Source organism: Meleagris gallopavo, chromosome 4 (genome assembly GCF_905368555.1).
Source record: "Meleagris gallopavo chromosome 4, MGAL_WU_HG_1.1, whole genome shotgun sequence".
NCBI classification, from domain to species: domain Eukaryota; kingdom Metazoa; phylum Chordata; class Aves; order Galliformes; family Phasianidae; genus Meleagris; species Meleagris gallopavo.
This window is the reverse complement of record NC_139407.1, coordinates 58,522,073-58,583,020: the sequence shown is the minus strand read 5'-3', so window position 1 is coordinate 58,583,020 and position 60,948 is coordinate 58,522,073. Positions and strand designations below refer to the sequence as shown.

The 60,948-nt window shown below is 42.9% G+C and overlaps 1 protein-coding gene and 2 long non-coding RNA genes across 3 annotated transcripts; 1 reads left to right on the top strand and 2 right to left on the bottom strand.

The window, feature by feature from the left end:
• Positions 1–2,262: 2,262 nt before the first annotated feature.
• On the bottom strand, positions 2,263–19,826 carry LOC116216594 (uncharacterized). Its single transcript, XR_004159698.2, has 3 exons — positions 19,663–19,826; positions 5,446–5,613; positions 2,263–4,549 (listed from the first exon to the last, which is right to left on the bottom strand). It is a non-coding gene; the product is annotated as an uncharacterized LOC116216594 (long non-coding RNA).
• Positions 19,827–22,176: 2,350 nt separating this feature from the next.
• Positions 22,177–24,684, bottom strand: MSX1 (msh homeobox 1). The gene is made up of 2 exons (XM_085223485.1): positions 24,134–24,684; positions 22,177–22,975 (listed from the first exon to the last, which is right to left on the bottom strand). Exons 1-2 carry the CDS (start codon positions 24,570–24,572, stop codon positions 22,545–22,547), a joined length of 870 nt encoding a protein of 289 aa, XP_085079611.1. The 5' UTR covers positions 24,573–24,684; the 3' UTR covers positions 22,177–22,544.
• Positions 24,685–25,126: 442 nt separating this feature from the next.
• LOC146544527 (uncharacterized) lies at positions 25,127–29,946 on the top strand. Its single transcript, XR_014883224.1, has 3 exons — positions 25,127–25,423; positions 25,914–26,130; positions 27,231–29,946. It is a non-coding gene; the product is annotated as an uncharacterized LOC146544527 (long non-coding RNA).
• Positions 29,947–60,948: the final 31,002 nt, after the last annotated feature.

The following is a 60,948-nucleotide window of genomic DNA, read 5'->3' as shown; positions in this document are numbered from 1 at the left end:
ATGTTCATCTAGCTGGTGTCTATATCATAGAATCACAAAATCTTAAAATGGCCTGGGTTGATAAGGACCACAATGATCATCTAGTTTCAACCCCCCTGCTATGTGCAGGGTCACCAACCACCAGACCAGGCTGCCTAGAGCCACATCCAGCCTGGCCTTGAATGCCTCTGGGGATGGGGCATCCACAACCTCCTTGGGCAACCTGTTCCAGTGAGTCACCACCCTCTGAGTGAAAAACTTCCTCCTAATATCTTACCTAAACCTTCCCGTGTCAGTCTAAAACCATTCCCCCTTGTCCTATGAATACATCACTAAAGCATTGGTTCAAAGGGTTATTTCTATGCTGCCTAATAAAACTGGGCCAGGAATGAAAATCGAGCGTTAGACTACTGGTTATCCATGTCACTTGATTATCAACATACTCTCTAGTATCACTGTGCCAGCTAGCCCTCTCAAGCAAAAGTGTGAGGGATAAACAAGACTCTTCCTTATTAGATGTTGTGGACAAAACACACCAGATTCCCTCCAGCCCTTCAGGTCCCCAGGGCTATCCCAGAAGACTTTGTCTTTTTACCACTCTTAACACACTTGGGCACACAACACATGTCATTATCTTCGTGCTTTGTAAGTACTTGTCTAACAATAGCAGCGTATCATTTCAGACACAGCTAATTTTTAAAGTTAATATTTGCTTCACTAGAAAATGAAATATCTGAACTTGCACGGCCTATAATCATTTAAATATACCTCTAAGGAATGTTCAAGTAAATTACGGCTATACTGATTACTCACATCTTTTGACTTCAGCTCAAATTCCATTATTTTGAAAAGCATTAGACATATGACTTTAAAAATACTGAGGAATAATAAACTCTTCTTCCATTGGAGAAGTGGTTTGGACATAAAGTGCCTCAAAGAAGAACAAAGCCTGGCTGCCCAGGTCTAAAGTGAACACAAGCTTCCTACAATAAAAAATTTAGGTCACAAGTAGTTTAATGCCTTCTTCTGTTTTCCCTTTGGTAAAAATTATTCAAGTGTGATAACACAGAAAATAAACTTAGCTAGGCTCAGAAAGATTTCAACTGTAGGTATCTCTTGAAGATGAAATTGCAGCTTTTACAAGCTTTTATTCAGTGAAAACTCCATATCCATATCCCCATATGGGGAGAGATCTCTGAGGGCCTCTGTGGAAACTCTCTACACCTGAATTAGTCTCACTGATTCTTCAGAGAAAGTCAGTGAAAATTTATTAGTTACATTGCAGAACAGAGAAATTCAACAAAATTCAGACATATTCAGCATTACATTAAGAGCTTGGAAGCAAAGCTAGTATTATCCAGACTTCTGGAAGCCAAATGTGTAAGAACTTCCTTTTTCATCAGTCCGAAGACCAGCATCTTGATAAAAAGGTAATATAGGTAGCCCTATAATGATAATTATGGATAAGACTACTTCACAAGAGGAATTTACAGGTGATCAACTCAAAGAACTCATCAGCATTACTAAATAGAAAAGAACACCAAAATGAGGTATCTGTTATGAATCAGTGAGTTAGCATTTCCTTCTAGATAAAATGTAATAACAGCATGCCAAGTTTGTCACGGTTAACAAAATGATCTTGCAGGTTTCTTTCATCTCTAATTTTAAAAAGACAATTATCTGCTTTCACAAGGTGCTTTCTTGGCACGAGTCAATAATTGCAATGATGAACATATACTTTTTACTTACAGTGGTTTTTTTGTAATTTACATATATAACATTTTTCATAGTATTAATAGTATTCAGATGTGCTGAAAAGGCAATTGAAGCGTGTCCAGATTTGTCTGTAAGCATGTGGAGTGCCAATTCACATAGGATGATTATCAGTAGCGTAAGTGGTTTTTATCATAATGGTATTTAAGCCTAGTTTCATATGCCATCGGGTTATTCTAAAAATTCCTTGCCTAAGATGACAAATCACTTCTTGAGAGTTTTTCAGCTTGTTTGGAGCTACTCATATTGCCCAAAAGCCCTGCAGCTGTTCTAAAAGAAAACTTAAAGGCCAGGGTATTATAAATATCAGGAATAATCTTATAATGATTAGATTTAAGAAGCATTTGTTTACTTGTTGGGATTTGCTACATTCCCTAAAATACGGTTCTTACAGACTATAATAGGAATTCATTTAAATAGCAGCTCAAAAGGAAAAAAACACAATTCTCTTCTTTCATATGTTTGTTTTTTATTTTGCAATACAAAATATGAAATGAGGCCTGAAGCACAAAGATTAAAACATCTAACAATAAAAACATTGTTTTTGTCAGTGTATCATTTCTTGTTTCTTCTGATTCCACTGTTATTTTCTCATGGCAGTATTCCTTTTTCTGTGCACAGACACCTATACCAGTAGGTTGACCTTTTCCAGCTATGGAAAAAAAGTGATATAAATTTTAAGCACATTCCTGTTACAATTTGCTTTATCTTCCAATGCACACATATACACACTGGTTTGGCAATAAGATGACCAAAACAGCATGCAGAGAAATCCCTTTTTCCAGAAAAGCTGTAAACCACTGTACCCACAGTAATTGTGGGTTTGCAAGCCAAACATGTCCCAAGAATTGACCTAATCAGAGCCTAAAGGAAAGAGCAAATGTTCTTTTTGCAAGCACAACTCCCTCTTCTGCAGCTATTCTAGACATACCCTTGCACATCTCAGAACAATAACACATCATCCTTGAGGAAAATGTTATTTATCTACTAAAAAAAAAAATGGAAGCCTATGGCTGTGCTTACCCACAACTGTTAACTGTTGAGTTCACAGCACAGTTGATGATATGGAGCCAGACTTAGATCCCAGAATGTGTTAAGAGTCTGAGAATAAAATTTCTTGAACAGAAAATTGTTGTAAGGTTTCATGTTCACAATTACATCAAAGATATTGAAATATGGAGGCAAAGATAGTACCTAAACTGGTAATGCCATGAGGCAATTCTGACAGCAAGTTCTACATTATGACCTCAATTATTTAAGACCAGAGATACATCCATTCAAAGATGTAAATCACGGGATGAAAACAGAAAATACAATTCATTTTTCCACATGGATCTGTTTATGATTTTTCAGAACAGACTTTCTACTAAGTCTGCCATTTGTCTCACTAGATGTGAATAACAAGATTAAAACTTCAAGTACTCTGTCCTCAGCCAGAATGTATTTGAGTACAAGAGTTGAGACTTGGGCCTAAACTATTCAAAAGCCCATTTGTGTTTTAAAAATTCAAACAATTTTAATATTTTAATGTTCCCCCTCGGGTTATTGAGAAAAATCAGATTTAATACTTACCAACCATCTGATTTATATAAATATCTTATAAATTTTAATACTGGTGCCTTTGCACACTTAAGAGCCCCATGGGATATGAGAATAGGGAAAAGTTGCATGGAAAGTCACTGGGAAAAGATCTGGTTTCTTAGTTATAACGCAATAAAGGGCATGCATTTACAATTACATATTTTAATATTTCACATAACCTATACTGGATGCTGCAGAAAATGAGTAGGTTGGTTCTGAGCTTTGCATATGCTTGATGATTGTAACAAATCCAGGTGGGGGGCCTGAGCTCTGTGCTCAGGCACTGTGTGGTCAAGTGTGCTGGAGATGGAGGAAAGCTTACCTTTCTGAACTCTGACTCTGTGACCACTCCTGCTTTGCATATTATTAATCTCTCCCACCTGTAGGATTTGCCATCGGGGAAGGTGAAGGGACGCACCTCAGATTAATGGTGATGATTTGCTCTATGGCACTGGAAAGATAGAGGTCCCTCAGTAAAGGTGGGCTGCTACTTCTCCAAGCTGCATTGCATTGCTGGGAGAGACATTTATAAAGCATAGAACAGGAAATGTTCTGTCACAAATGTCTAAACCTCATTTATTAACTATGTTGATGATTTGGGATTAACGTAAGAAAAAACATTTTATTTCTATTTTGAAATGACTGTTACATAGAAGGTTTCATCTTTAAATGAATTCTCTCCAAGTTACAGCTGTAGATGTTGTTTTGTTTGGAAGTGGTCCTCAGGTTTCAGGTTGGTATGGTTTTGTTCAGAACTCTGGAGAAGTTTAAAGGTGAATTAGTATTGGAACTTTAAACGTATTTGTTTGACTGAGTGAAAGCAGTGGTGAGCAGCGATGTGTATTTAGGTTTTGGCTAGAACCTATTGATCTTCCCTGCATAGAGAGTTAATATGAGTTTAATGTGCTGGGTTAGCTCCTGTTGAATCTTCAAAATAAGCTGCTGGCTGGGGAACACAGAAGACATGCCATCAGAATGGAGGCAAGTGGAAGCAAAGAGCGGAACAAGGAGAAAACATATAGGGCAGAGTTCCCCAGCAACCATCCTGCATGAATTCCTGAGGAACACGGGATGATGATCACTTCTGGTGCTGCTCTGGACTTGTAGAGGAGAGTGGGAACTCACTGAAGAGCTTTCGGCTGGGCCCCAGGACAGGTCCTCCAGCAGACTGGGCATGCAGAAGTCAGGCAGTGATGAGCTCCAGGTAGGGCATGAGCTGAGGAATGAACTCAAATACTGTTATCTGATGTGACCATTTGCTGTATTGTATCATTTTTTTGTGTAAGGATCTTATTTCCAGAGTTAGCCATGTTATCCATGTTATTTTATGCTTTGTGAGCTGAGGGCTTAGTTCAGGGCCCCGTGTTGAAAGCTGCCATTGACCAAGAATAAAAAGGCAAATCAGCCTCAGAATGCCGAAGGCCACAAGATGTGATGGGAGTCAAATCCCATGGCGGCAGTCAGACCCTGGCTATGTTCAGACCAACACGGGGCCCTTTGTCACTTTGGAAACTAAATGCACTTAAAGTAAGCCAAAAGAAACTATCTCTTATCATGGAAAATGAGTATCCCCAGATGGTGCCATAGTGATACAGCTACACTGGAGCCTCGACAGAGGGATAACTTGCAAAGCCTTCCCGTGCTGACAAGCCCCCAGCTTAGCTCTCCCTCTGGAGCAATTCTGGCTGGAGGAACATGGAGAACTGGAGAAAAGGCAGCTGTGTTTGCGATCACTGAGTTCTTCCAGTTATCTGAAACATGGTCCTTGTCAGGCTGCCTGGCTCCATTGGAGTTGGTAGGTGACCAGGGGAAAAGTCTTGCAGGAGCCACAGATAAAAGAAAAATAATCATAGAATCATGGAAAATGAAAAAAAGATCTTCAAACAACATTTAATTTGCTCTCCTTTTCTCCTTAAAAAGGCAGAATAGGATTATAACCTACTCATGATAGATGCTTCTTAGGGTTCCTAAAGAATTTCTCATTACAGACACTACATAACTTCCTTAGTCATTTGTTTCTGTCTTTCTACGGTATTTACCATTAGACATTTCTTCCCAGTATCCCACTTAAATATTTCTTGGACAATTACAGCTCATCATTTCTGATCTTACCCATGGCAAGCAGAAAAACACTTTTTTCCTTCCTTGCTGAAGAATCTTTGACATATTTGAGGCCTGTAGCATGACGTCCAGCAGCCATCTCTACTCAAGACGGGAGTGGTAGGTAGATGGTAAATGTCTAACACAGAGAGATTATGCATGAGTCCACTGCATCCAGATCTGTAAATATAACATAGATATAATATCAGGATAATCCATCAGGCAAAAAGCCATCTGTTAATACTTGTACTAGGAACAATGTCGTAAGTAGTAAAATTGAGCAAATGGTGAAAAAACGAGAAGAATTCAATTTTGTTTCAATTGTTTTGTCAAATAATGTGCCACAGAATTGACCTTAATCTCCTACAGAGAGTTTCTCTGTCATTGGTGGAATAGTGGCATATGACCTTTGACTTCCTAACTCAGTAGTGATGTTTGTTTTCCAGAGATGTGTTTATCAATTTCACCTTTGAAATTAGGGAGCAATGAATCAAGAGAAAATGATTCAGTACAAAAGGCATACATCAGTATTGCCTTAACTGACCTTAAGATCATTATCCATCTACCCAAGCGCCTCATTAAACAATATGGAAATTACTTAGCCACAGTTATTATAACCAAATTTATGAATAGGCATTTCTAAAGAAAAATGCAATAAAACTTCTGTATAACTTTCCATTCTCTCTTCCTCACTTCTAAAATGTTTCTTCATGCTCCAAATGTATGAAGAAAGAACATAGAAATCCTAAAATATGTACAATTTGTCCTGTGGGTACTTTCCTGGATCAGTAGCTAAAGCAACTGAGACTGGAAATACTTAATTCTGATAAACTATCTCTCTACATTCAGTTTTTGTATGCTATCTGGCTAAAGCCAGACTTGAAGACAGAAAAGAGGTGATTAGCACAGTGGCCAAGACCAATTATCTCCCATAATAATAAGTATATTATTAGTAGGAAATGTGTAGATTATTCTCAAAAGTGGACAAGGATATTGATTTGCTATAGCTTCTTAAGATCTCAGATGTGTCTATGTACATACCAAGACCTAGATTCATCTCCACTGAGTCATCAAACTGAGGTTTCCTATGCAGGCAGTGCAATATGTAGGATTCCTCAGGGAGCAGAACGAAAATCACTCACTAATTGCCCATTGGTTTATTCAGGAAATTAAAGACAATTTTATTCCCAACTTTACCACTTCAGCCAACCAAAAACTCTAATTATATAGCCCTTAAGAGTTGGAAAGAGTTGGCCCTGCCTGTGGCAGGGGGGGTTGGAGCCTGAAGATCCTTGAGGTCCCTTCCAACCCAAGCCATTCTATGATTCTACGACTCTATGATTAAGAGAGGAATTTAAAGGCTATGATCCCCTTTTGAGATCTTTAGTCTACATATAGTGATACCATCATTTTTCCTGCAAATCTTGTTTCAGCTCCTGGCCGTAACTTTTCTATACTAATTCAAACTGCATTCATGTCCTACTACCTTGTATTTATAATGCAACTTGACAATCCAGTGGTTTTCTTCTATAATATTTTTTCCATTTTGAGCATCATGAGTGGAAAACTAGTACTGAAACAAAAGAAAGCAGATGCCATTTTAAACAAAATTTCCCTCTTTCTAGAAAACAAAATGGAGAGAAAATATGCAGATAATATCGACATTTTAAAAATACTGTCGACAGATATAACTGTACCTGATAATCTACATTCAAAACCTGAAATTAATTTAGTACACACTAGAGATCTGTAAGAGAGAATGGAGCTTCTACAGTGAGGACACTTCAGAAGTGGTTCAGGTGACAGTAACCAAAGTCATGACACCTCTGCAACCAATTCAGTGGCCTGTGTAAAATAAGCGGATGGTCTCAGGTCAGTTTCTAATTATAAAGCAACCTTACTGTGGAAATCTCCTTTACAAATAATACTAATTGGCAGCTACACCAGTAAAGCCTTGAGTGTTTTCCTAAGAGCAGGACTGGGATGGGAAGAGTGTCATCCATGGGCAGTCACAGATACCTTGCACCCAGCTGATGTGCCATGCTGCTCTTAGAGTAGAGCTAACATGTAGAGTTTAGCCAATTACTTGCAAAAGCAAAGTTTGAAGCATTACTATTCATTTCCACTGACAGCATGTATTTCGTTGACTACCTGACATTTCAGCAAAAAAGGAAAACATTATCTTCTTGAGGAAATCCTCACTTTGTGCTTTCCTACTGTGTAAGAATAAAAATGATTGGATTCAATTAAATGTCCTAAAGAAAAACAGTGCAGACTCACAAATCTGACAGAGAATTTTGTTTGTAAAAACATTAACACAATAAAACTACTCACAATATTCTTGTAGCTAGGATATTACACTCTGCTGTTGAGGCAGCTGCAGTCGGACTCTGCTTGGACAGCAGATGGTGTCCTACTGTAACACTACACAGCAGTGCTCAAAGACGAATCTTAAACCAGCCTTTACAATACACTTAGATTCTTATTTAATGCACTTAGTTGACTCTGTTGATTGTAGAATAGAAATGACAGACCTGTTTAAACAACTAGGCTAAATTAGAAAGGTAAGTCTGCCAAAAACAGTGACTATAAAGCATAGTTCTCATTTCTGAGAATATTTTCCAGCATTTAAAGGCACTTTTGAAAAATGTGATCATATCACTTAGGTGCCTAAGTGGTCCTTTTCAAAGTCACCATTGATAAATAAACATTAAACGTCCCACTGAAGGTCAGGGAGAGTCAGATGTCTAACAACAAGCTGTGCCATTGAAAACTTTCCCCTTAAATTATACGTCATCTGCATATAGTATAGAGAAATCGGAACTTCACAGAATCACAGAATCACATAAACACAGAATTCTAGGGGTTGAAAGGGACCTCTGGAGATCATAGAGTCCAACCTCCTACTAATGCAGTTCCCTACAGTAGGTTGCAGAGGAAGGCATCCAGGTTGGCCTTCAGTATCTCCGAGACTCCACAACTCTCTGGGCAGCTTGCTCCAGTGCTCTGTCACTCTCACAGTGAAAAAGTAGAAAACTTCCATATATCCTGGTAAAGGCAACGCAGAGACTTGACCATTTTTTTCTTCTCTGATACATATTATCTTGCACAGTGGGCATCTGGCCCATGCTGGAGCACTCAGACACCAACATAGTTCAGTTAAATACACATAGGTATTAAATTTATCCCTGTTAAATGGTGTACTGTCACTGTGTTACTAATGTAAAGGGAAGAATTAAATGCATTCAGCCTGTGTCCAAAGCCTTTTTTTCCTTGTATGATTGCTTTTTCCCTGCAAAAGTTGCAAAAGCTGAGAGTACTTTGTGAATAATGAGGTGAATCCGATGGTGAGCAGAAAACCGTTGTACTAAGAAGCTACAAGTCGGCTGGAGACATTGGACTTGTTGCCTTGGTAAGCACACAGATAAAGACAAGCGTTCTCTCCAGGACTGGAAAAAGATTTGTGAAAAAGTTTAACAGAACATGACTCACGATGAAGCCTGCTCTAAAAGTGTTCCTCCAATAGCTCCCAGTTCACAATTGCTGAATCACAGCTATGGCCACTGCTAGGTCTCATACATCATTGAGCAGGCTGGTGTGACTCATCACAGGGTTATCTGGAGTTTGCAAGCCTAGATTGAATTTACTGTCACTAGGAGGGCAAAGTTTCTTGGGAACATTTTTGTCATTCATACTCCAATGTGGTGAAATCTTTGCCTGCTGCAGCAAATAATCGTAATTTTTGTTATGGCTAAATAAGGGCTGGGGCAGAGGAGTTGTAAATGGTGTTATTTATACGATCATCATTGAGTCTCGTTTTTCCTTTTCACAGAAACCCTTGTAAAATCCTGCACTGTTTCTGCTGCTTTCATAAGAAAATAATTCTTCCTGTAGCTCCAAGTTATGGGAATAGTCTCACTGATTTGGTATGAATCTTCATTTGGAATAGCACTCTTGCCCCGAATCCTTAGAGACAATGTTCAATTAGTCACACAAAGGAGATACCTGGTCTTCAGAAAATGTTTTTGTTTTCTTTATCATCCCACAACATGACAAAAGATGCAGAAGTAAATATTCTCCAAAAACATTGACATGTTTCTGAAAGCAATAAAGTGATGAAACTCAGAATCTGCAAATTGTGGTGATTTGTAGCTCTTTGATTTATTGCCCTGTTGGGTTCAGAGTGAATGATTTCTACAGAGACCAGTCCCTCTAATCGGATTTTTACAAGAAACGGATGTGCTAAAAGAAACAGAACGCTAACAGGGCTTCTGGTTACTTTTTCAGCCTGATTTATAGAGCTGTAAAACTCTCTGTATCAGGGAGCTGACACCAATTTCTAGAGAGCTGTGAACAGTTGTTTTCGTCTGATTTTCCTGTGGGGCTTCTAGGCCCACTTCATTCACAAAAGACCTTGTTGAAATCCATGTCAGGTGTTAAAGAGTGTGAGACACTGGTGTCACAAGCAAGCAAGCTGCTGGCAAAGGAGGCTGAGCTTTGTAGTTCAGCAAAAAAGACTCCCGTCCTGTGAATGTCTGTTTTAGGGACAGATGTGTACATTTTAAGGAGTGGGCAGTGGAAATGGAGCAGGTGTTATTGGGGCTGAAATGGCTCAAGGTGATCTGGTCCACTGTGGGGATGGAGGCTGTAGGACTGTGCAGTCCTAGAACAGAAATTGAGCAGGTGAAGGCAGAAAGCAAAGTCCGTTGCATCTGCTGACAGACATAAATGTCACCTGCATGGAGACAGGCGACAGAACATTCATCCAACCAAACAACACAGCCACCAAGCCAAGCACAATGCCAACAACTGAGCAAATATAAAGGATACAAGCTTTATGTTAGGGCACAAGGATGAACAGAAGAATGTCAGAAGAAAAATCACAGGCCAGGAGTGGTACGTCACTAGAATCTGTCCTCCTGGAGCTGGGCTGTGATTCACAGTGAAATCTCGTTTTGCCACTGTGAGGATGCTCCCAGACCTACAGCCAGTTGTATGGCTCACATCTTTCCAGTACTGCTACCTCGTGTAGAAAAGTTTGGCTTGCATTTTCATGCTCAAAATGATGTTTACATAAATGTTAAAATAACCTCAGGCCTCTGTCAGAGGATAAGTTGTATCCTTCCAGAAAACAAATCATGCATCAATTGCAGCTTATTGAGGGTGCTTGAGCATCTCATCCAAAGGGAGCTGCAGCAGATTCTAATGGAAAGGAAAATAGATAATCATTCTAAATGAGCACTTATAAGCCTAGGGAATCTTCAGATCTAAGGCTCTGATCCAACCACTTGTTGCATTCCAGGACACTTAGTGTGTTGTGAGCAGGCACAACCATGTCCAACTGGCAAAGGTTTTAGGATCAAAGCCTGACGCATTTATGAGCTGGCCGAGCGGCAAGCATACAATGGCACCTTCTGTGAACACAACATTCAAGAAAATGTTCTTAACTCGTTATGCTGTTTAAGCTCTGATGGTTATTTTAATATATTAAATTATTAAATATTAAATATTTTCCAAAATGGTTTGCTAACATGTTGGTGCTATTTCATTTTTAGTGGGTCAAATTAAAAAACAGTTATTAATTAGTAAACCAAGGTACATTTTATAGCACTAAAAATTGCAACCCTAAACATTTACTGCCACTTTCCAAGGATTTGGTTCCTTTATTTAAAAAAAAAAAAAAGTATTTATATCTTAAATTAATTATAAAGATCTAACTTACAAGGAGAGGCCCTGATCTAGAAAACACATATGCTTGCAGGTAATTTAACTGCATGAGTAACTTCACAGAATTCAGTGGGTGAGAGAGAAGCTGTGAACCATGGAGCTCCTAATGTGGATAAAGTCATTCATGGGCACAACTGTTTGCAGGACTGGAGCCAAATATAACACATATACAAATTCCCATATAGAAGAAAAGGCAAATTAATACTTAGTAAAGAGCAATTACATGTTTCTGGATGTTCTAACGGCTACATATTCAGGTCAAGGGGCATTATCCTTCACTTTACTCTGCCCTGCTGAGGCCACATCAGGAGAATTATGTCCAGTTCTGGGTCCCCAGTTCAATATCTTCGATATCAAATACCTAAAGGTTGGGAGTCAGGAGGATGAGGCTGGGCTCTTTTCAGTGGTGCCTGGCAACAGAACAAGGGGCAATGGGCTCAAACAGGAACACTGGAAGTTCCATACAAACATGAAGAAAAACATCTTTATTATGGGGGTCACAGAGCACTACAAAAGGCTGCCCAGAGAAGCTATGTAGTCTCATTCTAGGTGATACTCAAGATCTGCCTGGATACATCCTGTGCAACCTACTGCAGGGAACCTTGCTTTAGCAGGTGGTTAGACTTGACGATCTCCAGAGGTGCCTTCCAACCCCTACAGTTCTGTGATTCTGTGAATAAGTGTTTGAGTGCAAACATGAATTTAAAGACACACAGTGGGACAGGAGTGTAATTGAAGGAGAGTAAATAGAGAAGCAGAATAAAAAGGAGATGTGAACACACTGTAATCCTCGTCATGTCTGAGCTCCTCACTGTGTTGTTTCTTAGGTTCAATAAATATTACACTGGAAATATTGAAACAAACAAAAAAAAACCAACATGGTCACAGCCAATGACGACCTTTGGACATCAGATACAGGTGTTGCTCTATCCAAAGAAAACTTGGTTTTGTCTCTTAATATGTGCCATTATGCCTCTAGAAAAACACGCAGCCTGACAGAGAAGCACCAGCTCCTTCGAGACAGATCTTGGAAGCAGATTTTCTCCCAGAGATGTGGACACCTGCTGTTTACCTGTGCTCCAGAACAAGCAGAATCCAAGTGGCTGGCAGCTATCCCACAGTACTCAACTCCTGCAGCTGGAAAGTCTGGGTAATCCTTTTTCTGGCCTGTCCTCCTCATTAAAATGAACATGAACACCTCAGTCCCCCTGGCTACGGTTGCATTAAGCACTCTGAAACTTCTCCTTATGAATTACCAGTAAAGTAGCTTGTATGCTAACGTTTATGTTCATGCACTTATTTTGCCCATACTGCTGTTGCCAGGCACAGTACAATGCATTCAATGTCCCCTGCACAGGTCTTACTGCTGTTTGCTATATGCTGCATCCTTAGGGATGTATCTTTTATGAGATCTCTTCACCTCCCTCCCGAACTTTGGCAATCTCTGCATGGAAGACACTGACCATATTGTTCCTTTCAGCTTCATGGAGTGTCAGCCGGCTATTTTTCCTTTTTTTCCAGCAAATATCTAGCCACTGTTCTTGGAGTCACCTCTCAGAGAACATTCTCCCTGTGGAGATGAGAAGAGAGGAGAGTAGAGGAGACGAGAGTAGAGGAGACGAGAGGAGAGAGGAGAGGAGAGGAGAGAAGAGGAGAGGAGAGGAGAGGAGAGGAGAGGAGAGGAGAGGAGAGGAGAGGAGAGGAGAGGAGAGGAGAGGAGAGGAGAGGAGAGGAGAGGAGAGGAGAGGAGAGGAGAGGAGAGGAGAGGAGAGGAGAGGAGAGGAGAGGAGAGGAGAGGAGAGGAGAGGAGAGGAGATCCTGCTTGACTAAACAAAGTTGTGTGAAAATGCTGCTATCCTTTTGATGGTATGGTCACCTTACAGGTTTCAGTCACCTGTGGCTTTCTAACCATCCCTCCTTTTACCATCACAGCCATTAGCAAGGTCATAGCTCTAAATGTCATCAGGCAGCAGATCCAGCTTTAAAAATGTGGTAAGATCTTTTGTCCTTTTGTCACATATAGTCAAGAGGACCCTATATCACCTAAGAGAAGAAATGGGGATCAGGGATTTGAGGCCAAGCAGATAAGTCAATACCAACCCTAAATGCCTCAAAGTGTGAAGCCACCTCATCAGGCACAATACAACCATCTCACAGTTAATCAGGTTCTTCCCGCAGGCGCAGACATGCAGTGCCTGTGTAAGAAATGGTGCTTCTGTCACTCAGTTTATATTCAAGCCAAACTCTTCTGGGGCATACAGGGAGCTCTGTAAGGGTGCAGCCAGGAGAGAGACAGGTTAATCACAAAAACTGTATGGCTTCCTACAAGATCATCCAAAATAGTGCCCTTTTGGTTTTCTCCCCTTTGTGCAAGGACTGTTTTACTGTTTGGTGTTTTCCTTTGGGTGGAGTGGTGTTTTTTTGAATGTGAGTTAACCTCAGTTATCAGTACCCAAAAGCAAGCCCGTGCAGGGTCCCCCTGACAAATGCTGCCTGGCAGTCATGCCCTTCCCTCTGTACTGAATGCCGTAATTAGAGAGATGCAATTTTCCAGTAGTGCTTGACAGCCTACATCAAAGGCACAGAAACTGTTTCTGGACATTGAAAAGATAAAACTCTAATATTAACTGATGCCTCTTTCAGTTTTTATTGCAGTTCAGTGTAAACAGATGCTGCTGGTTTTGAAACTGTACATTCAGATCTGTCAGAGTATATGTATTGCAGCGGTGATATCTGCTGCAGTAAAAGCTGGTATTTAATACTGTGTGTATATACTCGATTCAGTCATTCCCATTGGAAGCAGTACGTGTGCTTGCACATTCACTGATGTCTGTCTTTACATGTACATGCCTACAAATACAAACATATGCATATGAATTAAATGGAAAGTGTAACCCTATCTTAACTAGGGTTTTAAATTAGTGGTAATACATACACGCTCTTACAAACACTGGGCTATATTTAACTTTCACATAGCAGTGTATAACTATTATCTTCTGTGGAACTCTGCAGTTTATGAGTCAGACCCAAAGTCTCTTAGTTTGCCTGTGGAAAGACGCCGCTGACTTTATTGGGCTTTGGACCAGACCTGAAGCCAATGCTTAATTGTGTCATATAATATAACTTTCCCTTCCAGCAAACTTAAGATAAACTTAGATTCTAATTCCAATAACTCTCTATAATTTTTTTTCCAAACAGATTCCTTATGGAATGGAAATGCCCATTCCTGTTCTGGGCATTTTTCAATACTTTTGCATTTCTTAGTTCTGAAAATTGGTTCGGTCACGTTAAACATTATATAAGTAAAGATCACAGCCTCCAACTCTCCAAAATGAAATTCTCAAGCATGAATACACAGCTCAGAAATAAATGTCATTATAAACTTCAAACTTGGCTGGTATTAAAGCCATCTTTGAGGAAGGGAAAAACAATTCATGTTTGAAGAAATTCAGCCTGGTATTTTAAAAAGTAAGAATAGTTTAGGATTACAAGTCCAGCTCAGCTTTCTCATTTTGCTTTATGCCCTACGCAGCTTTCCATTTTCTCCCCATTTTTATTTACTTGGAATGATGTTAAGTATGTACTTGAAGATGTGATTATTTAGAGGGTAAATTAACATCTGCACCAAACTTCTTGAGTTAGAGCTGACTGAAGATCCTCATTTGAACTCTGAAAATGATGTTAGGATCATCCTAATTTGGGTATCGTTGCTGACAAAATGCAGTTAAAGACATTTCGTTTAAGAAATGACTCCAAGGGAGTCTTTCAAGTAAAGATATTGTCAATCCTCCTTTGAACAATGTCTACAGTAAAATTCTGAAATAAAAACTCACATCTTTTTGAATGTAGATATTGGACAGGCAGTTAATACTTACAGAAAGGCTGTGGGTAAAGTTTTTTTAGCTGCACTCATCACTGAAGAAAGTTTCCATGTAAATTACAGTTTGTGTGTGTACGGTTGAGTCCCATCACCACCATGCTGCCCTCTGGCTCCACAGCCTCTCAGCTGGTTGGGGTCTCATAGGGAAATCATGTTGTGGTTCACATGGGAACACCTCTGCTCTGCAACGGGCAGTGTTTGAACAGTCAGATCACCTACGAGGGAGGTGAGGTAATCCAGGACAACTCATGCTTAAAGTATTGATGCATGTCTAACCCACATCTGTGGGCTGCATGTGGCCTGGCACAGCCCTCGGTGCGGCCTCTCTCTGCCCCACAGCATCATGGTGGTGGCTCTGCCCCAGCCTGGCACAGCCCCTCAGCACCAAAGGAGTACCAGTGTGTTATGAATCCCATCTGGGCTGGAACCAGGGCACAGAGCACGGTGCAGTGCCAGCTCAAGTTATAGCAGACAAGCTTATGGATTTTGATACTGTTGGCTGAACAGCAAAAATGTGTAGCCACGCTTTCCATTTTGATAAAGGAATTTGAGAATGAGTTTCAAGACTGCCAAAAAAAATAATATTTTTGCTTGTTTGTGACTATTTTTAGTCGACAATAATATATTATCTGCAAATTCTCTAGTAGAATGTATAGAGTTGCAATCAAAAATTTGATCATGTCTCCTTACCAGACTTTTATAATCCCTCTCTTACCAGAGAGACACATCCATCACTTCACAGTCATGTTTTATTCGTGCCACCACTTTTTGGCAGTACGTACATTTGGGAACAACTCTTGTCAAGGATGAAGTACAGGAAGAGTCAAATTTCATCAAAAATCTCCTCTGAACACCCTGAGAGCTCACTAAGAATTGGAATCACTACCATCAAACCAGACTGATGCGTTAATTTCACAAAAAGAAGGCCAAATATCCCACTACTTTTATGTTGCTCTCTTTTTTATATGTTCTAATAAAAAGCATTAATAAATAAAATAAGCTTTGTTACTTATATACATTAATGATAATGCTACAAGGACTGCTCTAAAAGTAATGCCTCATGTTTTATTCTGTTGACCCACGATGTCAGAGGCACACATTGGTGGTATGGCAGTAGAAGACAAACCTTCCACCAATATTCTGCTACATTTTGTTGCTGTGTGACAGATGGCAGCAGAGGGGCAATATGACAAAGTGATGTCTAACATGCCAGTGCAGATGAGGCAAAGATGTGTCACTGAATTCCTCCATGTAGAAAAAATGACAGCCCTTTGACATTCACTGATGCTTGCTGAATGTTTATAGAGACCAAACAGTGGATGTGAGCACAGTGATGTGGTGGATGATGCATTTCAGAAGTGGTGACAGTGGTAACAGGTCAGATTCATTGATGTAGATTGTTATGAACACAGTATGCAGGTTCTTATTCATTGCAAGAAAAATTCTTAGCTAATGGTGGTGACTGTTGAAAAAAAGAGTGTTTTATAGCTGAGAATTTGTTCTAGCAAATAACATTATTGTGCTCTTTGTATTGGTTGTAGTTTCCATGGAAATAAATAGGAGGCATTAGTTTTGGAGCAACCTTTGTAGACATGGCCCCTGTACAATTCCTTCTCAAGCAGTGTGGCCCAGGTAAGCCAAAAGGTTGGACACATGTTAGCGTGCTGACTGCTACTGGCTGCTGTTTCTCTCTGTGTCTCTTCCAGCCCCACAGCTCACAGATCGCATTTTGCAACCCTGCTTTCTGTTTTATAAACAGAATGTAATTCATATTGTTTATGTAACCTCTTACCCAAAGAGACGATTGACAAAAAGTAAATTCTCCAGCCAGACTGACAACATCCATGACATCCCACTGTCTCTTCTTGTGGTTTACCATGGATGCGGCTTTCACTGTAAGTCCAAAGCTCATTCCAGGGTTTTGAAAAGGAGTTATGGCTTTTAGTGAGCTAACTGCGAGGAGCAGATGCTCCCCAGGACTAAAGCACACGCGGTATTATGAGGGCAGGTGTCAGAACCCCAGAAAGTCCCTTCCAGTCCTTTGCTGATGTAAATGGCAGCAGGTCCATTGGCTTACATGTAAATACATTTATGGTGTAAGACAATTGCCCCTTAATTTTTAAAGCATCCCAGCATTTCTTCTGTATTTGTTAGCTGATATTTGCATAATAATGCCCAATGCACACAAAACAGTGGATCAAAAGAAAGTTGTTTCTTCCCTCCAGCTTGCCTTTGGGAAATCATTCTTTTCCCCCCTTCCTGGGACCTTTCCTCCCACCGCTTGCAGACTCCCAGATCACATTATTTTGTCATTCTCTGCTAACAATCCTCCTACTGCCGTTTCCTTTCCCTCTCGCATGCAAAGTGAGCCTGAGTAATTGTGAAACCTGCAAATTGCCTGCCTGGGTGCTCTTTCTCTTTCTGCACTGATAGTGGCAGTCAGAGGGATCTGCCATCATGGGGTACCTCTCCAAAACACATCGGGTGCACATCCCACTCCGCCTGCTGCTGTGTGTCCAACACAGAAACACCTACAACAAAAATCATTATGCAACTTAGCTGAAAGAACATTCATTTTTTCTGCCTCTTTCCCCAGAGCTTGGTCCTGCCCTGTGCTCTTCACCCTGATCCCATCATCCTGTTGTATGCCCCAGAACAGCACTGAACTATGAGTAAATCTTAACGTACTACACAGAGAGATGTGGCAGTGATTTGCTTCCAACAGTAGGACACTGAATCATTCTCAAATTTTGAATGTTGCTTCTACAAAACTCCTTCCCAAGGCTTCCCTTGTTAGCAAGGCCTGAGCCTATGTTGTTTAACAGAGCAGATTTGGATGTTCTATAGAGATTTGTTTCTTTTCCAAGCAAGAAGAAACGATGAGAGCATTTATATCCCCATGAGAGCCAGCTGCTTACTGCGAGCACTGCCGTACTGGGAGCTCCCAGCTGAGAGCACAGGACCCGTGCTGGGAGAGCTTTGCTCTGTGCTGTGGTGCAGTCCTCAGCTGTGTCCTGGGATAAAACGAGTGGGTTTGCATGGTGGATTTAATGCACATTCCTGACCAGCTGAGAGGGACCATCCCCAGGTAGTTCCCACTCTTGTTCTCCCTCTGATGGGAATTGTGTCCAGCTGGAGCAATAAAAGATCTCTGCAATGAAGAAGTACTATAAAGTGGAGTTAACATCAGCTGATTTACTGTTGGAAGCAAATCACTGCCACATCTCTCTGTGCAGGACTTTATGATTTACTCATAGCTCAGCAGCTCAGAGCTCTCGCTTCTGGTGGTGCCTGCAGCCTTCTGGGACAATGGGTCCGTGTTGCAGAGGCCTGGGGCCGGCCCTGAGGGCTGTGTGCTGCAATGCCCTTTATCGCAGAGCCTCGTTTTTTGGCTCCCTGCTGTGGAACAGATTGCTCCAGCCGGGGACAGGCACCACAAGAGATGTGGAGGGAGCTAAAAGCTGATGGAAGGATTCCACAGGTTAGAATATATACATACATACATATATATATATACACACACGTATGCATGTTTGGGCCCCCCCAAAGTGATGGGAAAGGTATCATTGACACAGATTCCCTTGCAGCTAAGAACTGCTGCTTTTGTGGAGAACCAAGGAGGGAGAGAAGTGCCATGCTACATCCAACAGCTCACTGGGTGCAGTGTGTCAGATCCTGAGCAATGGGAACCGTACTTTTCGTTCCTTCACTTCTGGATCTTATTTGGATTTCCCCCCTGGCTCTGAGGAGTTTCCTTACCATGAATCTCTCTAGGTGGCCACTATTTCTTCATCTTTCCAGCCACCCCCATGTCTATTATAAAATCAAACATGTCATTAGGGGAGATGAAGAACAACGATCTCTGAGCCAGTAATGAAGACGTGACTGGGATTTTTGTTTCGCTTACAAAATACCTCCATGCAGAAGTTTACCTGCAATCGGGCAGCCCCCGGTGCTAAATCTCCTATTTCTGAATGCAGACGTCCAGCCGGCGTTGCCCAGCAGACCTCTCACTTTAGGAGGAAAGCCGATGTGAGGGATGATCCCGCTCACAGGGAATGATGAGCGTCCCAGTGGCAGTGAGGAGCAGGTTCACCCCCCCGCCTCTCCCCCTCCAGCCCTGACAATGGGCACAGGCGGCAGCTCTGCTCTGCGGCAGTTTCGGAGCTCTGTGTTCCCAGGCACAATCCCGAGCAGCGGGAGGGAAGGCTCTGCCCAACTCACTCGCTGAATGCATCCTGTCCTCACTTCGGAGAACGGGCTTTTAGCTCCTGATTCACTTGAGCACTATGGAAAACGTGAGATAAAGCACTCAGGGAGAACAAGGACACGCGCTCGTGCTTTGCGTTCAATCGCAGATTACGCGAGAAACCCCGAAACGAACAGAAATTCGGAGCGGACAACAAATTCATGGTTTCTCCGGAGATTTGTGCAGCGGTTCTCCGTTCTCTCTGAAAGCAATCAGAGTTTCCCCTCTGCCCGAGCCCCGCAGCCGGGCTGCACCGTTTGGAAAACAAGGATGCAAAGAGCCTATTCGGGGCAGACGCGCGCGGCCAAACACTTTCTGCAGGGAATAACCGTATAAAAATGGCTTCCCTGTTTGTGTCCGTGTGTTTGCTCACCCGCCGAGCTCTGGCCACTGCGCGCTTCATTTCCTTCCCACCGTGGAAAGTGTGGCATCAGTGTATGTGCGCTCTACGTAGGCACTCGGGGCCCCTTCTGTTTTCTCGCGTCTGTCCGCCGGGGCTCTCTGGGAGCGTGTGTGCAGATATGCACGGGGAGGGGGGACCGGAGCGGCTGGGGGCGGCGGGCGGAGGGGAGTTATTAGGAAACTTTGCTTTGGCTGCTCTCTATCCTTGGGGCTGCGTGGCGCCAGCACCCTCAAGTTGAAAGGAAAACAGCCATTCTCACTTCCAACTGCCCACTGAGATCCTTAAGGCGACAAAGACACAAAAGTGAGTTTTATTTGCTGGTAAGCCAGAGGCAAGAAAAAAGAAAAGCCAATTCCCCCTTAAAAAGAGCCGACAAATCCTTTTTGCTCTTTTGTGTGAGCTTTTCCTATTCACATAGAGCGTTCATCCGTGTGATTCCCAACTTATTGTCATTACTTAGTTATTAATTGTTCTCATCTGGGTTTAATTGAGCAACCAAGGACTTTAGCCCAAGGGTCAGGGGGAAATCTTAAAGCAAAGACATGTTCAATAGGAATCCTGTGCTTCGAATATCCATCCCGAGTTGACATAATGTAAAAAAAAAAAAAAAAAAAAAAAATACAGACAAAGCGGAGAGATGAAAGGGTCCCGACTCGCCCGGAGCCCCGCGTTGCTGTGCCGCAGCCCGAAGGTGCGGGCGGAGAGGGCTTGCGGGGCCGGCTCCAGCGGTGCTCGCAGCTTCAAATCTCTATTTTTTTTTTCTTTCTTTTTTAAAGAGCGTCTTTACTGGATAAACGCGGCCCCCTGCGCGATTAGATCTTCCCCCCAAAAGCCGCGGTCTAATCGCGCAGAGGCGAAGTTTATCTCCAGCCCTTTTCTGCCGGAGACGCAACGTGGGAAAAAGCCTGCAGTGCGCTGCGGCCGTGCGGCGCGGCGATGGGCGCTGGGGTCAGGATCACAGGCACCGGCACACAGAAAGGGAGCGATCGGAAAAAGAAAGGCAGGAAAGAAAGGGAAAAAAAAAAAAAAAAAAAAAAAAAAGACCCACAAAAAAAAAAAAAAAAAAAAGAAAGAAAAAGGAAAAAACAAAACACCTCACCCACTCACCCCAGTCCAGGAAAGGAGCGAGAGATGAGAAGAGGGGGATTAGAACTGCGAGCTCTGCAGAAAGCAGTTGGGTTCAGGTATGTTGTTTCGCTGAGTTATTGAAAGCATCATTGATATTTAGAGGATGATAAAAGTCCCGCCTCGCCCCCAGCTACAGTCTCGCTGGAGCCGCGGTGCCTGCAGAAGATTGCCCAGCCTCATTACAGCAATTATTTTCCTTCTAACTTTGCCTCAACCTTAACGTTTTAAATTGCTGCAAATGAAAGCAGCGGGGGGAAAAAATAAAAGAAAAAGAAAAGGGGGAAAAAAAAAAAAAGAAGAAGAATAGGAAAAAGAAAAAAAGAAAAAAAAAAAAAAAACTAGAGAAAGTCCCAGTAGTCCTAACTTCTCTGCGCTCATTCCCGGAAAGTAAAGACAAAACACTAGGCGATATATATATATATTGAAAAGGGAAATCAGCGCTCCCTTACTCTAACGACCTGAACAACGAAATTGGGTCTGGGGGCAATGAAGGGTCCCTGGGCTGTCACCCGGCGCGGGGATGCGGCGGCTGCCGTGCCGGTGGATAGAGGGCAGCCCGGCTCGTCGCAGCACAGCCCAGCCCAGCAGAGCAGCCCGCTGCCTCGGCCATGCCCGGACCTTTCTGCCCGGCCGTGGTGACCGCTCCCAGCGGGGCCGGTCGCTGCGGGCTGCGGGGCGCCCGGATCCGCGAAGCGGGACAGGCGCCGAACGGTCCCGGCCAGCCGTCCCCAGGCCGACGGGGCTCTCCGAGGGCTGCGTCTTCACGAACAGCTCCATCTCCATACTCTATCCTCGGACAGCCCCGTCCCCGCTATTTCAACCCCAGCCCCAGCGTTGCCTGGTTGCCTGTGGTCATCAAACTTTTTCTGCACCATCTCGACCCCCATAACCCGCTTTCCTTCCCCAGCTTTCTTTCCAGATCACAGGGCTCCCTTTCTTTGAGCTTGGGCTGCAGAACGGAGATGTGCTGGAAGCCCAGCCCTCGGTCTCGGCCCCGATAGGGAGTAACAGGTCAACCCATCCGCACAGCCGTCGGGGCTGCAGCCCGGCTTCTTCCCGAAAAGGGGGAAAAAAAAGGAATGAGTTCCTCCCGGCCAAACCATGCAGATGCCTGGGGCAGTCACTATAATATCAACGGCCCCAGAGCTGGTGATGCTGCTCTGAAGAGAGGAAGGGAAAGAATCTCAGCCAGCTGCAGGGTAAGGAGACACAGCTTCACAGCCTCAGGTGCGTGCTTATCTCAGGCAGGAGAAATAGCCTTTGGCAGGGCCAGTTTGCTCTCCTGTCCCCCACACACATTCGGTCTGGTGTAATCGCCAGAAGAGCAAGGAGCAAAGAAAGTGCATGAAGCAAACAGTAGCTTAAAATTAATTTATTTAACAAATATAGCTATAATATAAATGATAATAAAATTTCAAATATACAGTATATTACATAGTACACAGAGAGAGCCCCTTCCAAAGGAGCCGGTGGAGAAATGGCCACAGGTAACAGCTGCTCTGCAGGGACAGGAGAGGCGGCTCTGCCTCCCGCTCTCACCTTGCAGAAATGTCCTTCTGGGCTGCCTTTGTGCCCTTTCTCTGCCACAGTTCCTTCCTCCCCAGGTGCCAGCGGGGCCGCACCAGGGGTACCTTCCTGCCAGGCACAGAACAGCTCCCAGGGCCACAGGTCTGGATGAGGGGAGCGGAGAAGTCTCTGCCAGGGGCCGCACGGGCAGCTCAGCCCTATGTAAGGTGATACATACTATATCCCACGTGCGCCGTGTACAGTCCCACAGGGGCCACGGGCAGCCCCGCTCGCTGGAAGGGGCTGGAGGCTCCATAGAGGGATGCGCCAGCCACTGCTGGGCCGCCAAGCGGGAAGGAGATGCCGAATGCGGCGGGTGGGAGCATAGGCTTGGCTGCCATCTTCAGCTTCTCCAACTCGGCCTCCTGCAGCCGCTTTGCCTTGGCACGGCGGTTCTGGAACCAAATCTTCACCTGCGTCTCGGTGAGGCTGAGCGAGCTGGAGAACTCGGCGCGCTCGGCGATGGACAGGTACTGCTTCTGGCGGAATTTCCTCTCCAGGGCCAGAAGTTGGGCCGTGGTGAAGGGAGTGCGGGGCTTCCTGTTGGTCTTGTGCTTGCGCAGGGTGCAGGCGGGGGGACTCAGCCGCCCTGAACCGCAGCAGTGAGGAGAGGAAGAGACATAGGTTAGCAGTAACCTAGTATGCCCTATGAGAGCTGATGGGGAACATTACATCCCCATTCCTCTTAAAGTGAAGCCCCAAAGACTCCACCGTTTGGATCTGTTGAGTCTTCCTGCCCGGGCAAGCTTAAAACCCATGAAGAACATATTTTCCTAAGTTTCACAGAGTTTTGGAACTCCTGACCGAGAGCCCTTGCAGCCATTTGAGCTCGGATATAACCTCTGGTTCCATGGCAAATCCCCACCCAGAGCGGGTACAAAGAGATCGGGCCCCGCACAGAGACTTGCAGCATCCCTTTATCTGAATTAAGGGAAAAAGATCGACTCAAAGGGCTGGACTGGCTTCTGGGGCTCACAGCCTCTCCCTTAGGCCCCCATGTACACGATTAAACATGTAAACATGTAATTAATGAGGGACTAATTCACACTCAGCCTCTCTATCAGCACTCCGTTTCTCTCCTCGTATTTAATACTAAGGTGTTCTCCTTGCTCTGCCCCGGGCTTGCTTAGGAAAAAGAACACAAAACAACTTTCACTTCTTTATTAAAAAAAAAAAAAAAAAAAAAAAATCACTTTCTGGGAAATGTTCCTTTCTCTAAAGGCAGAAGGAAAGAGGTGAACACCCAAAAGCAGCCCCAGCGCTGCTCGTCCCATTGCAGGGACACCCGCGGGCCTCCGCGATCCCGCTGCTCAGCGTCGGGCTTAGTTCGCATCTCTCCGTATTAAGGCAGCGAAACGCCGGGAACCGCCGCTCTTCGGACTGTCGGAATAAAGTACTTCGGGGAGATGCGCGGGGGGCTGCAGCGCGCACAAAAGCAGAGCCACTGATGAGACCGCATCTTGCGGGTCCTTATAATTTAGGGCCACTTTCAGAAAAAAAAAAAAATATCCAAAACACTGCAGAGGCTAAGTGTCGCTCGCAGACTGAGCCCAGAGCTAACTATAAGGGCAGAGCTGATTATTTATTTATTTTCCCTCCCTAGTTAACATTTGGCCCAGCAGTCGCCCTGACGCGCCCTCTCCCTTCTCCTCCGGAGCCGCCGCATTCGGGCGACATTCGCAGTGTTTCGGTGGTTTGGAAACCCCCGCCCGGCCGCGCAGCTTCTCCCCCTCCCACCTCTACTTACTGGGCGGGGGCGGCGAGAAGCGGGGGCTCTGCATCCAGGGGCTCCGCTCCGGCTTTTCGGGGCTCTCGGCCTTGAGCAGCGCATCCTCGGGCAGTTTGCCCAGCGCCCCGACGGACGGGAAGTGGCCGCCGAGAGGCAGCGGCGACGTCGGTGCCTCCGTCGTCAGAGAGCCGAGGTTGGCTCGGGCGGAGCCCAGCGTGGGCGCGGAACCCTCGGGGCCGTCTCTGCCGCCCGGCGGCTTCCTGCGGTCGGCCATGAGCGCTTCCACGCTGAAAGGCAACGGGGAAGGGGACACCTTGGGTTTGTCGCTCTCCTCCTCGCCGCCGCCCATCGCCGCCGCGACGGGGAGGCCGCCGCCGGGCTTGCTGAAGGCGGAGGCGGGCGGCTCGTCGCTGCGGACGCCGGTGGGCGCGGTGGTCATGTCCGCAGCCGGGGCCATGCAGGGCCGCCCCGCTGTCGCCGTGCTCCGCGGGAGCGGCGGCCGCGGCTCATGGGGGCGCGGCGGGGACGCGGGAGCCGTCGGCGCGGTCCGGCCCCGCGGCGGGCGGCGACGGTTGATAAAGCGGCGCGGGAGGCGGCGCCGCCCAATCAGCGCGCAGGAGGGCGGGGCGGGCGCTCCCCATTGGCTGAGGAGCGACGGCGGCCCGACGGCGGCCCCGGGAGAGGGAGGGGGAGCGGCGCGGCGCGACCGTCGGAGCGGCGTGGGGAGCGGGGGTGCGCTGCGCTCGGATGGAAGGGCCCGGGCGGCGGGGCTGGGAACGGACTGGGAACGCGACGCCGGGTGGGGCTCAGACGTCGGGAATATGCTTGCTAACGTCGGGGAAGCGGCAGTAGAGGAGCGGAGCCGAGCGGCCCGAGTATGGGGCTGCGTTGGGCATGGGGGCTCGGAGGGATCCCCGCGTGTAGTAGAGAAAGGAAAAAAAAAAAAAAAGAAAAAGAAAAAAGAAAAAGGAAAAAAAAAAAGGTGCTATTTTGAGGTTTTGGTTTGTTTTGAAATGAACGACGGCCCCGAGGTGTGTTTGCTCCGTGTCCCATGGCTTAGGTGCATGCGTGACGTGGGATGATCAAATGCTCGCTCTCCTAAAAAGGAGCATCCCAGCCCCCCCCATGAAATCTCGGCTATTCGGGTTTGTAAATGCGCCTTACGAGCACTTATCCCCGCGCCCAAGACGGACGTGCTGTACCGGGGTCCGCTCTCACACCACGATGGCCGCTCGCTGCGAAAAGTTTATTAATAGCTGCGGGGCTGTAATCTCCGCCAAACACAGGAGGCTCCACACTCATTTAGGGGTAATTATCCAAACTGGAGGGCCGGAGAAATCCCTTTTAGCCGGGCTCAATAAAGATGGGAGATTAGGTGCAGATAAATTATGAAATGAATTGATAGAATGGGGGTTTTATGAGCTGATAAGCAACGGGATCTGGTTGGAACGGACTGTCCTTCGCTCAGTTTCACACACTGCGAGCGGACGGGGTGTATATATACTATGTATGCTATATATGCTATGCATACAATGGGTGCTACCCTGCATCCCAACTCCCGATGCACGCAGCTCCGGGTGCCGCCTCCCGGCGCAGAGCAGCGCACCCCGCGGGGCCGGGGCTGGTATCCCGCTGCCTGCAGCCCCCACCGGGCCGGGGCGGGGCGGGGCGGAGGTGGGGGAGGGCGGGGTGGGGGAGCAGGGCTCGGAGGAGCGGCTGCATCGCTAATTGCGAGAATAAACAATCTGTCACGATTAGTCAGTGCCTCTAATAGGCAGACAAGCGATGTTGTTTTTAGGCGCCAGCAGCGGCCGGATCAAAGGCGCGGCCCGGAGGGGACCATTGAGGACGTTAACCCGCATCGGGGGAGCGAGGCGCCTCGGCCCTGGGACTGCGGTACGCCGGGGCGGAGAGAAGGATTTGGTGCTCCCACCGCAAGGAGATGCGCCCTAACCCCGAATTAAGAACCTAAACAGCGGTGCGTTGTGTCCCGCCTTGTCCCCTCGATCCTACAGGTAGGATCATGGCTTTTTTTTTTTTTTTTTTTTTTTCCTCATCCCAAACGTAACCATGCGAATAGAATAAATAAATAAATAAATAAAGTGATGTGTCTACCAACCCTCCCTGGGCTGCTTTCGATCTCCTTTTTGATGGAAATATGAAAGGAAAAATAAGGCTGCTGTTATTCTTTCTTTTTCTTCTTCCCCCCTCCCCCCCCCCCCCACACACGTCTTTTGCGGGACGTTGGGATGTCTCTGCGGTTTGAGGAGCTCAGCCCGCGTCCCGTAGTGAGAGGAGGATCCGCGCTCACGGATAACGAAATAATCAGCTCTGCATCTCCCCCACCCAGCACTGAACGCTTCGTGCTTATGCTTCTGTCACACTTGGTGGTATTTTAATTCCTATATCGCAGCAAACGCTCAGGTCTCACTCGCACTGCTGGCAAGCAGACGGGCAGAAACTTTCCTTCGTTTCTTGTTTCTTCTTTCCTTTGTAAATGAAACACGAGGGCTTTAGGTAAGGAAGGGAGAAATCCGATTTACAAAACGAAATCTGTCCCAGGATGGTTTCTCTTGTTTAGCGGGCGATGTTCGACACACAGGGCTCTCTTCCTTATCGCCGTGTGAACAGCGCTGGAATTTAGAAACTCTGCGTGCTGACGCGTTGGTGCCCTCACCCGCTTTTAGGTGCTTCGCTCTTATTTTCCTATAAGGGAAACCGAAGTGGAGGGGCAGGGCGGTACGGAAGGGTGGGGGAATAGGTGACTTTATTGGTGCTTGTTCCAGCCTAGGGCTTTTATGGGGAGCCGTGCGCTGCCCTTGAGGCACTTGAGCAAGATAACAATATTGGGCAATTAGCATCCCAAACAGTCCCGTTTCAGGAGATGAATGCGCAAGGCAAAGCTATTACCCATCGCGTTTTATTTCGGTGGGAATACAACAACAAACGCCGGTGGGAGCCAATGGGGGATGGGGAGGGAGGACGGGAGGCAGCCCGAGCCGATTCAGGGCATTGTCTGCCTTTTGTAAACGTTATCTTTTGACTTAAAGGCAGGGATAGGACAGAAGAGAGTTGTTGTTATTTCCCTTGTTTCTATTTTATTTCTCCCTCTTAGGACACCGGACAGCCCTGGAGAACTTTGGGGCACGGAGATACGGGGATGTGCGGCTCTGCCCGCACCGGGCACGACTGCACGTTCTTTGCGCACTCTTAGCGCGTTCCCTGCGTGCCCGCTGCCTCCCGATCGACTCCGTCCGTCGCAAGCGGTAACACTGCCTCGCGGGCTTTACGAGCCTGTAACGCCCTTCAAGTCCCAACTCCCTCCCGCTCCAGTCATTGCTCCACTGAAAATGGGAAAATGCCTCGCTTCTGCCCTTTCCCTCTCTTTCTTCCTTTGTGCCCAAATCAAACAGAACCCAAACCACTTTTAGGGCTTCAGACACCGGGGCTGCTCTCGGGGAGGTGCAGGGGCTGTGTACGACCGCACCCCCGCTCCGAGCCGTCCCCGTCCCTTCGAGGCTCGAGAGCGGAGCTGAAAGGAAAGCACTATTTCAAGTGGCCCAAATTAATTTGATCGCGACATTACGATGCACTTGGAAAAGATGAAAGAAAAGGCTGCCCGTCTCCTCCAAGATCTCTATAATTATAGATAATATATCCCATTTCAAAGCAATTAGCTCAATCAGGCGTAACGAGGCACTTTGCTGCCAGGGAGTAACAATGCCTTACGGTTATTTAAGCTTTAAGATGTCAAGCAGACTTCGAGACTCTCTGCTCTGCCCGAGAGGGAACTTGGCTGGCTTGGTGTTAGCCCCATGGCGAAGGCAGCGGTTCCTCTTTAGTGACAACGCGCCTGTTTGACTTCAGCGTTATTTGTACAGCTCCTGCAGTTCCTACCAGAGGAACATCTCTTCTCCAAGGGCATTTGGGGCCGGCATTTGCATGCCATCCCCTCTGCCTTTCCTCGGAGCCTTTCGTGGGTTTTTCTGTGGGGGATTCCAACTGCTTCTCACCAAGAGTGGAGGAAAAAGTGTTCATGGGATGAGCTCCCACAGCCTCCTGGTCCCAGCAGGCACCTTCCTACTCCAAAGCTTTACTCCGAGCTCTCCTCGTTTTTTTTGTTTTGTTTTTTCGCCTTTCACTATTAATCATAGTTGTTATTATTATTATTATTATTATTATTATTATTATTTTGACCTTGAACGCTCGCAGATGCCAAAGGTCCCAAAACAAAGCGAGCATCTCACTGCTGCACCCAGCAGCAAGCCATTGGGCCGCGGATGTGCGTACCTGAGTGCGGAATGGAGTCTGCCTGGCACCCTGGTGGGGAGCGGAGGCTAAAATACCGAAATCCCTTTGTCTTCACTGAAAGCTTCAGGAAGGGTGTGTGGAGAGGGTTAGCCCACTGTTTCTAGGGGACCCAAATGCCAAGGAGAAAAAGAAAGAAAAAAAAAAAAAAAAGAGGGAAGGAAAAAGGAAGGAAGAAAGGAAGGGGGAAAAAAGACGTTTTTCCTCTTTCTCGCTGCCACTGCAAAGAGATGCTCTGGACGAGCTGCATGGCACGGCACGGCACGGCACGGCACGGCAAGGCACGGCACGGCAAGGCACGGCACAACCCCCGCCTGGCCCCGGCCCCGAGAGGCCGTGCAAGCAGCCCCGGCCCCTGCGAGGCGTTCTTGGATGAAACGGTGCTGGAAGGAAAAATGAGCAAGGGTACAATTAACCTGTCAGCTCCCCTTGCAGGGATTTTTTATTGCTGGGGAGTAAGGGCGGGGGTGGGGTGGGGGGGTGGAATATTATATATAAATATCAAAAAAAGAAAATACAACGAAAAAACCATGGGCCCATGGGTGAGTCATTTGAACTGGACAATTCAAGGGAAATAGGAGGCCGGGGGCATGAATGAGAACTAAACAAAGTTTAACCACCCCTCCTTCTTTTCTCCATGTGCAAAATGGAAACCTTATTACATGATTCACTGTGAATCACTAGATTGAATGCGATCATTATGAGTAAATGATAGTCCGCGCTCCGCCGGTCTTTTCTTTCCTAGAGGCAAAACTATAAAATATGAAGGATATAAATGATCTCCTCTCCACTCCCTCAAAGGACGCCCATTCACAGCCGCTCTCTGTCTCACTCCCAGTTCCTTTTGCCCCCCCCAAATTCCCCATGATCAAGGTAGATTACAACAAGTCTCTCTTTTTCTTTTTTTTTCTTGTCTTCGCGTGCTTGTTTATTGGCAAAATGTCATGAAATGTAATTTGTCCCAAATTCTTTAACATGAGAAAATACTTTGTGGTTGGAAGAATCCACGTTGGTACTGCTGAGGCAATCTCTGATGCTCTGAGCAAGTTCCTTATGCTGCCATTTTACAGCATTTCTGTGTTTACTCCTCGATTCTCAGGAGCTTTTTACATATTGTTGCATAAGAAAAGGATTTCGCCAGCTCTAGTTATGAGATTTCCTAGATTTTTTATAGGCGAGGTTTACAAAAGCTGTATTGTTTGACTTCAGTCTGGGTTTCCATTTGGGGTAATTATTGTATTCCCAGCCTTCTTCTAATCATTTGCTCACAAGGACATAGTTTGGATTTTTTTTTTTTTTAAACAAAATGAAATACTCCAAACTTCCAATAGCATTGGAATAAGCCCTTGCTTCTTTGCTTGTTGTGTATCTCTTCTTTCCTTACCTCTTTCTAAACTGCTGGAAAATACCATATCTAAAGGACAACGGGATAGTCCTAATAGTTTGTTCCCAATAGAAACTTTGTTTCCAGAAGAAATGTTGATTAGGAAAACAACAACAGTAAAAACTTTTCAGAAGGAAACACATTTTGTATAGGCTCCTAGGGAAAAGAAAAAAAAAAAAAAAAGTACACTGAAAGAAATATCTCAGGAGAGCCAATGCCTATACGTGGCAGTGCCTGTGCAGAGGGGTTTCCTCCAGCTGCTGCCTCCTGACCATAGCTGCAGGCACTGAGGCTGGAGGTGGTCTGCTCCTTCCTGCACCCCTTCTTGACCACGTCAGTCTCCTCTGCCTCCCTTTTCCATTTGCATCTGTAAAAATCGAGGCCTGAAAATATGAGGGCTGCTCCAAAAGCAATGCCTCCTGTTTTATTCTGTTGTCCCACAACATCACTGACAGATGTTGGTGATATGGCAGTAGAGGTTGTATCTTCCCACCAATATTCCATCACATTTTGTTGCTATGTGACAGATGGCAGCAGAGGGGGCAGTCTGAGTGATATCTGACATGGAAGTACAGATGAAGCAAAGATGTATCACTGAATTCCTCCATACAGAAAAAATGGCTCCCAGTGACATTCACAGATGCCTGCTGACAATTTATAGAGACCAAACAGTGGATATGAGCACAGTGAGGTGGTGGATGATGCATTTCAGAAGTGGTGACAGTGATTCTGTTGGTACAGATCTTTAAAATCTCAGTGTGCAGACTCCTGTTCATTGCAGAGCTAATGGTAGTGACTGTGTCGAAAAAGAGTATCTTGTAACTGAGAATTTGCTCTATCAGCGTTATTGTGTTCTTTGTATCTTTTGTAATTTCCTCGGAAATAATAGGAGGCATTACTTTTGGAGCAATTGATGTGACTTTTAATTTCCCAGTGCAAAAGAAACTAGAGTTGTGCAGCAGAGTAACTGGTGCCAGGTATCTTCCAGACTGTCTATGGAGAAACAAACTTACATCACACTCTTGTAACTATCAAAGCCATCCGCAAACAGTTGGAACTGTCCTGGCGAGATGTGACCTCCTCTTTGGGAACTGTAGAGCTTAATTATTTTGGAGATGTGATCTCACCACATCCTTCTGCTGAGTGGAGGCTGATGGCTGGATATGATACTGTGAGTTACGTCATTCTAATAGATCAGTGTAACCAAACAATTCCACTGCTGGAGGAAGAGGGGAAAAAATCCCGAGTATTTTGTAGGGGAACTGGATTTGTCTTTCAGAAAGCTTATGTTTGTCTCAGATTTTCCATCAACTGCAAGCGTAGACATAATCAGAAATGTTCATTGCTGGGCTGATTAGGATTTGGAACAGAAGAGATAACATTTCTCGACATCAGGCTGCCTTGAGCTGCCTTCATGTTATTCCCCACATGTGTGTGTGTGTTTTTGACATTATTTATGTAAAGTGTGGGTTGTCCATTGGTGTTGAGTCATTTTGCCTTTCAACAGCTGTTTTTTTTCCATCACTCAGAGCAAAACCTCTAACAGCCCTTTAAGCAGCACCATACTCCTTGTAGTCGTCATTGCAGTCCTCAAGTGGAGAGAGAAGCTCTCTGAGCACTCACAGGCATATTGCAGGGAGCTGGAGTCCTCCAGGGATGCAGAGATGGAGATAATCTTTCCAGAACTTACGAGTTTTCAGTTGTAATCAAGCCCTCTTTCCTCCCATTTCGCTCCCTTTTTCCTCCTGGTGTTTTGGATTCAGTTATCCTGGGACATTATTCTGCCTTCTTTGTGCTCCCTGCCTGCCCCAGGCCAGCCCCACTGGCATGACCTTTAGGGATAAAATTCAATTTATTTGGCTACTTTGCAGACAGAATCTGAAGCCTGCCTTAATTTGTAGTTTACTTGTCCTCTGATGAGAGACTACATAGAAAGCCCCTATCTGATCAAATGGCCAGTACTTCGACACAGCCCAATTATGTGAAAATATATCCTCACTTATCATTTCAGGCATCGTATAAGCAGAGAAACCAAAGTCGCTCCCTGTCTGTTTGATTTTCCTCCTCAGACACACTTGTTTAAACAGGTACCGTGAGACTTTTCTGTAATCCTCCTCAGAGGAGTTCAGAAAGGGCTGTGGGCCTGCATGCCCCCAGCTGGGTGACTGTGCTGCTCCAGCACAGCATACAGTGCCAGAGCCCTCCCCCCCAGCATCCCCTCTAGCTCTGCCCACTTGGATTCACCCTGGTGCTGAGCTGGGACTTTCCCCGGTTTCACTGTATCCCCCTTCCTGGTCCAGCCCTGCTGCATCCCTTCCTGATCTGGACACCTCCTGAGCTGGTCCCACTGCATTCACCAGCCCTGTCTCACCTGCTCTATGCTGGCAACCTCAGTGGAGGCAACCAGTTGTCAACGAAGTTATTAAAACAGCTACCAAATACTAATTATCCAGCCTGGATTTACAGCACACAAGAGTTGTCAGGCAAAAGGCATCCCAGAGGGCTGCAGTCCCATTGTCCCTGTAACACACTTCACTGTAATGCTAAAAATTGCTAGGCAGTGGAGGTTGGTCTGGGATCGCACCTCGTAGCTTTCCTTGCTTTCCTTCATGACCCAGCCTGACAGACTCAGCTAGTATCTCACAGCCCAACAACAAGAAAGCCAACCAACCAATCAACAAATTAATTAAAAACCCACAAGGCTATCTCAATTATTTGCAGCTCAGGGCAGTACTTCCCTTCCCTTCCCTTCCCTTCCCTTTCCTTCCCTTCCCTTCCCTTCCCTTCCCTTCCCTTCCCTTCCCTTCCCTTCCCTTCCCTTCCCTTCCCTTCCCTTCCCTTCCCTTCCCTTCCCTTCCCTTCCCTTCCCTTCCCTTCCCTTCCCTTCCCTTCCCTTCCCTTCCCTTCCCTCTTCCCTTCCCTTCCCTTCCCTTCCCTTCCCTTCCCTTCCCTTCCCTTCCCTTCCCTTCCCTTCCCTTCCCTTCCCATCAGGTTTCAGATGAGTCCCTAGGTGCCTGTAAAGAACTTTTTCAAATTTCTGATAATTTCATGGAAGTACAGCCCATTGAAATCCATGGCAACTCTTAGAATGTAGTACATACAGTAGGCTTTGGGGATTTGGAGTATTCTCACACTTCCCATCTAAGAATCTACAGTAATCTTATCTTCAGACATTTGACAAAATTAATTTTCTGCTGAAGTGTGTGCAGAACTTGTAAGACATTAAACAAAAAGACAGTTAGGCACAGTAAAAGGCCATTGCACTTGAAAGATCGTATTTTCTACTTATTTTCTTCTTTTTACACTTCTAAACTTTTTAAAAATCTTCAATTATAAAGGTGCAGCAGAACCTACTCTTTTCTCAATTAAAAGAATTGGTAGTTATGTTTGATCTATACGATTTCTTCTTGCATCTTTTTGATCACTTTTTACTTATGTTTATGTCATGCTCTGGAAGGCTGATGTAGAATTTGGATTGGGTCTTCCATGTTGCTTCTATGGGATTTTTAAAAATTAAGCTCCATCTGAAGCGAAGATTTGAAATGCTCCTTTTAGTTAGCAACTCCAATCAGTTTGCAGGGTTCATAAAGATGGATCACTTACAGAGAGAGAAACTTGTGAGAATGTTGAAACAGACCAGAAAGGCAAAGGCACTGATAGGAGAATCAGTAAGAGGCTTCTCCAGATACACCTGGCTGGGATGCTCAGCACTGTAAGAGCAACATTTCATTGAAAGCTTTGCTTGTAAGGAGATACTCCAGGTATTTTTATGGGAGAGAAGGAAATTACTTGATTCAGTTACTAAAGTAAAAAAAAAAACAACAAAACAAAACAAAACAAAATAAAAATGCCATTGTGGGGTGCAATCCTTAAACGTGGAGCGCTTACAGTTTGTGTTTGCATCCGTGGGAACTAAACAAGGGAGATCCCAGCCAAGAGCTTTGCTTACAGGAGGGGCTGGCTGACAGAGTGCCAGGGCCCAGAGGCTGCTCTTAATCTGCATAGAAGAGGCTGGCTTGCAGATGATGCTATTTTGCAGACTGCAGTGAAACCATGCAATGGTCAGGCTTGATCTTGACATTCTGGTTGCATTGCTTGAAATGGAGGGTTTTGCTCTGGGAGTTGCAGTCTTCACATCTGTTATCACCCTGAGAAGTTTCTGGTTTCGTTTATAATGTCTAAGGACTGATGGGAACATCAGATTGCTTAATATGACTTCCTATATACATTACAAACCACTTCATTTCACCCAGTTGCAGCAGCATTGAGTTTAAAAAATGTGTTTGGATAAAATATAGCTTCCAAAAAAGTAGCTGGAAACTACAAGATGAAGAAGTCATTGTTCAAATTCAAAGATTGTTTTAGTATTTAATTATATCCCATTCTCGAGCCATCCAAGCTCAGGTTGGACAGGGCTCTGAGCAGCCTGGTGGAGCTGTAAGTGTCCCTGTTCATCACAAGGGAGTTGGACCAGATGGCCGTTAAATGTTCCTTTCAACTCAAATGATTCTATGAGGATATGATTGTATGATCCTAAATTAAATAATGTTTGATCTTTTCTCCTATAAGGAGATGAAGCCCTCTCTTCTACTTTCTTTCGGGGCTGTTTCTCTGCTCTTGCTCTTAGTCTCTTGACCCACCAGTGTGGGCCTTCCTGATGCTCACTCCAACATCACGAGATTTTACAGTGTGATGCTGTTTGAGCCCAACTCGACCCATGGATCTTCCCTCTCCCCTGACACCAGCACCCCACAGGGAAGCCACATTTGGCTTGCAGTCATTTCTGCACTTCTTCTGCCTTAAAAATATCATGGGATGCACCATAGCTCCTGGATATATATGAGGACATCTTTGTAGATCTCTGAGCTAACATCAGACTTAGCAGCCAGCCCATTGTGCTCTATTGCACACCTTGCACTGAGTAATTCATTGCTTTTCTTCCTTTATTTTTTCAATTTGTCCTTGCAGTCTTCATGCTCTTCATGCATCTGCCAGCTGTGTGGGGATTCACTGTTGAGCTGACTGCAGTACCAGAGGTTCTAATTAAAAACCACACAGTACACATTTGCTGACAATCGGGTCAGCCAAAACCAAGTGTTAACATCATGTGTGGGATCAGGGTGGAAACAAAGCTAGGGCTGGATGCATGTGCTCTGAGTGAATTGCCCCTATTGCCATCCTCATGTCTCTCCATCTCAGAAAGATACTTAGAATTCACCCACTTCATCATGACGTGTAATCACCTTCCTGGTTTATTTTTTATTTTATTTTCTACTATGACACTCCCGCCATTGCTAGGTTGAAAGAGGCAAATGGACCTTAACCTGGCACTCAGTTCTGAGCTATAAAACTCTTTTCTAAATACTGAATACCCTTGGCTCCTACAAAGGGTTTGTTTTGCTGCTGTTTGCTGTGATAGCATAACTCCCCTGAAATTAGTAAATGCCAGCCTGGAGCGAAAATAAGCTCAGCACAGAGGAAATCATTTTATCTGAGTGGTACTTGGTATGGGCTTCAGTAAAAGTTAAGGAAAAATATGGTAACACTTAAGAGTTCAACAACAAACATGAACAAGTCATCAACTTGTTGCAGTTTGAAGTCCACAGCACGAGCAGATGGGAGCTGAAAGTCTGGCCCTCTGTCCTATGGGCAGCCTTGGATCAGATAACACAGATGTGTTAGATTAAGGGCAGAACCTTATAAAATAAAGTACTGGCTGCACTGTGAGAGTCTTGTTTAAAAAATAAAATAAAATAAAATAAAATAAAATAAAATAAAATAAAATAAAGTAAAATAAAGTAAAATCAAATCAAATCCATTAAAACATCAAAAAATAACAACAAAAAAGTGTAAGAGAGCAGAAAAAATGGAAAGTTGATATACTCCTTCAGGTTTACACTCTTCAGATATTTTTTTGTTTTGCCTCGTGCACCCAGCTGGTTCAAAGGAACTGTTCTTTTCGTGGTACATGCATGCACATAACTACCATTGATGTGGAGTCTCCAGGTGATTTGATGTGCATTCCACATAAGGCATGGTGTCAAGAGTATGATCCCCACACAAAAGAGCTGTCTGAGAACCACTCTTTGGGATACATATGTATATATATACCCCACTCTCTGGAATCTAATATATATATATTAGATTCCTTTGCTTCACATCTGTATTTTACTAGATGAGAGTGCCTATCCAAGCAGCGGAACTACCACTGCTACTCTTTCATTTGCTTTGATCTGTGTGAATTTAGGAGGAAGAGGGAAGGGATAGAGAGTCCGACGGGCAGCAAGTTCTCAGAACTGTGTGCCATTTTGAAGAACACTGAATGTTTCGTAGTGTAATCCCAGCAAAGATGTAATGGTGCAAGAGGACTTAAGAGCAAACCAAAGAGGCAAACAGAAATAAAGATGTATATTTTTGAAGCTGATGAGCTGGAGAAAAAAAGAACAATTTCACACATCACTGATTCATCTGTAATGAAGTGTTTATAGATCTGTATAGTGACTGCCAAGACCTCAGTAAATCTGCTCTTCTCCCACTGAGTACAAAAAGACAGCTTTCTCAGGAATTGCAATTAGTGTGAAGTACAGAGGTTTAGCAACAGCAGCAGGTGGATATAACTATGGTCAGTAGATGATTTCAGGTAGATGTCAGTAGCAACAAGAGTCAGAATCATGGAACCATAGAATCACAAGGTTGGAAAGAACCTACTAGATCAACTAGTCCAACCATCCTCCCATTACCATTGCTACCACACTACCACAAGTTACTAAATCATACCTTGTAGCTCTTCATCCAGACAATCAGAATGCACCAGAGCTTGCTTGTAAGGAGGGACTAAATCTATATATCATGCTGGAAGTTTCTGCTCAAATTTGATGTAGTATTGCTGCACAAGAACCCAATTATTTTTTGGAGGAAAGATTTTTGTGCAGTTTTTTTGCCTTCTGACATTTGTAGATAAAAATTCAGAACAGTGTTCTGCATTGTCAGATTTTGCTGGATTTCAGAGAGAATAAAAGCCAACAACTTTAATCACTTCAGATTTTTCTTTCTGTCTCTCTCACACATAGACATCTCAAGTGTGAGCCAATTTGAAGTTGAGAAGTTCTAAATTGCCGACAATTTTTTTTATGTCAGCAGATTTACCCTATTTTAGATCAAAAAATGACTGAGCCCTCTCAGAACAGCTCATGTATATGAATTACTTCAAATCTCCCAAGCCTTCCCTGCTGTTTTCTGCCTCATTGTCATAGCTGTCCTGCTTGAACCAGAGGAGATCCAGAGGAGCAGTGTGGCCAGAAGAGAGGTGAAGGATTGAATAAAATCAGGGTGGCAGGGAACGAAGGGAGGACACAGATCCAGATGCAAAGTGAGTTTGTGACAGGATGAGGATGTGCCGAGCAAAAGTTTGGAAAGAAAAAATGTGGAGATGAATGTGGATGTGCCAGCATTTGTTTTCATGAAGGGTGGGGAAAATGGAACTGAAGATCGTAGGGAGATTTTTTACAAGGAAATGGAGCTGGAAAGAACTCCCTGTCCAGTAGTTACCCTCTGAGTAGTTCTAGCTGCATCATAACTGTCTAGAGCAGGTTTTTCACTGAAAAGAATGTACTCTTGGATAAGCTAAAATAAAACACTATCACATTTGCTTCATTTTTTTTTTAATCACTTTCTACTTAATAAAACACTAGAATATTTTGTCAATTCAAAACTACTATTCATTTTCACATTGCTCACTCTTATTTGAACAGAACCTCAGCAGCTAAGCTCACTTTTCTCTTTGAAGGACCTACAGTTTTTCAACTGTGTATGCCAAGAGAAATTTTAAATAAAAATTTGAGTCATCCTTGAATATTTAGGACATCCCACCTCCTTTTCCTCCTCTGAAGTTCTGTAGGCAGAACATCAATTATTTTCACGACACCCAGATCCTTTCTCCTGCAGAATTAACCTCCATGTCTTGTACAACATTTCACCATTCAAATAATTTAGGAACAAAACATGTTTGTGTTCCAGTGCTGTCACTTCTATAAGGAAGCTCAAATCACGCTCAGTTCCTTCACCAGAGATCACACAGGCACTAATGTTTTCAGATGATCACAGAAAATAAGTCCCAAAGCTACCATATGCCATCTGACCCCATACTTTGCTCACTCTTATAAGGATAAAGCTGCCAGAAGAGCTACCTATGGTATGATTTACAGAGGCAATGTACAGTTTATAATCTGCTTTATCTGTTGCCCAGACACCTGAGCTTGTTACCAATAAGCATCACAGAGGGTCAGGGGGTTTATCCAGTGATGGGACGTGAGATGTGGCTGTACAAGAGGACATCTCATTTTAAAAAATCATTTTGGAATGTAGCATGCCAGAAAAATTCATCAATATGCTGATACTGTCAGGAATACATTCACACATTTTACTGAAAGTTAATTTTGAAGATTTTTTTTTTCTTTCATTAGTTTTAATATTAAGAACTTTTTTCTTTTTCTTTTTTTCATGAGGAGACATGGCAGATATTTGTCTTGCAAGTCTTTTGTTTTCATTAAATATTTCTTGTTTGAAGACAGCTTGACATTTATGACAGAGCAGTTATTTTCCATAATAATTAAGAGAATCACAACAAAATCGTTATTTCATGTATGGAAAAGGTTGTAAATGATGAAGCAGCAGCAGAAGTCATATGCAAACATCTGACCTAGAATTTTCCTCCCTGCCTAGAAGATTATCTCGCAGAGTTTTAACAACCCTTTTCATGTCCTATCAAGTTCTGTAGTTAAAAAGGATGATTTGTTCCTTCACCCCTTGGGGTTTCCATCTGTCCTTGCAGCTACACAGCATCAGGAGAGGAGTTCCCAGCCTCCTCCATCTGTAGCCAGCTTCTGGCTCCCAAAAGATTGTATCTAAGAGCTACCTGTACTTGCAAGCCAACTTCCCACTGCTCTCAGGAAATGACATTAATCTTGTTAAGCCACAATAAACATTTTGGGTTGCTGCTGTCTTTTCTTCATTCTGGTAACTTCCATTTCTTCCATTTCTGTTTGCTTTTTTAAAAAATTATTTATTCTGGCAATAGAGACAGCCAAAACCTGCTAAAATTTAAGGTAGGGCTCTAAAGTTAGAAATTGGTGGGTCAAACTCATGAGGGTGACTTACCGAGTGTGGAGAAATTGGGCCATGATATCTTCCTCAAAGTGCTAGAATTTTAACAGTTGCAAGACTTGGAAAATGCACACTATTTTGCTTTTTAAATGCTTCAGAAGTTTGAAAGCAGTTAACTTTTCCATGTATAAATGGGATATCCCTCTTCTGCTGTGCGTCAGCCTGGAGTGGGAGAATCCAGACGTAAATAATCTGTCAGTCCGGTTGCCTGGTATGAATTCAGACAAATATGTTTAACCAAACATGGATGCTTCAGAGGGTGTTCTTGTGGTTACTCCAACTGCTTTTGTTATACTTTTATATTAACAATGTGTCTGCTCACCATGTGCAATAAAACAATTTCTGAGGCTCAGCCTCAGAACATGAGGCTCATTCACCGCCTTGGATAATGGCATTGCTTGTTTGCACTGTTCTTATTGAACTTTCTAAATATATGTCATTTTCCTTTTCATTCTAGGAGAGATTGTACATTACAGCAATTACAGACAAACTCTTCCAGACAGTTTGAAGACCAAAACTTTCTTTGTGTGGAAGTCCAAAGGCAATTATTGGCATTACAGTTTAAGAGAAGCATTCCATCTCCCTGATGCAACAGCAGTAGCTTTCTGTGGCATGTTAAATAAAGCAATTTGCCCTGTAGGAGACTAATGCATGCAGCGCTGTAATGAAAAAAGTAAAATCGCAGTTGCTCTGAAAGGAACAGCAACTCTCTCTTCAAAAACATAAAAAACTTACTCTGGCTCCATCTTAACTGTAAGACATCAAGCAACTTTAACTTTTGCTGTTACCTCCTTGACATTTCATGTATTGCTTCAAGACTGAGACTCCACAAAGACATAAGCATGCTAATTAATGGTTAAATGGTTGCATTTTAACAAAAAAAAAGTGATTAAAATGGAAGATGACAGTGCTTTCATAACGCATGCCAGGCTATAGAAGTCAGTTCTAGCCAAATTTTTGTTCTCATAACAGTTCCCATTTGCAGAAAAGAAGGAAATGAGCAAATTTGAGGCTAGAAGTATAAAGACATGACCTCAAAAAATCGGATAGTCATATTTCTTGGAATCTTAGAAATTAGGCAAGTAATAGAAACCAATTGATTCACCTCCTTCAGATGTTTATTTAACTAAGTTATTTACCTAACATATCTGTGAGTTATTTGTCTGTTTCAGTGTGTGAGTAACAGAAGTGGGTGATCAACTACACTTAGGCTCAAGTATCTCAGAAAAGATTGGAACATTTCTGCAGTGAAACTCATGAGCGTTTTCCAGCATTTCAGGATCCTTGGAGGCTTGATCCCAAAACATGCTTAACTGCCTGTATCAAAAGGATAGCACTTTCACCTTCCATCTAAACATATTCATCCCAAAATTTCTAAATCAGAGTTCAGTCAAAAGCCTTCGTAAGTCACCAAGCTGGAATCTGTGAAGGATCAACTGATACTGTGGTATTGTTTGCCCAAACAAACCAAAAATTAATCTGGAACAACAGTCCTAAGAAGATGAAGAGGACACTGTTACTAAAACAATACTCATATAGGAAATAATTGTCAGGTGAAAGTAAGAACAAGCAGGCTTTCTGAAGACTGTATTTAATCAAAATATATGGATCAAATGTTACAGCAGCTTATTGGCATCTATAAATGGAACCATAGCTTTTTTTTTTTTTTCCAGACAAATTTCTGCTCTAGAGGATAGAGAAAGCTTTGAAGAGAAGGGAAAGGAATTGCTTTAACAGCTGCATTATAATAATGAAACGTTAGAGCAGATGATTTCTCCAGTCATCGCTCAGACTGTTCTTTTTAACAGTGATGTGATGAGGTTTGCAAAACAGACAGCACTAATTTTTCTGAGACCGAGCCAGGTTTACTAGGACAAGCCCCAAATATGAGGAAATTCCCCAATTTTAAGAACAAATGAAGCCACTTAGCTTTCCCTGCCATCAGAGCAAATACCAGTCTGGCAGTTTGATGGAAAAGCTGAACTAGGCAAAGAAGATTTCTGTGAGGGAAAGACAAAGCAAAAAAGCTTGGCCAATTCAATGCTCCAACAAAACACCAAGTGGCAAGTCAAAGACAGCCTTTCATGGAGTCATGGTATCATTTGAGTTGGAAGGGACCATTAAAGGCCATCTGGTACAACCCCCCTGGAGCGAACAGGGACACCTACAGCTCAATCATGTGCTCACAGTCCCATCCAGCCAACACATCTCTGGGCAACCTGTTCCAGTTCATCCTTCCATAAGCATCAGCAAGCAAAATAGCATGACCTTTTCTATACTGTATTTATGCTCTACTTTGTTTTTTGTTTTTAATTTTTATTTTTCATTAGAAAATAATTTTAGGATAGTTAGTTAAGGCTAGGAGATCATTATTTTGGGATTTCATGTGCCATGTATACTCTGTAATGAATGAGTTTGTATCACTAGTATGACGCTCACATGATGTTTGATTATACCCAGCATCAGCTGACTAGAAAACCTATTGCACCAACTGCAGTGACAGACTGCACTGACTGGCAAAGCACTCTCCAATTAGTCCCAAAGAACAGCTTCTTGAAATTTTTTCATCACCTGGAGCTGAACTTTCTGTATATTGATTTGGTTTTAGATACAACAGCAACTCTACAGAAAGCAAAAGAGACTATTCAAAGGAATGTTTTTCTGAAGCTGAAAAGACAGCCTGGCTGCTCTTAGTTCTTCGGACATACAAATACATTATGGTCATGTCTTTTAAAGATATATCACTCTTACTTCTTGCACCTGACCAGTTCCGTAACAGCAAGTAGAATCATAGAATCAAAATAGTTTGAGTTGGAAGGGGCCTTTAAAGCCTATCTCCCCTGCAATGAACAGAGATGCCTACAGTTTGGACAAGTTGTTCAGAGCCCTGTCCAACCTGATCGTGGATATCTTCAGGGAGAGGGCAGCCACCACATCACTGGGCAACCTGTTTCAGTGCCTGGCTACCCTTAGAATGAAAAACTTTTTAGTTTTTATCCAAACTAAATCTCCACTCTTTTATTCTAGAAACATTTCCCTTTGTCCTGTCACAGCAGACGCTGCTAAAGAATCTGTCTTCTTTTTATATCCCCTTTTAGATACTGAAAGGCTGCTCTCAGGTCTCCTTGGAGCCATCTCTTCTCCAGGCTGAACATCCCCAGCTCTTCAGCCTTTCAGGGGAGGTGTTCCACCCCTTGGAGAGTTTTTGTGGCCCTTCTCTGGCTGTTCTCCAAGAGGTCCACATCTCTTCTGTACTGAAGACTCCACATCTGGACACACAGTACCCCAGGTGAGGTCCCACCAGCGCAGAGTAGATAGGCAGAATTCAGAATGTCAGCCATTACTGGATACTGGGAGGCACAATAATAAAGAAATAAAGCGATGTAAAGTAAAGTGATAAAATCAGTGAAACAGGCACTCATGTAGCATGTGTCCATGCCCTAACTGCACAACGCCTAGTGCCCAGTGAGGCACATGGGTGAGGCTGGACACTGCGGCTTGCCGCAGGAGATCAGGCCTCTCATCCAAAGCTTGTTGTCTGAAAAATGCAATAAGAAGGGAGAAAAAAGCATTGTCAAATGTCTTCTACTGAAGAAGATAATCTTGCCTTGGTGGAAGTGTCCTTGCTCCCTGCTCTGCTGGCTCGCTGATGGTTGTGGAGGCTGTGGTTTAACATGATCCATCAGCTGATAGCTCGTTCTGCTGCGAGGCAGATCACTGACACCAGCCCAGTTTCATCCCATGCATCAAAGCCAATTTCACTGCATATAAGCGCTTCATTCAGAGCACAGAAAAAATACATTAGCGAAACAATATAGTGTACTGTACAACAAGGATTTTCCTGCACTGTAACTCTACAGCTCACCAGGCGAAAAACACTTCTTTTTATTCTAGTTCCCCAGGGTGCTGCATGGAGACACCAATCCTGAGACGGATTAACTGTGCGCTTTCATCAAGAGGAACTTGTCTTCACTATGACTTTGGAATAGAAAGGACGTGCTATTACCCTCCGACTTTGAAAGAGAAAAGCTTTCTACCTACATTCCTCTCTCGCTTCCAGAGTTTAGCTCATAGGGATTAGAATTTGCTAGATATAGGATAAGCCCCTTTCAAAATGCTCTTTTAAGGAAAGACAGAGAAAGCTTTCTGATATCTTTACTGGGTGTTTATTAGTCTTAAGAATAGACCAATTGAAATTAAAGGACGAAGATAATATTAACTTTCCACATGAGATACATGAAAATAGTCAGAAAAAAAATTAAGTACATGGGAAAAATAAAAAAAAAAAGATTTTTTCTTCCTCTCTGTGGCTTTTATGTAAGATTTGTTGTTTGCATTTCAAAACCAACCTTTTCTTTCTCTCTAATTAGCAGGTAGCTTTGGCAGTTCTTTGATTTTCGGTACCTGACTTGATCCATACTAAAGAGAACAAAATTTCTGGCACTAAGTGCTTCACATCTCCTGCATGTTGAGGTTTTTGGAAGCTGTTTCAGTACCTGGCCATGGAGTCTGCAGAAGCCAAAAGCACTGGGCCAGCATCACAGCCCAGAAATAAGTATTTTCTTGCCACTGCCTTCAAAGGAGGCTGCGAATGGTTGGTATTGGGTCAGGTGTGCTATCCCCATAGGATAAGAAGATATTTTTCTTCCTAACCTGCTGCCTGCTTCTCACCTTGGCTGTGTGAGACCACCATGCACTGAAAGTAGTGGGAGATGGAAATGTTCAGCTGGGGATGAGAGGGAAGCCAGAAGGCAGATTGCTTTTCTTGCTTCTATATAAATGCAGCATTTATATCAAATGGCAGCATCAGCCCCAAGAGTGTACTTGTGGGAGTGCAGAGAGCTGAGGAGGGGCTGCAAACTCCCCCTCTGGCTGTCCTGCATAGCTCTGTACCTGCCCAACGAACCAGATCGGTGAACTGATCTGGCTGGGAAAAACAGAAAAGATTTAAAAAACCCTGGAAAAAGTAACATGGTGGTATGTAAGCTGCTAATGTATCATGGATGTCAGTTGGATAGGGCCAGCTTCTTTGACACAGAGAGATGCAATTGCTCACGTTGGTTTGCTCTCCTGTCCTTCTCACTCCCTTTTCCAGGCTGTCCTGGTAGGCTGTGAGAAAAGCAGGCAGAAGTGGAATTCGACCAGATAGTTATATCCAAATTTGGCTTGCCTAGGAAAAAAATAAATGCACTTGCTGGGATCTTTAACAACATCGCAACCCAAACAACAGTGACCCTTGTGCCCTACAAAATACAGCATCGCCACCAGCACCAGGCCCTTCCAGCAATTACTGGGCTGAAGGTGGTCAGCACTGAGTCATTGCTACCACTACATTATGAATGCAGAACATTATTCAAATAACATATCCCTATGGTGACTCCATATCTGAAGATCAAGGTATACTTAGACCACTGTAACTCTTGGCGTAGTAGTGCCAACCTGAAGCACAGGGAAGCCAGTCATCCATGACTCCTTCAGGACTGGAGACAGAAGGTAACATAACTCAACAGATACTGCAGCTACATGTTAAATAGCATGGAGAGGTCTGCTGGCAAAAATATGCATCAGCTCCTGCTGAAGTCACAATCAGGGCAGCAATCAGTGTATGAAATGCAGTAGTGTTTACTGAGACACACCACTTAATTCACTCACAGTTTGCAATATTGGATTCAACCTTATTGATGATAAGTATCTTTTTCATTATTAGAAAATAGCTCCTTATTTCTAGTCAAGTATTTATTTAGTATTTATTATTAATAAAATGATGGAAAATGAAACCAATGACTTTCAACTTAAGCTGATTTTGAATTATGCCATATGTTTGTGGGTACCTGTTCATAAATGCACATCAGGACAAAAACAATATGTAGATTTTTTTCTTCATCTTTACATTCACTACTCAATGGACACTATTTTTTTTAAGCAAGTCTGAATATATAGTTTTGCATTAGCAATTTTAAAGGATAATGTAGTAAAATGTCATGCAGTCATACAATGAAATTTTTCTGTATTTAGTGGTCTTCCCAGAGTCTAATGATAAGTACATCTGAATAAATGACAAGATAATTAATGTGGAATTGGTTTCTGTTTAATAGTAACATTTATTTACTTTGTAATATTATTGTTATTAAAAAAAAATACATTGTTGTACCGCTTACATTACAGAACATTACAGAAAATTGACCAGTAGAGATAATACTTTTCCTGCATCACAGCTCTGGGCCTTTCATTAAATATTTCAATAGAAATATTAAATTGCCTCAAAATGTCAAGAACAATATATATAACAGTCAAGTTACACGACTGTTTGAACATGCTCCCAAAGTGGCTCTTTTCATTATACTTTACATTAGAACATCATCTCCTGCTGGTTTGCAGAGAACAATTGTACTTGACCTAAGCAGACACTGTACGTTTTTACAACAGCAAAAAGTTTGTTTTAAAGGCTGGATGCCTCCCTTCTTCCACTCTGAGAGTAGTTACCTGAGTGGGTTGTTTTCAAGAGGATCTTAAGCAACTTAGAAGAAGAAATGTGTTTAAAAATGATTCATATATTCTTTCTTTTATCCAAGGAAGGCAACTCAATTAAAACCTTTCAAAGTGAAGACACTTAAAAGTTGCTCTGATAACAGTCAGAAAAAGTGTTTGCAATAATGGTTGTGTAGAACATGTACAAGCATATCTGCATTTTTTCTGTCAGTCACAATATGTAATTTTCTTAACTATATAGATTTTATGAGACTGTGCCTTGGTCATTTTTTTCTAGGACTACAGGATGCATAGATACTGTGGTAGCAAAATGGAAATTCTTGCAGCAGAATTATGTTTTGAAAAGAAGTCTGCATGTGCTAAAATACAGAAATGGAAATGACAAATGTATCAAAGGGAACTTTTTTACTTTATCAACTGGAAATTTCAGTGAACTATAGGTAAAAAATCAAGAACAAAGTCAGTCTTCTCCCTGCACAGGTGCATAACAGAAATCATTCATCTTACAGCAACTGAATCAAGATGAGAATCTGGCCCCAGAGCCAGCACGAATGCCATATGATATCTGAATGGTAATTTTCTCTGTATGCGCAACAATAATGCCTCAGACTTGACCTTTGGCTTTGTTGTCACCAAGTATTATCATATGTATAATTTGACCTTTCTCTCTTGTACGAATGCTTGGCCTTGAACTCCATCTAACCTTCTAGGAGCTGTAAAAATAATTTCTATACATTTGCAATAAGGTCTCTGATTTGACCTCTGACTCAAATGAACAATAATTTCTTAATATGCCCATTCCTCCCAAGACTATTTCCCATAATAGTATAATAATAAGGCAATAAAATGTCCTTCATTGTGAACTCATGTTATTCTAAATTTTGAAGGTCTGTGCTTCAGGGCATGCACAGTTCATTGCATTTCTGTGTTGTCAAAAGACACTATCAGGGCATCAAAAGTTTCCAGCATTTAAACCCAAGTGAGTGAAAGGACAAAACTGACATAAGCTAACTGTGTCTATATACAGACAAAACTAAAGAAAATAGTAAGTTTTATTTAAGAGTGGTAAAACAACATCACCCCTTAGCCATAGCAAAAGACCACTAATAATGTCAGCATTTCTAATTGAGCAGTATTGAAGTAGAAGAGTAAGAAGTATTCAAAGAACATTTCAGTTCTTCCTTTGAAAAAATGATCAACAAATAACAATATTAACAATAAATAACAAAGTGAACAATTTTATTCTGCAGCAAAATATAGCTGGTGGTGGTTTTGGTGTTTTTTTTCAGACAAATATCTGGTAAGATTATACACAGGAGTATTTTATTCTATAATTAGAAGGCATATTTATGTAATTAATGAAATTTTTAATGCTGTTCCCTAAAGTAGACATTCAGTAGAAGAGCACAGTTTTAGTCCTGAAGCCAGTGATGTCTGGCAGGGCACGCAGCTGCTCTTGCAGCATCTACCTCTTTGGTACCAATGTTGGAATGGGAAAATAGAATCATAGAATCATAGAATTGTTCAGGTTGAAAATGGCCTTAAAGATCATCAAGTCCAACAGCAACCTAACCATACTACCCTAACTCTAACAAGCCTCTGCTAAGTCATGTCCTTGAGCAAAAAGACCAAGGCTCTCAGCTTCCCTCTCTCTGTGCTTGCCTCTGCTTCCTTGTAGAAGCTGAGATTGCACCTCAGCACCCAGCATGAAGGATAAAGCCCCTTCACACCTCAACCCAGAAAGCTACCCATGAGCAGGCAGGCTCTAACCAGGGACTATTTGCAGTGGTATGTTTTGAGTTCATGCCACGGTCCCAGCTTTTATTTTGAGGATTTGGGGAAGCAGGTCCCAAGAAAGCCAGATTTTGCTTGGAGTGGGTGTTAACAGATCATATTTGATGTACAATACAGAAGTTTTCACTTTCTATTCACCTGTACCCAAAACATAAATGCTTTTGAATGTGGACTGAAAATAGAAAGCTCTGATTCGAGGGTCAGTAATTCACAAGGTTGGTCCTGTACAAGTATACAATAAAACATGTATACTTAGGATGCTTGCTCATGGACAACAGCCAATATGGGACAAAAGAAAACAATAGAATAAACTGTCCTGAATGCCGTCTGCAAGCCATTGCTCACATTTTGCTGGTGTCAAGGCAAAGAGTTCTGGGGAGCGTGAAATGATTGTTGCGCAGCCAGCTGCATTCAGGACATCAGTGGAAGGGGCTGTGCAGCAGCACACCTGTACCTGCTTTTGTGCCACAACCTGGATCTGCAGTCCTCACTTTGTCTTCCCTTTCAGCCACCCAGGAAATCCATACATGCATATACTGTGTGGAAGATCCTCCATACACATTTTTAGCGAGGAAAGAAGATTTTCTTCTTTCTTTCTTTCTCTTCAAACTGTGCTTCTTGGAAACTACTTTGAAATGGTTTTGCTTTTCATAGTTATTAAAGCCAAGGCTCTTTCTTGAAAATGGAGTCTGAACAGCTGAAGTACCCTTGTTTCTGGTAGTAATGCTCTGACATGATGAGTGCAGCTTTCCTCCTTGTACAAATTGCTCTTTCTGAGCTATCTGTCCTCCTATGTTTGTTTCTTCCCCATTGCAAAGGCTTGTGACACAAAACTAGCCCAGATCCATCACTCTAGATTAATCAGAAGCATTAGAGCAGAGAGAAAATACAGGAGATAAAGCCAAATTATTAGTAAAATATACACATAGAGATTCAATTCAAACCCTTCCTGTTGCTCTACATTTATGCTTTTGATCAGGGCATTTATGTATTCTCATCTGAGTAGGAAGGGTCACTCCGCGGTCACTTGGAGATAAACTGCTGCAGAACAGAGTGGAGGGTTGAGAACTGAAGAGTGAAGGTACCTGTAGCTAATCAGATCTGCCTGAACATAAAGGACTTGTTTGACAATACGAATATACTTCAGGTACTTTAAGATTTGGGAGATATGGTACAGTTGGACAGAAAAAAAAACAGAACAAAAAAAACCAGAACATTCAGAAAATTTGGCTCCAAAGCATATCCCTATCTTGAATAAGCAGATTAAGAATCGCTTATTCCAAACTGTTTTCCTAACAAGAGCAAGCTTTGACCGTTTGATTCAAGAGAAACTAAAAGTGCTAAATTTCAAAGATGAAGCTTTTAAGTTCCTGTTTTGTCAGCTCAGACATTCCAGAAAAAAATCAAAATTGACACCAATCTGAGCTCTTGAGGCTTCCACTAACTGCATGAGTCCTTCCAGCAATGCCCAACAGCCTCTGCTTCCCTCATAAGTATCCCCTCTTTGTGCAAAGGATGGAGTGGCTGAGATGGGCTTCAAATGAAGATTCAGCACTTCTCTCCATTCCTGGGGCTGCGGAGCCCAGTGTTGAGCAGTGGGCATCAACACAGTGATGGTGATTGTAACAGGGCCCCGTTGTGCTGGGGAATGGATACAGTCCTTTGGCTCCTCCCACTGAAGCTCAGAGAACCTGTGCCCCTGTGAAGGGATGTGTTGGTGGGAGCAGTTAATCTAGGCTGTTATTGGCATTGTCCTCAGTATTCTGGCAAAGAAAAATGGGTTTGTAAGGAAACAATAAAATCTACAGAGTCCTGAAAACTGTTGTTCAGGCCTTGAAGGAAATCTCAACCATAGATGAGAGAGTCAGGACAGGAACCTGCTGTAAAGAACGAAACCAAAATGCCCAGAACTGCTGGGGGACATGTCCAAGCCCATGCTTCAGGCCTTGATCCCAGACAATCACCAATGACTGAGGTGGCTAAGGCTAAGACAAACTGCTATTCCAGCCAGATTTCATTTTTCACATATGTGCTAATTACCAGCAATCAAGACGGGTGGTATTGCTGCTACTCTTCTTCCTCCCCACACACCTCATGGCTCATTCAATCCTACGTTATTTTCCCATCGTTATACCACAGATTGTTCTGTTAACTAGCTCAGGTGGACTGAAGTATGATGTGGGAAAAACAGCCTTGTTCCATGCCTCTGTGTCTTGCCCCAGCAAATTGCTTTCCATGCTTCTAGCAGCAGTAATGCTGGGAAGATGAGCAGCTGTGCTATTATCTCATCCGTTGTTAACCTCAGAATCATCAAATATGTTAGCTAAATGCCTTTACCTCCATCTAAAGTGGTAGCCCTTCACTCTGTCCCCTGGTGTTTCTGCTGATGAGGATCTGAGGGAGCAGGAAAGAAAGAAAAGGAAGCAGAAAAGAAACTCTTCATGCCAAGAAGCCAGACAGAGATGCATCAAGGAAAGGTTGCTTCAAAGAAAGTTAAACAAGAAAAGAGAAGATGCTGAGAACCTAAGGAATAGGATGAAGAAAGTGATAGGTGCTTTGGGCAGCACACAGACGTCCAATTGGCCAAAGAACAAAACAACCAAAGGAGTTGAAGGAGGCACCCAAGCAGAAGATATGTTTCATCAGCTCTTGAGCCTTGAGCCAAAGCTCCTGCACTGTGAGTAAGGAAAGAGAATGGGAAAGGAAAAAAGGAAAAGGAAAAAGGTTAAGGAGGAAAGGGAAAAGTGAAAAGGGATAAGGTAAAGGAAAAGGAAAACAAAAAGGAAGAGGAGTAAGGGAAAAGTTTGGCTACAGAATGTTTGAAATTCAAATTCAACCTCTTGTCCCATTCCCTGAAAAGAGTTTTCTTACACAATGGATCACAAAGTTTCCAAGGCTGGGTTGAAGAGGCTGCTATAAAATAGCTTTCCTGACGCAGAACCATATTTAAATTAGCAATGCAATAAAGTGCACCAAGAGGGAGGGCCTGCTCGTGATTCAAGGGCATCGTCTTATGTGTAATTTTTCTATTATCATAAATTTCTGCATGAGCTCTTAGCAGGATAGCAATGCTCCAAAATATATTGAATAGGTGTCTTTCATAAAATGTTATACATGGAGCAGAATTACAGTATCTAGATCACATTTCTTTAAGATAAGTCTAATTTATATATATGAAGCTCAACAGCAGGATTTAAAACCTCAGGTTCTTAGACACAAAGTTACATTTCACATTTCCAAGGCCTCTGTGCATAGCTGGAGAATGTTTGCTCTGATTGAGGCATTTTTTTAAACAGGGAGAAAGGTCATTCAAAACCTTTTGGAATGGAAAACCCCAGTTTGTCCACCTCCAACAATCTCTTCTCTCCTGCAGTTGTCACAGCAACAACTTCAGTATTTGAAAGGAATCTACTGCAATAATCTTGGCCTCTGATCTTTGACAGGCTTATAATGAAGGAACAGTTTCTTAATGCTGACATAAACATTTTGAAAACCTAGAGGTGCAATTATTTCATGTTGTTTAGGAAGTCAGTGCTGCATGGCCAAGAGAACAGCATCCTGCAAAAATATTTACTCGTGCAATTTCCTAGCGAGAAAAACAAATTCTGAGCGGAGAGCTGAACTGCGATTCCAGCCCTGAGGTTTAAGCAACAAGAATTTCCCTTTGTCTCCTGTACGTTTATGACTTGGGTTTTCCCCTCTTGTAATCTCAGGACAACCTTTCAGATAATTCTGGGGTAAATACACGGCGAAGCAGCTTCAGGGGAAGCAGAGGACAGTGCAGGCTAAGAAGCTCGTGCAGTGCTTCTTTACTCAAAGCTGGGAGCCCGCCCTCCCAGAGCAATTTCCTGCAGCAGCACGAGGGCTCGGGCGGCCCTGGGGGTGACATCCATCACGCTGCATGCTGCACTCCATCAAGCGGGGCTCCGAGAAAGGGTCAAGTGGTCCGCTGCCATGCTGTTTGAGCTCATCAGAGACATATTTAATTTAATTAAGGTTGTCAGCACTATTGATTTTGGCAGTTTCAATTACCGTGCTGTTATGGCTTCTGGATCTACTGATCTGTGATGAGCCCTATCAGCACTGGCACACATTGAGGAAAAAGCCCTTTGTCTCCTTTAAAACCTGACACATCCTGCCATAGGCCATAACTTATTGCTTTTATCCAGCCCAGCTCCTCTTCTGTTCCTCATAATTAATTTCTCATTAGACAGCTCTTTATTGTTTAATTTGTGCAGTTTATAATCAAATTGGGCACATTAATTGTAGCTGAATTTAAGGCTAATGAAAAATAAAGGTTTTCAATAACTTACTCTTCAATTATTTCAGACAAGATAAAATAAAACACTTTAAGAGTTGTCAGCTTTTTAAATTATAAATTGGGTTGTTTAAAGAGTATGGGCATTTAGGAAGCAGTTATCACACATTTAGTAATTATAAATCCTATGCTGCAATACAATTATTAGGATATATTTATAATTTCCCTTAGTTTTTTTTTCCACCTCGTTGTGAGTTAACTGCATAACATCTAATTGTTGGTGGTTAAAAATAGCATCATCTGAAGTCTCTGGGTCTGAGTCCTCCTATTCCACCTGCTGAGATGTAAATCAGAGGCACTTCTGGGAAAGTCTACCTCCATAACAACATAGCAAAGGTTGTGGGGTGAGAAATGAAGGCCCTGTTTGGTAAAGATTTTATAAGATTTTATTTTCTTTCTGTTAGAAAATGTTGTAGCATTCATCCCCTTTCCTTCAAGGGAATGACAGTGCTATTGTACTATTTATGTACATTTGTTTATAGAATGTATTTGTGTGTAGAATGAATTTGAGTACTAATAGAATGTACTATTTGCATTTCACATACTGAAGGACCAGGATGCCAGCTGGTAAAAATCAACAAATTATTCTGGATTTTGACTACAATTTCTTCTGTGATACACACAACCTCCATTTTAGCAATGGAGAAACTAAGGCAGAGAAGCAACTTTCTTGAGGTGGAGAGGAGACTGCCAGAGCAGGCTTTGCTTGGTAGTTTATGTTCATAGAATCGTGGAATGGCTTGGGTTGGAAGAGACCTCAGAGATTATCTAGATCCAATCTCCTGCCATGGCCAAGGCTGCCAGCCACTAAATCAGTCACTAGTCACAGTTTTTTCCCTTTTCACAGAGAAAAGGGAATGATGAAGATGGATTGAAAAATACAGATGGTAGCTACCTTTATCCTTGCTGAGATGAAAAATGAAAAAGCTTTTATTCTGGCTGGCTACCATCCACAGCATCTCAAGAGTGAGCAAGAAAAGTAGAGTAAGAGTGGAGAGGTTCACATCTACGCTGAGAGCAAAGGCACTGAGACTGGGAATCTGACCACAGAGTTATGCTGGGGAATTTAATTCCCTGCCATGAGACCAGGATGTTAAGCTGCACTGGGGTAGGCACACAATCTGGTATTTAAGGAGAGACTGGACGCTGAATGTTCTTGTTCCTGGAAAGGGAAAAACACCTAATTGCCTCATAAGGGTGCAATTCACCCTTTCTTAAGGAGCAAGCAGAGTAAATCCAGTTGGGTAGAGAGAGCTAACTCCTGTGCTTTGGGTCTGAAGCTTTGGTTCAAATATCCACCCAGTGGGGAGTCTAGGTTTGGTATTCCACCTCTCAATGCACAGTTAAGCCATGCGGTTTTTCCTTTGTGCTCCCACGTAGAGATAAGGTGAGCAGATTTCCAGCCAGTGGCTAGGATGCTGTAGAGTGGCCAAAACTAGTACATGCCCAGCCCAGGGTCTCCAATGCAGGGTCATGGTGTGTAGGAACTTCTTCACCCCTGAGCAGACCCATGGCTACTGCTACTCCTGCCCAGCCACAACACTGGATCTGCACGGTGGCATCTATGCACCGCAAAATATGAGCATTAAAACATTACATCCCAAATGCCTGTAATCAGTGTTGCAAAGAATTTAAGACTGCTCTTTTGATTCTCAGTCACTTGATATTTCGTCTCTTTTTAGTTAAATAGAAAAGAATAGTGTCTGTGTTGTGTGAAGAGGGAAAACTGACCATTACTTTTGCAAGGTCTGTTTGCTTCCCAAATCCTGTTATGAGACTGTACATAGCAAGAGGCCAACGTCAGAGATTTTCTTTGCATACCCTATTCTGAGCTGGGAACATTTTCTGTTGCAGTGAAGTAAGTTCATCCAAAATTCCTTGGTGGGGATCCCACCCTTGTGGATTTGCAGGCATTTCCTAATTCATGTTTCACTTCCTGTCTGGAAAGAAACACTGGTCAATACTGCTGTACACTTCAGCATTCTACTTCTTCTCTAGCTCAGAATTATTTGGGACAGTAGGAGGCAATTCTGCTCTCCCAAACAGACACTCTATTAGAACCACCAATTGAATAGGATGACTTCCTCCTGACCATTTTTTGGGGAAGAGGAAGAGAGAAAACTTTCCTTCAACAAGAACGTGAGAAAATCTGATGCAAGGGCTTTGCAGGACTATGCTCCTCCCGTATCTGTTACAGGAGAGGAAATCTGTGCACTGGGGGTAGACTGGCACAGCTGGAAGCTCAGTGTCTAGTAAGGAGTGGGGGAACAGCAGTGGAAACACAGGTACTAAGCAGTACACTGTAAGGAGGTAGGACACATTTTGTCTTCAACTGTCCTTGGTATTACCCATCCAGCAAAAGCACAGGCACAACTGATGGGTACCACATGAAATGACTGTACTCTTTTAGGCTGCTAAAACTCCTCTAGCAACTCAGTGTGCACAACTCACTTCTTAGAGAGATAACCTACAACCATTGTGCTCTTCCTTCACTTAAGTTCCCAGATATTCCTGTTTTTAAAATCTTTGGCCTAAGATGTGCATCCTTGTAGGACCCAGTGCCATCCAAATATACAGGAGCCAGTGATATTCCATGCAGTTTGAATGTGACTCCATTCTTCAGCTAGCATCACCCACAGGACAATCAATCCCTTCATTTCTAGTTGGCTTCTATCTGTGAATAGGGCCACCAGATCTGCCTGCATATGCACAGTGTAGGCATCTGAACCCTGTAAACCTCTCTCTCTTTTAATTTAAAAATAACAGTAAGATTTTTAAAAGGAAATTTATATAAAATATTAATAATAATTGTTCCCAGGCAAAGTCACTTTCAGCCAAGTTTCAGCTGTGAGGAAACTTTTATTAGCCAAGAAATGAACTCATGAAAAGGGAGGTTTATAATGGAAATGCTGAGAGACTGCAGCAGCTCTGTTAACAGGTGACACTGCCGGAGCAGTGATAGTGTGAGTGAGACCTTCAGAGAAACAATTGTGAGACTTGCGCCCACCCATGCAGCTAAAGATGTACCAGGATTTCTGTCAAGAATCTCTGTTTTCAGAGTTCTGATACTGAAGTCATAAAAAAACAGACTGAGAATAAGAAAGTAGAGACACAGCACTTCAGGACTATTGAAAACAAAAGAAAAAGACTCCACACTGTTGTTCTGAAGGATCCAACACAAACCCCACCTGTTTTACAATGAAATATGGCAGATTTTTGGTCTAAGGAGTGCATTTTTTTGTTTCGTTGCTAGTTTAGAGCCCTCAGAAAGCCTGTTGTATTTTTTAAGCTTAAAAGATCTCATAGCTCAATTAAAGGATAACAGAAAAAAACGAGGATTACTCATGCGTAATTACACAAAGTTAAGTCCAAGAAAACAATATGCTATCTCAAACCTCTTGGGTAATTTGAGCAGTCTCTATAGGATCTCCAGAGACAAGAAAAGGAGGGTTGGAACTTTAGCTTATACCAGAGCATTTACTGCAAGATGGCAAAAGATTTCCAAGTAAAAAAGACCACAGAGGTAGACAGAAAGACACCTCCTACTTTGAGATCAACCCTTTAGCAGTCTCAAAGGATATGTTACTATACCAGATAGACCCTGGACTAGGCACAAATGGGATTCAGTTTTCAAATCTGTTTTGCAAAGTCCCAGTGCTCCCAGTGTTCCTGCTCCCACTGCCTCCCACACATCTTACTCTATGTAGCACTGCAGTCCAATCTGAGCTTAATTACATATACCTGGCTACTTGTAACTAAAATCAGCAGTGTACTCATATCCAAAGGCAGAAACTAGTATAACTGCAGTCACCATCCTTGGAGGTATTCAAGAAAAGGGCACTGAGGGACATGGTCTAGTGGGTATGGTGGTGACAGGCTGATAATTGGACTAGATGATTTAATGGTCTTTTCCAACCTTAATGATTCTAAAATTTTGTACTTTGTGGTTAAGGACAATGGATTTTCTATATGTGCCTAATTAATCCCTAAACTGCTTTAAGACACCTTCATTGCTACTACTTGAAACTATCAAAGCCTACCAAGTAATCTGTCATACTCCTGAAAGAGTAGGAAAGCCTTGCAGAAGTTATCTGGGGAGGAAAATAGTTTGGTCTTACCTCCTAAGCACTGAGCAGGACAACGCAAACCCAAGGCACTATTGGACTGACTAATAACACCCACAGCACCAAGGCTCTGGACCCAGGTCTTCCTGTTTGGACACAGTATAGCCAGCTCAGCTCCAATTCTTCTAGATTTGATTTTTGTATCCCCAAACGGTTTGCCCATTTTCAGTATAATATGTATATATGCATGGCAGTGGATAAGGGGATCCACACCTTGACTACTTAAGAAAGCAGATCGTAAAAACTATCACTTCTAGCAAGAAGTTCCAAAGGTACAAATTCCATCTGCAATTACAATATTTGTTTTATTATAACCATCTCAAGCGGGATTAAAACATGAGTATAAGAGCAGCAGTATGGTGTATATAGGTACTGGAATATGCCTTTTCAGTAACTCAAAACAGACTTTATGTTTTTCTTAAAAGCAGTCAGGTAGAGTGTAGCTATCCCTTTATCACTGCCAGCACTCTATACCTGAACCAATCCTATGTATTTATTGCTGTTAGAAATGAAGCAGACCTGTGCTCAGCTGTATTTGGTTAAAATTGGTATGAACGGCTTGGAAGGAAAGGTACCTTTCAATCCCCAGGCCCTTCACCAGCCTGATGATAAGACGTCCATTCCTCAGTGTATTCTAGCAGAGTATGTTAGCATGTGAGCTGGGTTAATTCGCACCAGCTGCTAGTACTATATGGACTGGGCAGACACAACACTAAAACTCTGGGAGGCTTCTCGTGTGTTACAGAAGTGCCCAGCCTCCCTTCAGAGCAGCTTTTCAGTCCTCTGAAGCACTGCAGAGACAGCACAAAGCATCTGAAGCTCAGGACCTAACCTTTTCTCTTTGAACTTTTCATATTTATTTTTCTAGGTCTCAACTATTTGCTTATAAAAATAGTATGACCTGAAGAATGAAAATGAGAACTCTTAACTTTGTATTTTATTTTGTTTGACACAATGCGTTCTGTAGGCTCAGGCATGGAGTGCACAGAGAGTAACAAAGGGAAAAATTATAAAATGAACACAGATGCTACTTCTGTTCATCTGGGGACAGAACTTTCTTTAATGCCAGGGAATGCAGATGTATATTTATTTTGTTTTGCTTAATTTTAAGATATTTACTACCACTTCCCTGGAAGTAGGGTGTTGGAAAGGATGAGATTGCAGACCCAAAGGAATGCTCTTTTCCATTCCTTCTTCCTTTATTTATAAGTGATGGCCTCATTTTTTTATTTTTATTTTTTTTAATTGAAAAAAAAACTCAACTCTTTATTCTGTCCTTCAGGCAAGTTCATTGAGTCCACTGTATTTCAACAAGAGCTAAAGACATGGTTCTACTTACCCTCCCCCAAAAGGTCTCTATTAATTGTTTTCAAATGTTGGCAGCCATGTGAAACCCTGCCTTGCAAGTCTGGCTCCTTATATGATTTTTATTAAAATTCACTTTGCACATAAGGCACATGAGATTTATGGCTGAAACTAATAGGTTGGTTCTCACTAAGACATAAATCCATGGGCTGTTTATTGAGGCTCACGGACACTGAGAACACAGGTAATTGTTGCTGTGAGTGTTCAGTGTAAAAATAGTCAATCACGTCTCTGAGGAAATTTGTTTAACTAAACAAACCACATAAGCTTCTGAAAAATTACTTTATCTGTGAAGCTGAATGGAAGGACTGTGCTGGGTAACTTCTGTATCTCATCTGCACCATTTAATTTAACTCTGAACACTCTTCAAATTTTCCTTACAGGGAAATAAAAGGCAAATGTAAAAAGGATTTCATTCATTTTTCATTCCACATACTCATTTTAACTCTTATCAGTTCATACATAAGAATTTTTACTTTCCCGCTATCGACTCCTGCAAACTCTAGATGAGCTTTTTTGCCCATTCTGTTACCTCCCAGCTCACCCATGATTGCAATCTTCCACACAAACTGATTGACACACGTGAATTGGAGCAGGGTCTGAACCTGTCTTGTCTTCTTTGGGTTTGACCATGTTGTCACGTGCAAACAGTTGCCAGCTAGACTTGCTGATAAGCCAGCTGCGCTCTGGAAGCCATTTGGATGTGTTAGCTCAGTACCTTGAGAAGCAAAGAAGCTGGGCTTCTCAACATTACATTACCTTTCAGGAGGACCCAAACCTGTCTAAATAGCTTCTAGCTCACATCTGGTATGCTGTATGTCAGCTCACAAGAGAGAGAGAGGTAGCTCATACCACCTGAGTGGATTTTATGCTGACAGTACTGTCCTGAAGAAAAGATATGGACAACTTTCCTGCCCTAATAATGAGGTTATCCAAAACAGGCTCCTAGCATAGAATCATAAAGGTTGGAAAAGATTGCTAAGACAGTCTAGTCCAGTCACTGACCTATCACCCACCCATCTAATCTAACAATTGACACATCACCACTGTGTCCAGTAACCTGTGTCCTTCAGTGCCACATCTATGCCACATCTACCCTTTGAACACCTCCAGAGATGGTGATTCCACCACCTCCCTCTCCGAGCAGCCTGTTTTCATGCCTCATGAATCTCAGTAAAATGTCTCGGGTGGCTCTAAAATGTGAATAAGAAGTTGCTATTACTTTTATATCATTTCTTGACCATAGTAATCTTTTGAGATCAGGTATATTTATTATTGTGATCATATGAAAGCCAGACCAAGCAACTGAATATCTCATTGCCTGGTTCACAGACACATGGGAAGGCACAGACTCTGAGGTTATTGAAGTAACAAGGCACATTCTGGATATAGATGAGTGTCATAGAAAAACACTGCAGGCTGCTCCAAAATAACTGTTCTGATATATGGAGCTTAGTATCTTGGCACAATGTTGTATGAACATAGCTATACAGTTTGTTTCAGGAATCAGAATAAGTATCTCTACCTGATTTCTGCTTGGAGGTAGATTTGATCCCCTTTGCATCACATTGTGAAATGTTAAGTAAACCTACAAAATCAGGATAAAATGGTGCAAGAGTGCCTACACTGTAGCTGCCTATATTTTTAGGGTGATATCTCATTCATTTTAAAATGGTATGTAAATACTGAGCATCTCTGAACTGCTAAAGAAGTATCTAAAATGCCATAAATTCTTTAGCAGTGATGAACTAGCATGAATATAGACTTAACCAATTTGAAGGAATTTTGGTACCTTTTTGTCAGTGATGTTTGTTCTCAGTTTCTCACGCATCCTAGTACCTGCTGTAAGATACAGAGACAAGAGTAGGCATTTTCCAAACGATTTCTCTCTTTTCCTGCCGCCTCTTCCCTAGTTTTCCCTTCCTGAAAAGCTGCTTCTCCTTTGCTCCCTTTTACAGCATTTGCTTAGTAGTTTACCAGTTATCTAAATCTGTTAGGTTGTTGTTTGCTAATGAAGTCTCAGCGCTCCTGTCTGATCTAGTGGCAAGGTCAACAAGGTTGTGGGTCCTGGGGACTTGGGGAACTGTATGGAGATGACCTTTGACACCCATCAAAGGCTGCACCACACTGTTGGGCTCCTACAGTTTAATCAATTGGCTTGTTCCCTTTCCCTTGCCATTCATGGCGCTGCTTGTGTCCCTCACTGCCTGCCCTGCAGAAGAACGTACAGCCCTGCTTTAGGGGTGGCTCGGATCCATGAGAGCTTCCTTCATGTTGAAAGGATAGAATTATAAACCCATAACTTTTTCATGATAACATGATGAAAAGCACAAAAAAATGTTACAGAAGACTCTCTCCACTTTTACCTAGCGAAAGTAAAAAACTCACAGTATCAATCAATTAAAAAAAAACCCCACCATAATTATCTTTCCTTTTTTTTTTTTTTTTTCCTACTATCTGTAATACTTCAACTTATCAGTAAAACCAAAGAAGCTGTCGCAGGTCCGTCATTGCTCTCTGGTTAACTCCACGTATGGAAACGTATACTCTGGACTACTTGATGCAGAGGCTCTGAAACCTGGTGTCACAGCCCCTGCACATACACTGGGGCTGTATCTAGGCCTGCTGGGTGATGACTTCAAGTATCAAAGAATTGAGCTCAGGGCTTTGCACAGGAAAATATTCCTCTGCAATTTTCGGACGAATTACAATGTAAGGACATTCTCAAATCACGGATTATTTCCTTTCATCCATTTGTAAATTTTCTCCTGTGAACTATCAGGATGTGAGGATAGATTGAGAAGATGGATTGAGAAATAATGGTATCTGCCAATACTGCAGCCGTCTCATGAAGCAGCCTGTTCTCCTGTTAGACAGTGGACACACTATTGTACTTTTATGTGTTTCAGTCATGCGAATGAATAACCATTTGGAAATGGAATAACATTCCAAGTGAATTTGGGTCAGCAAGTGGTCACTGTAAGTGCTGCTCCTTCAGATGCTGAGAGATATCCCACAGAATACCATGAAAACTACCTCCAGTACAGCGCAACTCCAAAGAACTGCAATGCTCAGACCTTGTCTGCAATGGAAATATTATAGCATCATGCTGTGTGGATACTGATTCAACATCACAAATGCACTTAACTGGAGCAATATCAACTGAGCTAAAGCAATCTGTGATAGTGGCAATACTTCTCTGTGTGGAGAAATTCTTAAACAATCTCAGTTGAAGGCATTTTTTTTGAAACACAGGAGAGGCAGAAGAAACATGAACCACTACAGCCTTTTCATTCATTGCTGAATCTTGCAAAAAGAATCTGAAATTATTCTTAGGTAAATAAATTCTGTTACTTACTATGGGGGTCAGTCTTGTAATCCTGACTAAATCAACAGCTCCTTTTCTCATTGAGATTTAAACCTGTCCTGGAAGAACAAGAAGAAAAAAAGTCTTTCTCCATAGAAAAGAGAAAACTCTCTAAATATCTATTACATTCTTTTTTCTTTTTTTTTTCTTCTCCCCTGTAAATATTACACATCAAGAAATCTTTATTTTCAGGAATATTTGCTACAGCTGTTGTAGATAATGAAGCTTCTCAAAAGATGTTCTATCACAGTTTTGATGTGTGAACTACACTTAGTTATTTTCTTTTTTTTCATTCTCTCCTCTGAGCTGATCAGATTTATGTAATTTATTTCAAATCCTAAGTATGACTCATCAAAATAACTGACTGTTCACAGTTACTAAGTTTGGATTGTCTGTATGAAGGTGTGACAAGCCATAATTATTATTGAATACTTTTTCTCAGTATGTATCAGAATCTTTGCTACACATCACTATATATTTGTGAAACGAGGACACAGAACTGAAGTCTCACATCAGTAGCAG

Coding starts and splice junctions, on each gene's coding strand:
- MSX1 (XM_085223485.1), bottom strand. CDS start 24,572: ATGGCCCCGGCTGCGGACATGACCACCGCGCCCACCGGCGTCCGCAGC. Junction 22,976..24,133: donor CTTCTCGCCGCCCCCGCCCA/GTAAGTAGAGGT, acceptor GCTGCGGTTCAG/GGCGGCTGAGTCCCCCCGCC.